The sequence below is a fragment of the Oryza brachyantha genome, chromosome 10 (assembly GCF_000231095.2).
Source record: "Oryza brachyantha chromosome 10, ObraRS2, whole genome shotgun sequence".
NCBI classification, from domain to species: domain Eukaryota; kingdom Viridiplantae; phylum Streptophyta; class Magnoliopsida; order Poales; family Poaceae; genus Oryza; species Oryza brachyantha.
In genome coordinates, this window is record NC_023172.2 from 7313981 (window position 1) to 7386069 (window position 72089).

Genomic DNA, 72089 nt, shown 5'->3' on the forward strand with positions numbered 1-72089 from the left:
CCTATGACGTAATTCCTCTGCAAGCGAAGGAACCGGTGTGTATTCGGACACACACTCAAAGACACAAGAAGAGACCATGAGCGAGAACTCATACATGAATCCTAAAAAGTTATTACCACAACAGTTATGCCGAGGCATCTATAGCAAAAAAAAGAGGGGAAGAATAAATGCTAAGGAAAAATGATAAACAAATAAATAACAAGCAAAGAAACAAAAGCTTTATGAAATCAAATTTTTTTCATGAAAGAAATAAAGCCTATTTGACCTGGTAAACACGAAATAATGATATGTATAATGAACTACTCAGAAATATTCATATGCAAACAGGCATTGGCATAATGACTGACAAGTCATGTGTTACTCCGATGGATCGATGACATCAAAATAGCGGAACTTTTTTATTTTTCGGTTGTGCAGTGCGGCTTAGTTACTCTCGGTAGGTTCCCTGTTGTCGTCCTAGGCCTCCATGAACCTCATGACGAAGAATGCACAGTCATTTGAACAAATGTTCATCTTGGGGCAATCCATTATATTCTTTCTGAAGCCGCCAACTAGCAGAAACTCTTAGGCGCTGTTCTCTGTAGAGCATCACTAAGCCGCTTAACTACCCTTTTTGACAGTGCACTGTGGTGTTCGCTTACGGCTGTTCCAACCATCTAGTAGTTATTTGTGTCAATAATGTCAATCCACGTGTGTGCGATGTTGATTGCATAGAGAGACCAGTGAATGTTGTGCAGTATAGGTACGATTATCTAAACATGCGATTAAACTGTGAAACACACATATTAGTAAAAAACGGATCCTAGTTGTCGACCTCTCTGAGTTTTACGTTGTGGTGGTTTTCATGTAAAAAATAGGGTACCATGTTGTGAGTTTGTTGATGTTAAAATGTGCTGGCTGACGTGTCACACACTAAGGCCTGAGAGTCACTTCTTAGAATGCTCCAGTGCACAACCTAAATTCTCAGATTACGCGGGCGTGCCAGTCAGTTTGGTGGTGCAACTGACAAGATGAAGAATAGAACAAGTCGATCGGCTATGGAGCCGATAGGTAACAAAAAATCCAACCAATCGGATGTTGATGCAGTAACATTTAGCCACTAGGCTAATCGATCGGCTGTTGAAGACTTTGATCGGCCGACAATCCGATGCATAAACTCAAGTAGTTAAATAAACAACGAATCCTTTGCTACGATCGGTCAAAATCAATTAGCATGTAATCCTCATAAGACGATGCAACGCAAAATAATTACTGATCTAAATAAATCAAGTCGATTGGTATAAAAACAACACAGTAAGGCGATCGACTACTCTATTGATATAAATATGATAAGCATGTTGTTGATGTCAAAAATGTGATCTGACGTGTCACACACGAAGGCCTGGGAGTCAATCTTAGACAGCTCCAGGGAAGGAGCTATATTCTTAGAATGATGCACGGGCATGCCAGTCAGTTTGATCCTGCAACTGACGAGATAAACAGTAAAACAAGTCGATTGGCTATCGAGCCAATAGGTCAATAAATATCCAGACGATCGAATGTTGACGTTGCAACGATTAACCGATAAGATGAACAATCGGCTGTAAAAAGTTTGGATCGGCTAGAAACTTAATAGAAATAGACTTGAAATAAATATTAGAACAACATAACCAGCCAAGTTACTTATTAATCTTAGTCGGTCGGACCAGCCCCTATAACCAGGTCGAACTAGACATACAAAGATTGGACTTAACCAAGACAGTATGCAGTCGAGCATGATATAATTATAGGAGACATGGAGATCGATAAGGCTAATAGATAAACCGACAAATTACTTGGAATAAACAATGAATCATGTGTTGTGATTGGATAAAACCAATTTGCATGTAACTCATAAGCCGATGCAACATAAATAACTACCGATCTAATAGAATCAAGCCGATTGGTATAAAGATAATGTAATAAGGCAATCGGCTACTCCATTGATGTAAATATGATAAGCACATAGATCGGCAAGAATCATCGGTTATAGACGGCGAACAAACAACCCAGATCTATAAAATACCTACCCTAGATTGCTAAGAATAATCATAGAAGATCGGACCCAACCGAGACAGTTCAAGATTAAACCTAGCAATGTCAGGATAGATACTAATCAGATCTAGATTGCTATCAAGCCAATGAGCCGATGACTGATAACTTATCGGCTGGTACTCCGATAAAACAATGAACAACATACATCGATCTGATATAAACCATCTAACAAACGCAATCTACTAGATCGGACCTAACCGAGACAATAATAGATTGAATATGTCAAATAGCGAATATCAAACCAACATAGATCATCCAAAGTGGTTGACCATATCAACTCAAAACACGAAAGTGATCTAAGTTGAAATTGATACGATAACTAGGAATCGCGTAACTAGATTAGAAGATCAGACCGAACCGAGACAGTTCTAATCTAGCTGAACGATTACCGTGGCCCGGCGGAACGTAGGACTTACCCCTTCGTCGGAGATCGAGACGATGCAACCCCATGTCAGGTGCCAAGTTCCGCCGGAGTTGAAAACCTCAGACAAGAGGGTGGCGATGCACCGAAAAAAGTTGATCTAATTGATTTGTAGATAGATTACAATGACCCTTGGCATACATATTAATATCCTCGGGTAGGCGCTAGTCCATATTGGACACAACATGTGACTCCTAATAGATAAAAAGAAATAACAAACTCCTAAATAGATTCTATCTCTAACACACAAATCCCGACGAGACTCTAACATCCTTAGAGATAAAATAAAAATCCTAACTAACTCTAATTAATGGATAAATTTACGCGCCAAGCCTTAGTCTCCATGATTCCTTCTTGAATTCGGTCTCTTCCGGATAAAATATCTATCGGTAATTGCACCTTTCCTTATCCGAATCCAATACGGAAATTTACCAAATTTTCGTATTAACACATGTAGATCGGCAAAGATCATTGGCTATAAACAACTGACAAACGACCAAGATCTATAAAATATCTAGCCTAGATTGCTAAAATAATCATAGAAGATCGGACCAAACCGAGATATTTTAAGATTAAGCCTAGCAATGTCAGGGTAGATACTAAATAAATCTAGATTGCTATCAAGCCGATGAGCCGATGGCTGATAACATATCGGCTAGTACTCCGATAAAAGAATGAACAAGATACATCAATCTAATATAAACTATTTGAGAAACGCAATCTAATAGATGGGACCGAACCGAGACAATACGAGATTGAAGATGTCAAATAGCAAATATCAAATCGACATAAATTACCTAAAGTGGTCGACCAGATCAAACCAAGATACAGAAGTAACTTAAGCTGAAACTGATACAATAACTAGCAATCGCGCAACCAAATTAGAAGATCAGACTGAACCGAGACAGTTCTAATCTAGCCGATACGATTACCGTGGCCGACGGAACATAGGACTTACCCCTCCGTCGGAGATTGAGACGATGTAGCCCCGCGTCAGGTGCCAAGTTCTGTGGGTGTTAAAACATCAGTGAAGAGGGTGGTGATGCCCAAAAGTAGTTGATCTATATTATGATGCAGATGATTTACAATGATCTCGGGCATATATATTTATATATACTCTCGGGTGAATAGTAGTCCATGTTGGACACAAGACATAACTCCTAATAGATAAAAGGAAATAACAAACTATATCTCTAACACGACACATGTCTCCTAATAGATAAAAAGAAATAACAAGTCCCGATCAGACTCTAACTCTCTTAGAGATAAAGAAAAAAATCGTAAATTAACTCTAAGTGCTATATAAAATTACGCCACCAAGCCTTGGTCTTCACGATTCCTTCTTGAATTCGGACTCTTTCGGATAAGATTTTCATTTGCTGATTGCGTCTTTTCTTAACCGAATCCACTAAGATAATTTTCGAAATTTTGGTGTTAACGGAGTTTAAAAAATTAGTTATGGGTGGAAACTAACTGATCAATATGTGTAGAGGAAAATCATTGGCGGTCAAACCTAGGCCGCGTTTGTTGTGGGTGCATAAGTTAACTTATATCCTTATATCCTGACACGGAAAACGTAGCAATAGATTAGTACATGATTAATTAATTATTAATTATTGTAAAAATATAAAATAGATTAATATGATTTTTTAAAACAACTTTCCTATACAAAATTTTTGCAAAAAAATACACCGATTAGCAGTTCGGGAAGCGTGCGCGCGAAAACCAGAGAGGCTTAGTTAACTAACTGTGTTGCGGAAGGCAGCCCTATTCAGACTCCCCACATTGTTCAAAATGTATTCGTGGAGCTGGATACTGACAGCGTTGTCAGATGTTGGGAGACGTGGGGCCACAACCACGGGTGAAACTTACCTTGCTGGGTTTTGGATGAAAAGCATGGGCTACGTCGAGAATGCATATCTATCAAAGCTAACTGCTAGATTCGCAAAAATACCATAGCTCAAATGTGCTACCTTAAAATATCACAGCTAACTGATGCCAACATGCTCAAATACCAATTTGGTCTATTATACAATCTGAGAATTCATTTTTTGATTTGTCAGGTTATTTGGGACAAATATGCCTGGCATCAATTGAAAGAGGGCAAGAAGAGAGAACAAAAGAGAACGAACAGAACTCACGGTAACGAAAAAATGGCCGGATGCATCAACCAAGAAATAGATGCGTACTGCATCTTCAAAACTCCAGAAAAAAATGGCCTGCTTCATCTAAAAATTGCAGCAATTTCAGCACGAGACTGTCAAGGCCGAGGCGGCAAAGGAGGGCGCGGGAAGGGACGCAGGAACGTGGCCAGGAGGGGACGACTTGGCGTGCCGGCCGCTGGTGGGGAGGGCGCAGGGAGGCCGCGCGAAGTCGGCCAGCTGGCCGGGGGGTAGGCCGGGGGGTGGCGTGGTGAGGGACGCAGGCGGCAGTGGAGGGCGCGGGGAGGGGAGGACTCAACACGGGTGGCAGACGCCGGTGGGAAGTGTGCGGGGTGGGCGGCCGCTGGCGGGGAGGGCGCGGGATGGCGCTAGGTGGCGGTTGCCGTCGACTCCTCCTCTTCACACCTTAGTTTTTTTCTCCACCGTGAGTTGTCTTCTTTCTTTTCTTGCTCTCTTCCGATTGATGCCACGGGCATCTTTGACCCAAATAACCTAACAAATCAAAAAACGAATTATCAGATTGCATAATAGTTCAAATTGACATTCCAGCATGTTGGCATCAGTTAGCTGTGGTATTTTAAAGTAGCCCATCTTAACTGTGCTATTTTTGCTAAACCAGCGGTTAGCTGGGATAGATATGCAATTTTCTCGGCTACGACCATGGCGTTGAGGTTATGTCGTCGGCGTCCTCGGCAACTGTAGACATGAGCTGAAAGGGATAATTGATCAAAAATATAGTATGAAATGATTTCATATGGTCAGTTGTACTGAACGAGGTCCTGGTAAAAAGACTCATCAGTTAAAAATAACTATAACTAATTCAACTATATTGGAAAACAAAAAACCAGTTGAAACAATTCTTGGTAAGTTAAAAATTAACATCTATCTGATCATCTGTATGACAAACAGAACACTGTGGTTAAAAGATGTATCCGTTAAAAATTAACTTACATATTTAGACATGAATCGACAACTGAATCATTGAATTGATCAGTTAAAAATTAACTATCATTGAGTCATGTGTCAAACAAATGATGCACAAAGTGTAATGGTTATTTCGATAAAAAAAATTATTACAATGATGATATCTGCCGTGAAAACATATACCCACATGGATGATAATGCCCAACAAAATTTATCTCGTAGAGAGGATTGAAATGAACTTTATACTCATCATTTGAGTCTGGGTATCCTCAAATTTCGGCTGGACAGTGAAAAAATGGTAAAAGTATTAACTGGGTTATTGTCGAAAAGGAATACAACCTCAGACAAGGTAGGGGCTCCCTCACGCATGCAGATCACCTCGATATTTTCGTTCAGTTGTGTATCGATCAGCTCTGAGGGCGATGGGAGGTCTAGGGGCAGCGAGTGCGTGATATGTAATGTTGAATATTGGGAACCTGCAACAAGATTGAATTGTGACCTGAGAATTTTGGTATGGACAAAAAGAACTACTATATAATTTGATATGTATTATCCTTACCGAGTTGACCTTCATCAATCGGTTCTGTTCCAACCGTTTCCACCGTGGATCGAGATGTTTGATCATCCATACACCCCCTCCCCCCCCTGTTGCTCCTCCTGTTGCTACTCGTTTCGCTGTTCCTAGCTACTCATGCTGCTACTCCTCGTGCTGCTGCTGCTCTTGATCTTGCCACATCGGCTGCTGCTCCTGCTGTCGCGTCGCCTGTTATTGCTGCTGCTGGTCCTACTGATGCGGCTCCTGCTCATGCTGCCGCTTTGCCTCTGGTTGCTGCATACGAAAAAAAACATCTAGCAGTTATAGAGAGGCGATATTAAAAACATATAACGAACGCTGCATAGCGATTAAACACATTCACCCCCACACCCTCCCCTCAAACTCACCACGTACATATAATTTGTTCAAGTTACAAAATAATAACAATCACACAAAGGTGAGCAGCTTGTACTAATAGAAACAAGGAAAATTTTAACTGATGAGTATGTAGGCACCAATCTAACTGTGTATGCAATATATTTAATCGTCATCCGAGTATTGGTTACGACATTTGGAAGGCATTCTGATAAAAAAAAAAGTGCAAAGCTAGCCATCAAGTTAAATTTTGACTGTAAATAAGGTTTAACAACTAATGTTTTACGAACCTGTTGCTTAAAAATTAACTGAACACGGATGACGTTGTTATCAAGAAACTATGTTCTAGAAAAAAAATCAAATGGCGAAAAATGAGAAAAGGGAAAACGTTGCTTACTTCATCGACTGATGCGCCATCGTCGGCCAACGATGCACGCCAACTCCGGTTGGGCCTCCGTTGCGCTGCTTCGTCACCTGCCATTAATGACGTTTCACCGTCGCTGGCTTGGGTTTGCGGAGCACGACCTCGCACTCGTTTTGAGAGCCAGCGAACCTAGTCCTCTTCATCTTTGCCTGTATTTTTTCGGTGACCTCCATAATCGGGCTTGTGTGTTATAATTGTTGTTGTTAACGAGTAACGCTAGATATTACGGTCGGGATGAGATGGGTAATGGATTGGGAGGCTAGATATTACGGTCGGGATGAGATGGGTAATGGATTGGGAGGCGGACGATACTGGGACTAACCTGCTGGCCGCCTATGATTGGGAAGAAAGGATCATCGGGAAAATACTGCGCTAGTGCCGTTGGAATTATTAATTGGGCTAAGGCCCATGTATAGAATAATTCCTAGGAAAATCGCAAAAACCCACCTCATGGAAGCATGCATAAGAACATTTAGTACCACCTTGCTAGTTCTACGAGTGTGAGACCTTCTTAAATAGGAGAGTGCCCTCTAGACTCTTGAGCAAGAAGAAAATAGAGCAACACACGCGCTCGCACGACATGCGTGTGGCATGGGCCGGGTGGCGCGCGCGCACGACATGCGTGTGGCTCCTCGTGCTTGCGCAGATGCGGCTTCCTTTTGTAGTTTTGTTTTGCTGCATGAAACGAAAATTCGGGTGATTAGTTTTGAAAACTTATCGTATCGGATTCTTTCTGATGCGAGATAGCTTAGAGTCCGAATAGGTTACACGCGGCCTATCCGGTTCGGTTACGATGTGGTGGGCGTACTGATCACACGTCCTATAGATACCGGACCGCTACCTCGTTGCAACGTACGTGAAAAATAATCTAAGGTTTGCCTCTCCTCCGTGCTGCGTCGCCACTGTCGTCTACTCCATCCCCTTTGCCGGTGTGCACCAGCGATCGGGAGAGCAGGTCTCTGGAACCGTCGTCCTCCTGAAGTCCTGCACCGGGAGAGGACGAATAAGGTTTTTAGGAAGCACTCTGCGCGACTGCTTGATGTTAGTCAATGACGGCTCGTCTTTCCCGTCGATCGGTCGTGGCTCACCGTCATCAACATGCTACGCTGCGAGTCGTTCATGCTGCTCCCAATCCTCCTTAGAACAACCTTCGGAATTGATCAATTATGTTTAATCTAGTTCTAGATCTATTTAATCTATTCGTGTGTAGCTATTTCGCATACATGTTTAGATTAGATCTGTTCATGTTGGTTGATCCATGTGTTGCCGTGCTTTCGCTTTACAATGTCATAATTTATTTATGCGATAGATTAAATCATTATGTGTTTATACTTTCAACAATCCAAAAATCTTATTATAGGCACTTTGATTTTTCGATGGCTGGTTTTGCCGATGCACTGAGGCCGGATAAATTCACCGGTGTGCACTTTAAGAGATGGCAGATTAGGGTCACACTGTGGCTGATGGCTATGAAGTGCTTCCGGGTTAGTACTGGCAAACCTGAAGGGGTTCTGACTGCTGAACAGCAGAAAGAATTCGAGGAAGCCACTACTATGTTTGTGGGAGGCATTCTTAGCGTTCTTGGTGATCGTCTTGTAGAGTCATATATGCATATGATTGACGCTAAGGAGTTGTGGGATGCGCTGAATACCAAATTCCATGCTACTAATGCTAGCAATGAGTTGTATATCATGGAGCAATTTCATGATATTGGGATGGTTGAAAACCGTTCTGTGGTCGAATAGGCCCATGATATACAAACCATCGTTAAGGAACTCGAACTCCTAAAAAGTGTGCCTTAGCCGACAAGTTTGTGGTCGCGTGCATTATTGCGAAGCTTCCTCCTACTTGGAGAAATTTCGGCACTGCACTAAAACACAAGAGACAGGAATATTCCGTTAAGGGTTTGATTTCATCTCTTGATGTTGAAGAGAAGGCTTGGGCTAAAGAAGTTGTGTCTAAAGGTGATGGGGGGCAGTCAAGAGCTAATGTGGTGCACAAGCCCTCTCAAAAGAACAACGGGAAATTCAAAGCCAAGCAGAACACTAACTTCAAGAAGAAGGGTAACAATGACAACAAAGAGGAGAGGACTTGCTTCGTGTGTGGCATGCCTGGCCATCTGGCTAGGAAGTGCCCACGACACAAGGGTATGAAGGCACCTACTGGACAGACTTATAACTCTGTCAATGTGACCATTGGCAAAACTGAAAATGGGACAGGGTATGGTAATTTTCCTACTGTTCTTTCAGTCAGTCAATCTACTAATTGGTGGGTTGATACAAAAACCAATGTACATGTTTGTGTTGATATCTCATTGTTTACCTCTTATCAGGTCATCCGAGATTCCTCCGTCCTAATGGGGAATGGGTTGCATGTTTCTGTTCATGGTGTTGGCACGGTGGATCGGAAGTTTACTTCGGGAAAGATCGTGCAGCGGAAGAATGTGCAGCATGTCCCTACTATCGACAAGAATCTCGTTAGTGGTTCCCGTCTATGTAGAGACGGATTTAAGTTAGTGTTTGAGTCTAATAACGTAGTCATGTCTAAACATGGATATTTTATTGATAAAGGCTATGAGTGCGGAGGCCTGTTCCGCTTTTCCCTTTCTGATTTTTGCAATAAGTTTGTAAACCATATTTGTGGCAGGGTTGATGATGAGGCTAATGTTTGGTACTCACGTTTATGTCATACTAATTTTGGTTTGATGTCTCGGCTTTCCAGTATGAGTTTGATTCCTAAATTTTTCATTGTCAAAGGTTCTAAGTGTCATAGTTGTGTGCAATCAAAGCAACCTCGTAAGCCCCACAAGGCTGCCGAGGAGAGAAACTTGGTGCCATTAGAACTCCTACACTCTGATCTATGCGAGATGAATGGGGTGTTGACTAAGGGTGGAAAACGATACTTCATGACATTGATTGATGATGCTACTAGATTTTGCTATGTGTATTTACTAAAAACAAAAGATGAGGCTCTGGACTATTTTAAAATCTATAAGGCAAAAGTTGAGAACCAACTTGACAGAAAGATAAAAAGACTTAGGTCAGATCATGGTGGAGAGTTTTTCTCAAACGAATTTGACTTATTCTGTGAGGAACATGGCATAATATATGAGAGGACGCCTCCCTATTCTCCTGAATCCAACGGGATTGCCGAAAGGAAGAACCGCACGCTCACTAACTTGGTGAATGCCATGTTAGATACCGCGGGGCTACCTCAAGCATGGTGGGGGGAGGCATTGTTGACCTCGAATCATGTACTTAATAGAATTCCTAACAGAAATAAGGACAAAACAACATACGAGGTATGGATTGGGAGAAAACCATCATTTTCTTACTTGCGTACGTGGGGGTGCTTGGCGAAAGTCAATGTACCAATTTCTAAGAAATGTAAGTTGGGACGCAAGACTGTGGACTGTGTCTTTCTGGGATATGCTCATCATAGCATTGCTTATAGGTTTTTAATAGTTAAATCTGAGGTACTGGACATGCATGTTGGTACAATTATGGAGTCTCGAGATGCCACTTTCTTTGAGAACATTTTCCCAATGAAAGATGGACATAACACTTCTAGCCAATGTTCTGAGATGGTGCTGAGTTCAGTCACTCCAACTGAACATTCGGAACCTACACATAAAATTGTCATTGAGGAGGATGCCAGTGAAGCTCCTAGGAGGAGCAAGAGACAAAGGACGGCTAAGTCCTTTGGTGATGACTTCACTGTGTATCTCGTGGATGACACTCCTAAGTCAATTTCAGAAGCTTATGCATCCCCAGATGCAGACTACTGGAAGGAGGCTGTCCGTAGTGAAATGAATTCTATTATTGCTAATGGGACTTGGGAGGTGACAGAACGACTCTATGGATGCAAACCCGTAGGATGCAAGTGGATGTTCAAGAAGAAGCTTAGGCCTGATGGTACTATTGAAAAGTATAAGGCTCGGCTTGTGGCTAAGGGCTATACTCAGAAAGAAGGCGAAGATTTCTTTGACACTTACTCACCTGTTGCACGATTGACCACAATTCGAGTACTACTATCTCTGGCTGCCTCACATGGTCTTCTCGTTCATCAAATGGACGTTAAGACAGCTTTTCTCAATGGAGAGTTGGATGAGAAAATTTACATGGATCAGCCTGATGGATTTGTAGTAAAAGGTAAAGAAGACAAAGTGTGCAAGTTACTAAAATCTTTGTATGGTCTGAAACAAGCTCCTAAGCAATGGCATGAGAAATTTGATATAACACTAACATCTGCAGGCTTCGCAGTCAATAAGGCAGATAAGTGCGTATACTATCGCCATGGTGGGGGCGATGGAGTTATTCTATGTCTGTATGTTGATGACATACTGATCTTTGGGATAAACATTGAGGTGATTAAAGAGGTTAAATCATTTTTGTCTCAAAATTTTGACATGAAGGATTTGGGAGTAGTTGATGTTATTCTAAACATTAAGCTAATTAAGGGCGACGATGGGATTATATAGTCACAATCTCATTATGTGGAGAAGATCTTAAATTGCTTTGGCTATATTGATAGCAAGCCTTCTCCAACGCCTTATGATCCTAGTCTGTTCTTCGCAAGAACAAGAAACAAACTAGGAATTAACTTGAGTATTCATAAATCATTGGCTCACTCATGTACCTAGCTAGTGCAACTAGGCCTGACATCCCTTTTGCTGTGAGCAAGTTGAGCCGGTTTACCTCTATTCCGAGAGATGATCATTGGCAAGCGCTCGAGCGAGTTATGCAATATCTAAAAGGTACTACGGACTTGGGACTTTGCTATTCTGGTTATCTCATGGTGCTAGAGGGACATAGTGATTCAAATTGGATCTCAGATGCTGATGAGATCAAAGCCACTAGTGGATATGTCTTCACACTAGGTGGTGGTGCTGTTTCATGGAGGTCTTGCAAACAGACCATTTTGACGAGGTCAACCATGGAAGCAGAGCTTACGGTAATAGATACTGCTACTGTTGAAGCATAATGGTTGAGAGATCTACTAATGGATCTACCAATTGTTGAAAAACCTGTGCTAGCTATCCTAATGAACTGTGACAATCAAACTGTGATTGTTAAGGTGAACAGTTCTAAGGATAATATGAAATCGTCCAGGCATGTGAAGAGACGATTGAAGTCTGTCAGGAAATTGAGAAACTCTAGAGTTATAATGTTGGATTACATCCAAACAGTTAGAAACCTGGCAGATCCCTTTACTAAGGGGCTACCACGGAATGTGATAGACACTGCATCGAAGGAGATGGGTATGAGACCCATATGAGTTATCTATGATAGCAACCCAACCTATGTGATCGGAGATCCCGTGAATTAGGACCTGGGAAGAACAAGCCATTAGTTAACTAGAGGAGAGTATTCTTAATTAATAAACCATCTCTAAGTGAAGATGCATGTACTCTCTTGCTACAAGGCAGGTTGGCAATGCCTTAATGTGTTTTGTTGACTTCAATTAGTGAAGATACTATCCTGTAGAGTAATCTTGAAAGAGCACACCTATATGAGCTTGACTAGCAGTCGCAGTCTATGGAGATTTTGGGTGAATCTTCTAGTAAGCTCAAGAATAGACCATGGAGTATGACTTATAGGCTCCACCCACGGGGTAGGCTACTAACAGCCTAGTATTAGTCAAGGCTTTGAGTGAAACTTACTTGCATCAAACTTGTAATTCAAGGCATAGTCCATTGTTCAAGTTGTGAGTAAGTGTAGCTTAGGGTTCTAGGTGGATGTTCAACCTTAATCAGTCTCCATCGCAATACTGGTATATAAATAGTACATTGGGACAGGCAAATCTCTAAGTCTATTGAGATTTGGTGGGGGATTGTTGGAATTATTAATTGGGCTAAGGCCCATGTGTAGAATAATTTCTAGAAAAATCACAAAAGCCCACCTCATGGAAGCATGCATGAGAACATTTAGTACCACCTTGCTAGTTCTATAAGAGTGAGACCTCCTTAAATAGGAGAGTGTTCTCTAGGCTCTTGAGCAATAAGGAAATAGAGCAACACACACGCGCCCTCGCTCGCCTGCCTGGCTCGGGCAAGGCCGGGCCGGGTGGCGCGCGCGCATGACATGCGCGTGAATGGTCTGCCAAAATTAGCTCCTCGTGCTTGTGCAGATGCGGTTTCCTTTTGCAGTTTTGTTTTGCTGCATGAAACGGAAATTCCGGTGATCAGTTTTGGAAACTTGTCATATCGGATTCTTTCTTGCGCGAGATAGCTTAGAGTCCGGATAGGTTACGCGCGGCCTATCCGATTCGTCATGATGTGGTGGGCGTGCTGATCACACGTCCTATAAATACCGGACCGCTACCTCGTTGCAACGTACGTAAAAAACAATCTAGGGTTTGCCTCTCCTCTGTGCTGCGTTGCCACTATCGTCTACTCCATCCCCTTCGCCGGCGTGCACCAGCGATCGGGAGAGCAGTTCTCCGGAACCGTCGTCCTCGTGAAGTCCTACACCGGGAGAGGACGAATAAGGTTTTTGGGAAGTGCTCTGCGCGACTGCTTGCTGTTAGTCAACGACGGCTAGTCTTCCCATCGATCGGCCGTGGCTCGCCGTCGTCAACATCCTACGCCGTGAGTCGTTCGTGCTGCTCTCAATCCTCCTCAGAATAACCTTCGGAACAGGTCAATTATGTTTAATCTAGTTCTACATCTTTTTAATCTATTCGTGTGTAGATATTTCGCATACATGTTTAGATTAGATTTGTTCATGTTGGTTGATCCATGTGTTGTCATGTTTTTGCTTTACAATGTCATGATTTATTTATGCGATAGATTAAATCATTATATGCTTATACTTTCAACAGGTGCCTGAGATCGCTCCAGAAACAAACTCCGCGGGAAGATGGGGTTTGTTGTTCTCACACAACGGGAAATAGAAATGAAATGGTCGGAAAAGCGTGCAAGGCGATAACCACACCAGTTTTAATATGCCTACCACTAAAATATTCGCTGCCACTAACCGACGTATCAAAACGGCTATATTAAATTTAATAGTCCAACAATGTCAATGAGTTAATCTTTAACTCAGACACCGTTATCGGCGGGAAACTAAAGTTAAAAAATAACAAAGTGCAAGCGTAGGTGTTGTGCTTCTGCTGAATGCCCGTGTGTGCATTCGTCAAAAAATAACTGAATTTAATGGGATTGTCTGTGTTGTTGACTGAGTAAAAATTTAACCGCGTTATATTAGCCATACGGTTGCGCTCGATGGTTGGTGTATTTTAGTAAAATCTTAACTCAAGTTCACAGTATGCACTGTGTTATTCAAAATTTAAAATTTGACTATGAAATACAAATAATTGGTGTGCGCGGGTACGAGCAGTTTGTGGGGTTGGCTATACTATTGTAAGTAATACGCAGGGTGCATAGTGCCATATAGGAGTTATACATATAAAAGTACTTATATATATAAAGAATAGGACGACCCTATAGTAAACATTTACCGGAATTTGGAACAAATGCCTATTTTTGGTTTTGTCCGGAGTTGGTGGCTACGTGTAAATATACCAACTTTACAGTGCGGTTTTTAAGTAGTGCAGGTATATCAATTTTATCTGGTATACAAAATTACGTACACCTCACAAGTTTATTTACCATTAGAGCAAGTATAATAGTAGACTATAAGTTGGCTATAAGCTGATATGGAGGAAAGAGATAATGGAAAAGAAATAGAGTTGGCTCTCATGCAAGAGCCAGCTATACACTAATTTCAAAATTCATTAAATGCAAAGGTAAGAGATTGAGATAAGAAATAAAAATTATAGTCAACCTTATAGCCAATCTATTATATGTGTTGACTATAATATAAATTTGTAGCTAGTAAGTTAGTTTTTCTATTAAACTTGCTCTTATGGAAACTATACAAACTAGCGACGCGTCCCCCCCAGAGCCGACGGGGAGGACGACGGCGCAGCCGGCCTCCGCGCGTGCACATCCGTGCTAGGCGGCCGACCCGCAGCACCCCCGCCGAGCGTGGACGAAGCGAACGACCGATAGGCAGGCCATGAGCGAGCGGTGACGAAAAGGAGCTCGGGAGCCGCAGGCGACGGAAATCTCGGCCTCCGGAGTTGGAGAGAGATCGGCGGCGAGGGAGAGAACCACGTTTTGTCTCGTACGGGACACGCGTAGCGTGTCGGGCCGAGATAGCGCGAGGCCACTGCCTTAACGCGCACGAGCGGCGACGCCCTGCCCATCTAGCCGCACACTGCAGATCCGACGGCGGCGAAAAATCGGGTGACGTGGCCCGGGGGAGGGCGCCCCAGCCCTCGAGCTTCCATATGTACTAATTTACTCAACGTGAGATGTATATATCTTTCCATCAAAATACAATTAGAATATGACAAGTCCTTGGGTGAAATCCAAATCACTAATTACCACATGACAGAATAAGTCCAATGGCACAAATCCAAATGGAGGGTCGGCTTCTGCCAGCTGGTTGTCCTTCTTCAAAGTATTACACTGTATGTGCCTCATCTTTTGGATTTTTAAGTCAAAAAAGACAAACGGTATATTTGTAAATAAAAAATAATTTATGAATAAAACTCTTATATGCATGTTGTGAGTAATCCAAAAGCAAACGCTAAAAAATAAATTATAATAAAAAACTCCATAATCATTATCTAAATTTAAGATGAAAATTTAAAATTTTGGCTTATAAGCATAAGGGAAAGTTAAAAAAAAAATGTGGGTACATAGACGGCAATGACAGTGAAGTGTCATTTTCGTGCGCAAAGTTACGTAAGCAATGGAAAGATTCTTATATATGTTTTGTTTTAGCCACGCTTAGACGTGGCAGCCAAGGTGTTGGAGAGATCGTCAGAGATCAGATCATAGAGTAATTTGCAGTAAGCTGATTAGGACATTCACACTACATAATTTTAAAAGCACATGTCATGGCCTAATCTGGTCACAGGTCTAGAAATCTGTCAGCAATATTGTCTGACACATATGAACTGCATGCAAGCCAAAAAAAAAAATCTCCATGAAATTTATAGCTCTTGAGGCAAATTTGTTGAAACATTGTATATGTTGTTACTCCCTCTCCATTTTTTGGAAAACATGCTAGATTCCACTTGGAATCCAAAAATTTCTTTGTCTACTTTTATAATAGAAAAACAGACTAATTGTAAGGCTCCTTTGAAAAGAATGTTTTTTTGAAGATTTCCACAAGAATACGTTGAAATCTTTTGGACAATAGGAAAGTTCCAGCGTTTGAAACGTGTCAAAAATCCTCCAAAATTTCTCTCAGATTCCTTAGACAAAACGACGTTGGGATATAGAGTAATTTGCACTTTTACCCTGGGTAAACTGTATCTTATTTCAGTTATGAACAGGATTAGTAAATACTTTCACTTTATATCAGGTAGGTTGTATCAGTTTTATTTTGCACTAGGTTGTATCATGTGACTCGTCGAGAATCTTGTAAAATATGGTTGAAACTTATGAAAATATTTAAATTTAGGAATGTCTTATGAAGTTCCATTTAGATTGTATAGGATTTCGAATTATGACATTTTGATCCTTTTGCAAAAAAATTTACAAATAGACCGTAGAAAAACGTATTTATTTCTCTGGACCCTTTGATAATACCAATGTCATTGGTACCGTCCTTTGGCCACGTCAGCTAGGGCTTTAATTCGAGCTGTCTACGTGGCAGGAGTATGACACCAATGATATTGGCGCCCTTGTATTGACCTTTGGCGTCAATGACATTGACGCCGTCGAATGGTCCATTCCAGAGATAAGTTTTTTAGGGGTCTATTTATAAAAATAGCTTTTCTAAATGACTAAAATGTCAACATAGGATTGTATAGTGGGAAATGAAATTGTGTGCTAAATCTTCTGTAAAGTAAAATCGGGCACGTTTTGCCTGGTGGAAATTGCAATTACTCTACTAATTACTCTGCCACCGCCACTTATGTAAAGTACATTTTTCCCTAACCTTTTAAAATCTAATACAATAAAAATATCTATAATTGTCAAGAGATTATATCATCATTATTTCCCGTCAAAAAAGAATCGTTAGCGTCATATCTAAATAAATAACTACTGAGATATGTACTCTCTAGTGACAGCCAACAAATTAAGTATCCTCTTGTATGTTTGTAACAGTCATGGACAAAAATGGCATTCGTATCAAAGTCAGTAATGAACTGCTCCAGTAGCTGGACTCTGATAGTCCGACCAATAAGGCCCTATTTGAAAGCACCAAGATTTTGCAATTTTGGATCATCCAATTTTGTTAGCAGTGGTCTAAGTGTATAAATAAATAATTAATTACTACAAATACGAAAAACTTTTATATATAACTTTATTTTTGACAGGAAAAGAATCAGCCTAAATCGCGATTAGCGAAGAACTTTTATATAAAAATTTTCGAACGAAACACACCGTATACGATCGAGAAGCGTAGCAGCGAAAAATCAAAAATTTGTTGACGAAAAGAATTCGCTTAAATCGCGATGAGCTCACCTCCACCCACCACAGAAAAGGCCAATCAACGGCTACTTAATCTCCACGCATTCCAATGGCGGCTGCCTCCGCATAAATGGCGGCCTCCGCCGATCCGGTGGGTGCTCCTCACTCGTCCGGCCGCAGAAGATGGCCATGGAGAAGGCGCCGAGCGTGGAGGAGCCGCTGCTTCTCGGCGCCGGCGGCAAGGGAGGCGAGGGCGCCGCCGTCGCGGAGCTGAAGCGGCTGCTCCATCTGGCGGGGCCGCTGGTCGCCAGCGGCGTGCTCCGGAACGCGGTGCAGATGGTGTCCGTCATGTTCGTCGGCCACCTCGGGGAGCTCCCCCTCGCCGGCGCCTCCCTCGCCACCTCCGTCGCCAACGTCACCGGCTTCAGCCTCCTCGTACGTGCGCATCTCAATCGGTCGAACACCATGCGCGCGTCACGCACGAACCGCGTCATCTCTGCGATTTCTTGACGGGATTTGTAAATTCTTGGTCCTCCAGTTCGGCATGGCGAGCGCGCTGGACACGCTGTGCGGACAGGCGTACGGCGCGAGGCAGCACCACCTGCTGGGCGCCTACAAGCAGCGCGCCATGGTGGTGCTCGCCGTGGCCGCCGTCCCCGTCGCGCTCGTCTGGGCCAGCACCGGTGAGATCCTCCTCCTGCTCGGCCAGGACCCCTCCATCGCCGCCGAGGCCGGCGCGTACGCGCGGTGGCTCATCCCGGCGCTCGTCCCGTTCGTGCCGCTCGTGTGCCACATCCGGTTCCTGCAGGCGCAGAGCGCCGTCGTGCCGGTGATGGCCAGCTGCGGCGCCACGGCGGCGAGCCACGTCGTCGTGTGCTGGGCGCTGGTGCGCAAGGCCGGCATGGGGAGCAGGGGCGCCGCGCTGGCCAACGCCGTCTCCTACACCGTCAACCTCACCATCATGGCTCTCTACGTCAGGCTCTCCTCCGCCTGCAAGAAGACATGGACTGGGTTCTCCATGGAGGCCTTCAGGGAGCTTCGCCAGTACGCCGAGCTCGCCGTCCCCGCAGCGATGATGGTCTGGTAAGAGATTGCTCCATATTCTTGACTTCTTGTCAGGCCTTTTCAGCTCAATGACACATTATATATCATCAGATTGCAAAAATTTCGTGTAAAATTCTAGTAGCTTAAAGTATATTGCACCTTAAGATACAAAACTTTTATATAAAAAAATATGATATATTGAGGTACTATTTTAAGGATGCTAAAAAACTCATTATTGACACTCAGTCTCTCACATGTTACCTCGACTGTGTGCATTCCTAATTGTGCAGGGCCAGAAACCTCAGTTGTTGTCGATACTAATTAATTGGTTATTTTGTGTAGTTTGGAATGGTGGTCATTTGAACTGCTTGTGTTGCTATCTGGTCTTCTGCCCAATCCTAAGCTTGAAACCTCAGTTTTGTCGATATGGTAATCAATCACAAGATTAATTCTTTTGTATAAAGAAATTAATGAATCCAGATGTAGTAAAAGATGTATGCTTACTAACTTCTTTGCTGGATGATGCAGCCTCAACACTGGTTCTCTTCTGTTCATGGTTCCATTTGGACTCTGCACATCCATAAGGTCTTTGAATTTAAACATAAAAGTTCATCTATGATACTCTCTGCTATCTTTTCCGGTTCAGTGTCTGACAAATTTATTTCATTTCGTTGTCTCTAGCACTCGCGTTTCGAATGAACTAGGTGCTGGAAATCCCCAAGCAGCGAAGCTAGCAACGCGAGTAGTCATATTTATGGCCATCACCGAAGGTTTGGTGATCACCCTTACGATGATTCTGCTGCGCAATTTCTGGGGTCATATGTATAGCGATGAGGCTGAAGTTGTCACATACATTGCCCGTATGATACCTGTTCTTGCAATATCATTCTTCATTGATGGGATGCACAGCTCTCTTTCAGGTAAGAACTTTCATCATGGACTACATCAGCTCAATGCTACATTATATATATATATTTTTTTTGGTTGGGCCGGCGAAAGAAGCACCGACAAAAATTATCAGAATACATTTTACAATGTCACTATATAAGAATATATCAAGTGGCCTGATGCATAATCAAGAACAGGGAGATGAGAAAACAGAAAATGATTGTCTGAATTTTTTTTTTCAGGAGTGCTCACTGGATGTGGCAAGCAGAAGATCGGCGCACGTGTGAATCTTGGTGCGTTCTACTTGGCAGGCATTCCAATGGCAGTCTTGCTGGCATTTGTTCTCCATCTGAATGGAATGGTACTTCTGTTTGTCTGAATATTCCCTTTTGTTAACAAAAAACATTTTTGCTGGAGATTCACAACTTGCACTTAGTACATGTTTCAGTACAATAAACCACATGGGTATATCCGTATGTAAATCTTAAAGACTGAAGCTTCTGTAATTTTAATAGGGGCTTTGGCTTGGCATCGTTTGCGGGAGCCTCAGCAAGCTTATCCTGCTCTTTTGGATCACAATGAGAATAAACTGGGAGAAGGAAGTAAGTTATCTCATGATGACTGTCATTTTATATCAGTGTCAGTACCCACTTCCTTTTTTGAAAATAAAATGTCTTACATGTTCATGTTTGCAATTTGATTTCAGTCAATCAAGGCAAAAGAGTTGGTCTTCAGCTCGACTCTTCCTGTAGCATGACAATAAATAATGCGTCAGACATTACATGGTATGGTGCAATTGTTCGTGCACAAGCAATAGAGAACCAAATGTTATGAATCTGTACCTTATGCTTTAAGCACCCAATTTTGTACCATTTAAACATGAACTTTTGCTCTTATTGGAACATCGAATTTGTAGCAGTTCTTTGTGTACGGATTGAATTTGGTAAAACTAGGGATATATCTTATATATATGGGTTAAGAATCATATTTTAGGTAATAAAATGCCTGTATACCGGTGTATGAGCTGTAATGACTGTGACATTATGGAATTAATTATTGCTCTCTTACTGGCTACCATCTTATCTTAGTACTGAAATAAAAATGCACCACTCTCCAAGGTTCCAATGTTTGGTTTGTCCACTACTGATTTGTTAGACGGCAAACTTTGCAGAGTATTTGAATTATGAAACATTTTGGAGCTTTCTCTTGCTCTTTGGAAGAAAAATTGTTGGTTCAACGAAATCTCCACTCAAGCTGAAACCCCAATAGAAGCAGTGAGTGTAAAATACTACTACCGCAGAAGTAAGTGATCCGCTGGTTTTCGTCAACCTGGGTCCTGGTGCTTCATCATCTCTTCTCTGTTTTTCTCTGACTGGTACAAAAGCTACTAGAATTTGTTAGCTGATCCTATGAGCAAACTACCGACACAATTAGGGAAGGAGCTAATCCACCGGTTTTCTTCCCTAACAAGAGAAGAAAATAAAGGAACAAAATATAGGGGTTGCCATGGTGGATGGTAACAACATATAACTAATCTACTGCCCTTGTGGTTTAATGTTGATCGCTGGTTGTCATAGGTAGGGGCCAAGTGATCGAGGCCCATGGGCCCAACCCCCTGGTGGCAAACAGTACGTGATACTGTAGCAACCTGTACTGTAGCAGCACGGATAAGATGATGTTAAGAGATAAAGTTAGATTAGATCAAGTTAGTTACCTAGAGATTAAGTCTCACCATCTAATAAGTATGGGATTATATCGTCATTTTAATCAAGCAATGAATTAGAGTTAGTCTTCTCCAATCTAAGTCCCTCTCTCATCCCTAGCGGCCGTCGCCGCTCGGCTATCCTCTCAGCGGTGTTTAGCCCATATGAACCCTAGCCCGTAACACCGGTGAAGCCTCGTCTACAACGATATAAAAGGTAGAGCAGAGTCAGATAAAAGAAAATCAGCACGGCGTCTTTGGCTTCTAATTCCACCGGTCAGTTGTAATCACCTCCATTCGCATTAGATTAAGGTGATCACGATGGGTTAATGTACTCTTGGTATTAAATTAATTTCGAACAGATTCAGTTGAGAATGTTCAGCCAGGCCCAGCGACCTAAAGCTGCCGACAAAAAGTGGCTTTGAAACAGCGTGTCGGATCATGTACAGTACTGATCGGAGATCGTCAGGGTTACTGTTCATCCTGCTGCTCAGATTCTCTGCTACTACTAATGGTCAACAGAAAAGGATATTGTCCGGATCCTGCTCCAAAGGTATACGGCGTGAGACCAGAGGAGGCGAAGTGAGCTTGTCCTGCACGGCTCGGACTCCGTGGATGCCTTTAGATTCCCTCTATCCTAAATAATGTCATTTCTATTAAACATGCTTAAACCAATATACGTCAGCTATGAACATATTTTAATAAAATAAGAGAGGTTCGAGAAGAGCAGCGGACATAGATTATGTAGTTTAATAAGAGGCAGTACTACGTTACGGTACATAGAAAAATATTTTTAAATATAATTATGTAGTTTTATTTTTCATACATATCTATAAGTTAATTTATGGTCCTTGGGGTTAGGAGGTACCAAAACTTTTAGTATAAATTTTTGTACTTTCTATAATTGACGTACCGAGAGATTTAAAAGGTACATAATACCTTCATGTATCTACTCGTGAATAGTAAAATTACTAGAAATGAAACTTTTTGTGTGCTCAATGCAAACATCAAAACACAAGCTCTTTACTGCTCACGTTTTGGGTAATGGTGTAGTTGAGATGATGCATCGGCACAAATAATAATCGAGACCTATCCAAAAGAAAACTTCCAAGGTTTTGTCTGTCATCTTTGTGGCAAGTCAAAGCAACGTCTAATGTCCAGTGAAAAAAAGAAAGATTCTCACCAGTTATTGTTACTGGCACAGTCATAACCCAGCTGGCATGTACAGCCACAACAGCAAAATGCCTATACGCTGCAACTTTCTTGATTGAACAGCAAAATGCAAGGCATGTACAGCCGCAACAGTCAAAGCCAAACCCTCCCTCACTCACATGATGCACGCCGTGTTTTTTCCAATCCCCTAACTTGTTTGCCTCCATAAACATCGTCATGCCTGACGTCCTCCTCAGCACGGTGAAATAATTGAAGATGTGTCTCAGAGCATCAAGCCGGCCTGCATGAATGGGGGTCTAGCTATAGGGCACGACAAGTTGATGGTGACGTGGTTTGTTGCATGTTGTCCATCCTTCTACTTCACTTCAAACATCCCGACAATCGGACAAACATGTTGATTTAGAAAGTCATCGGAGTGCGAACTCCTCAAGTAGACAATCCTAGGATCTCTTTTTCCGGTCCACGGAGCGTGGGAGAAACTATGAGGGTGAGTCCAACATTCGGTGAAGTGGAGATAAGGAAAATATGCAAAGACAAAGTAATTATACATGTTCTGGCCCATGGAGACGTAACACTCTACTCATGAGTATTCTTATGTTTTGGGTGGAATACAAGTCAAGAGAATATGCTATAGAGAGTCTAATCTAGATCTTATCCCCTCTTCTCATTCCCGTCAGGCCTAATCCTCCTATTAGAGTGCTAAGAGGTTACAACAATGGTCTAGTGCTTGTTGGGGGATGTGTTGCCATAGGAGTCCATTAAATTCAACTTGTATTTATCTTCCGGGTGTGCTATTTAATGTGCACACCTCTCTCATACCAATGGGAAGTGCAATGTGACAGGTAGCATCGTACGTCGGTGATAGGCCTACAAGGGACTTTGGCCCATAGTGTGCCCTGAACCCAGGGCAGAGATGGAGTTAATGGCCCTCGCCATTAAAGCTATGACCGGTGGCTCCACTAGGGACTAAGGAGGACAAAGTAGAAAATAGGTTGTCGCTGACTCGGCCTAATATTGTCAATTCTTCATCATGAGGAGACTCGACATGCGATGACAAGCATGTCCATGTCTCATTTAACACTATGACGTTGGATGTACCACATCAACATGCCAAATAGGCCCTCCAATAGGTCCTAGAGGCACGCCACACTGTTGACATTAGGCCAGGCCGACACCAACCTACTCTCTCAAAAGAGTCGGTGAAGTCCAATCCCTCTAAAAAGGGGATGCAAACGGATACAGAGGCATCATGAGACAGAGATGAAGGAACAATAGAACGTCATCACTCAAACTGTGTTGCAGTGAAGGTCCAACAGTTCATACACGGTGACACCTAAGGACTGTCACGACCTAAGGACTTCATTGAGAAATGGACTGGCCCAGCCAAGGGACCAACCTTCTCTAGCAGTTCAAGTTGGTAGAGCTGAAGTAGGCGGTGGCCACGAGGTAGAGGACTAGAGATGGCAACGGGGAATTCACCGTCGGGGATCACTCCCGCATCCCCGTCCTAGCGGTAAAAAAATTTCCCCATCCCTGTCTCCGCCAACCACGACGGGGCTTATACTTAACCCATCCTCGATCACCACAGTGATTTTTTCACCGTGGTTTTCCCCATCCTGTCAGACGGTGCATTGCTAGGCGGGTAGAGAGGGACGGGGCGGCACGAGGAGGTGATCAGCGTTGTTTTAGCAGTCGTGCGAACAAGAGGGACACTAGCAGATGGTGGCTCGACGCTGTCCAGTGAACCGGTGGAGAGGGGTGGCACATCGGAGGGGAGTTGGACACCAGATGTCAAAGCGTCGGCACGTGGTGGTCTGGTGAAGAGGAGGACGGATGGTGCCCCGGCGGGTGGGCAGAGAGGTGTAGGAGCCGCTCTGCCAGATGGGTGCTGTGCCGGCAAGAAGTGGGCGGGCGGAGAGGTGTCCAGTGGACGGGCGGTGCGCCAGCGTCGCGGGTAGGCGGCGTGGCGCCGAGGAGAGAGCCAGTCGAGTCGAGAGTGGAGAGGAGGGTTAGGGTTAGCTTAGGCTTATATACCATGTCATGTGGGCTTTATTTTTTGGGCCAATCCATATCCGAAGTCGAAATTCTTTCCCGCCATAGTGCAAACGGGTCACAGCGGGGAAAAGGGATTGGGAGTGGTGCATCGTCCATGACCCCGCCATCCCCAACCAGGATTAGATTGAACCCATTTGATTCCCCATGGGTGGCATATCTCAACCATCACCATCCCCTAATGGGTGAATTCATCACAGGAAATCGGGTATCGAGTCCCCATTGCCTCCTCTATAGACGATAGTGTTAGAGCTCATGGGGTACTTCACTAGTACAGAACCCCCGTTGGTAACGGGTCATGTTTCCAAGAAAATATGGTCCATTGCAGATACATCCATAACGACTTAAAATATAGTTCATTTCAATTATGTCACTATTAATGATCCGTTACAGATATAAGTTTATCTATAACGGGTCATAATTATGGGTTGTTATAGATGATCTTTAATGAGATAAAGCTAGGACCCCTTACGAATGAGAATGTATCGGTAACGAATGTCGAATGACGAACCGTTACGGATAACCGACCTTATCAATGATGGGTCTTAATTATGGCCCGTTATGGATAAGAGTTATCCATAAAGGTCAATAATAATGACCTATTACAGATTACTAAACTTATCTGTAATGGGTAATAATTATGGCCCATTGTGGAAAGTAGTTATCCAAAACTGTTGGAAGTTACGGTCCATTACGTATGAGAAAATACTCATTTTTTTAAAAAAATGATATTTTTATTTTTAAAATAAATTCGTAGGACATAGGCCCAATAGGATAGTTCTAGACTTAGGTAAGATCTACAACTTTGTAGTTGAAATTGTTTTTATTTGGGATTGTTTGTATGCTCAAATATGTGTTACCAAATATTAGATCTGTTTTCAACAATGAATTTTTGAATTTAGCAAACATTGTTGAATGGAGATGTGCTCTATAGAGAAATTGTAGAACATGGCTAGATCTACAACTTTGTAATCTCACTTGACATTGTTTACATGTCCAGATTTGAATTTCTCACATATTTGAAATACATGATATTTTTGAATTTTTCAAACGACCTCAGATGAACATATGCACTATATCAAAGTTGTAGATGTTTAGTTTATCTACAACTTTATAATTGACTATATTTTCATATGAAATTTTTTTGTTTCCCAAATATACATTATAATTATTTCAACATATTTTAAAAACGAATAGTTAATGTTTTTGAATAACCTCGGATGAAGAAGGTTCCTACATGAAAATTGTAGATCTCATCAAGAAATCCAACCTTGTAGTTGAGAGCTTTTCAACTTAACATCATATAGAGATCCAAATATGCATTACATGGTTTTAAAATGTAACCAACAGTGTTTCATATATGTGAGATGGTTAGGGTGTTGTGTGTGTGGAGGTGGAGGTTGTGAGTTCGAATCCCAACTTCCACATATAAGCGTCGACATGCGGTGGTCGGGCAAAGACGGTTGAACTCGTGGAGATACTCTGTAACTATCATGTCCGATTGTTGTAGATCACGAAACTCACGCTTCTTTTGTGCCACTATTCCATCTGGCACATGGACTTTCCGAAAACTGTTGCAGAACTCGGCCCAAGTGATATCTGCAGTGGCAGTCTGTCACGCCCAAAGATTTACACTAAATTTCTGAACAATAGCATGTACTAAATCTCGGTCCAGGAATGAGTCTGACTACACACTATGACAAATTAATACACAGTTACACGACTTAAAAACAAATAAAAACAATTATCTATCGAAATGCAGCGGAAAAGAAACAAACTAAAACTCAACTAATCTTCAGCTTCAGCTGGCGATGACGGCTCCACACCACAGGCATTCTCGACGGCGCACTGAACCTCACTTTAACCTTGGGAACAACCTTCTGACTGGAACTCTGACACTTGCTCTGGTGGAAAAAAATTAAGCAAGGCTAAGTACAAACCACCGTACTCAACAAGTAACACCCAAGAGAGGAGAATAATGAATGCAATAGGGTATCAAGGATAGGCTAGGGTTAACTTGCACAAAACAGCAGTAATTTAGCAAAACAGTAGATAACTAGACTAAATAAAAAGTAAAGTAAGCATTTGAAATAATCATCAACTGTCCAACGTTACACCACGTTGCAACAGGCCCAAACCACTGTCCAACGTTACACCACACTGCAATAGGGTCAACCCTTTGTCAAACGTTAAACCATGTTGCGACAGACCCAAACCACTGCCAACGTTACACCACATTGCGCAGGGTCAAACCAGTTCCAAGATTAATCAAGTTATTTAAAAGGTTCACTAATCCCAGTGAATCTGTCAGTTCGCCCAATAACCACGGGCACGGCTATTCGAATAGTTTTACTCTACAGAGGTGTACAACTTTACCCACAAGACATGGCTCTCAAGTATGTTACCATGCCCCAACGTATCACCACGATACCTTAGTACGGAAACCATGATAAGACCTTTCACCTAACCCTCACTAGACAATCGCACCGTACTTCAGGTTTCACCCCCTCCTTTACACCAAGTCGGGCAGTCCCCTCTTGTGCCTTGGTGAATCCGGAAGCAGCAGAGGCTTTCGTTACACCACGATTGCTCGTCCATACTCCATCACGCTCACCCTTGCCTTAGTACGTCGAATAGGGACAAGCTAGATTATGAGTCTCACCGTTACCCATTCTGGCTTGTGGTTGGTACGTGTAAGACTTCCAGGGTTTCCCGAGAACCGGTCCTTAATTGCCATGGGCACGACTCTCAAAACCATGCACCCATACCCACCATAAGCAAAATTTTAGTTATATTAATCCACATCGAGAAATTAAATCATGATCACAACCATTAAAGGTCTATCAAGTCTAGCAGTTAATACAATAATAACAGGTGAGCTAGTTGAACTAAGCATGGCTAAGCATTGACTAAGCCTATTTCTAGTCAAATTAACCCTGGGATGACAATAATAATAAGGGGACATCAACAGGTATAAAGGTAATTGCCCAATAGATAAATAAAGTAAATACATTTGAATACAATGCATGTTTGAATGTAAAGCTGGGGAATTTTATAATCATGGGATCAATATGATCAAAGAAGGGTGTCACTTGCCTTGCTTAGACCCACGAGGAACTTCGGCGACGACTTCGAGAACGAACGGCGCTGCAACGGGGTCAAAACCTACGACAAACAAGGCAAAACAAGCAAAAACAGACTATAAAACTACTGAACCAGAGAAAGAAACTATTTTTAATGGATTCTTGGTATTTTTCTGGATTTCATGAAACTTGAATGGACCTAAACGGAGACTAGATGAATTAGCTTTTTGGGTTTTTAAACTAAACAGAAAAACCTTAATGATTTATTGCGCAATTAATTGGAGGGATGATGTCAGCATCAGAGGAGAGAGGAAAGCTGACAGCCAGGACCCACTGGTCACTTGCAAGGAGAATGACAAAGGAGGCCCATGGGGTGAGAGAGAGGGGCTGGCCGTAGGGTCCACGGGGAGAGAGGGGCTTCGGCTGATGGGACGGGCCCACAAGACCGAGAGGTGAGGGGGACTAATGGGCCGAGGCCCACAAGACAGAGAGGGAGAGGGACAGACAGGTGGGCCCGGTAAGGCAGTGGGAGAGAACAGAGGAGGGGGGGATGGAGCAGCCGAGCGGCACGGAGGGGGAAGGGAGTGGTCGGGCGGCCTGCGGTGTGGAGGCATTGCGCCCAGCACCGGCGAAGACAGGCGATGACGATGGCCAAGAGGCGGTGGAGCACCGCCGTCGACGGTGATGGTGGCACGGAGCGGGCCCGAGGCGGCGTCGCATCACGGCGACGGGCGACGGGCGATGGCGACAACCGGTGACCGGCGGCGGTGAAGGGAACCGGTGACCGGCACGGCGCGGCAGAGTCGCCGAGCACGCAGGCGAGGAAGCGACGGGTGCGGCTTGGGTAGCGGCGATTGCGAGCGTGAGGCAGCTACGTGGCTCGGATGCGGCGCGATGTGTGCGGCACGGGCATGAGGCCGAGCGCGGCAGAGCAGGGCGCGACACTGCTAGAGGTGACGCTGGCGTGGTGGTGCAAGCGCGGGCGCGACAAGGTGGGCAGGCACGCCGGCGCGAGGACGCGGCTTGCGCAGGCGTGCGGCCGGAGGTAGACGACAGGGCTGACAGGTGGGGACCACCCATCAGTGTCCCGGGAGGAGAGGGGAGGCAGCCTGGACCTTGGGGCGCCAGTGGGCTGCCACCTTGGCTGGGCCTCGGCTAGGTCGGCCCAACGCGGGAGGAGACAGGCCAAGCGAAGGGAATGGACCGGCTGACTAGGCTGGCGGCCTACTGGCCGGGAGGGGAGGGAAAAGGAGTAGTGGGCCAGGGAGGCGATGGGGACTTAGAGCGCAGGTTGGGCCGTGGCTCGGGAATGGCGAACAGAACGCGTACTCGCAAAACAGAACTAAAACATGGATGAATCAGAGATTCGCATGACGAATCAGATCCGAAAACAACGGAAGAAGTTGGCGACCCATTAAATCGAGATCTAACGACTCGCTAAACTGGAAACTAAACGACTTTAACGTTAAACCAATCTACGTGTACGAAATTGAACTCCGCACTGTAGATTAATCTCACGCTAGCTAATTAGGTTAGAAAATCTAAGCAATTAAACAGTAGATCAAAGATAGATTGATTCGCATGAGCAAAACGTATGCGAACCTGAGGTTTGGTGGAGAGATCAGCGACGGATTGCTGTTGTTGCCCGCTGTTCGGCTAGGAAACCTAAACAATTAAACGGTAGATGAATTTAGATTGATTCGCAAGAATAAAATATATGCGAACCTGAGATTCGGTGAAGAAAACCGACGAATGACTGCTGCGAACAGGGATGCAGCAGGGCTGGTAGCGACTTGCTACTAGGAGAGGGGCGGTAGGAGGCGGCTCGAGGAGCACAGGAGAGGGAGACGGGGAAAAGATGCAAGGGTGTAGGAGGGTATTTATAGGGGGGAGCTAGAGATAAATCTAGTTATCCATCCCCTATAAAAAAGAATAGATAAAGTTTCAAAGGGATAAAAATTGGAGTTCTAATTTATTGGAAATTGGTTTTACCGTGAGGAGAGGAGGTGGTGGGGCTGTTCACGGCAGGGGAGGAGGAGTTGGAAGGGGCGCACAGAGGGGAGGTGGAGGTGGGGTACGGTTGTGGAGGGGGAGGAGATCGTACAGGGAGGAGGGCAGAGGGGGAGTTCGACCAGGAGGGAAAAAAGGAAAAGAGAAAAAGAAAAGGGAAAAAAAGAAGAACGAAAGGATGGAAAAAGAAAACAAAAAGGAAGGAGGGAAAAAAAGAAATTGCCTCCAATTTTGCCGATTTTTATTAAGTTTATTTGAGTAAATTTTATTTACTGTAATTCAAATATAAATCATGTTAATCATTTAAAATGTTTTCGAGACATTTTAGAACATTCCGAAAAGCTTCCATTTAATTAAATTAAATTTATACACTGCTTTTCTCCTGAACTTTAATTAAACAAATTATTTTTAATGTATTATTTAATTACTTGTTAGTTAGGATAAAACTCAGGGCGTGACATAGTCTGAGTAGCCAAAAGGTTATCCCACCAAGCGGAGGCGGGTCCCATCAGTTGGTGAGTCGCGAAAGCGACCTTCTCTTGATCACTGCACTCCAAAAGATTCAGCTTCTTCTCAATTGCATGTAGCCAGTCATTTGCTTCCATCGGGTTGGTTGTGCTTGCAAACGTCGGCGGTCGAACTCGGAGAAACTCTGATAACTTTGACTGTGCTGGCGGTGGTCCTTGGTGTTGTTGCTGCTGTTGATTCATCAAAAGCTGCATCATCTGTTGATGTTGTTGTTGCATCTGTTGCATCATCATGGTCATCATCTGAGCCTGGTTGGCTAGAACTTGGGCAATCGTCGGGTCCTCTTGTTGCGGTGGTCGTGATCCATTGCGCGAACCTTCATAGTTTTCTTGACTTCCAGTTGCTCCAATGTTGTTGCGGTTACCGTTCTTTGTGTTCACCATCTGAGCAGAAGAGGGGGACAAAGGGGAGGAGAAAATCAAAAGGGTTTTTCTGAATTGATCGACTGTAATCTTCTGATCTTGATTAAAAAACTGAAAAAACACACAACTCTTTGTGGTACAACCATAACGCCACTACTTTTTATGGTGAACCGCTAACCCCAAAACAAACCTACACACAAACTACCAAGCAACGACTAAGAGACGACACTAGGGTAACCGGTACGACTCAAACAACTGCGACGACTAGATAAACGAAGCTTGACTCTTGAATGACTCCATCTTCAACTTGAGAACGACGCTTGGAGTAGCGAAGACTAGACTCTTCTTCGGAAGGAGTTGTTGACGACTTCTATGACGAAGGTACGGGCTGCGTCGATGGGATGCCACACATCTAGAGAGATCAAGGTTTGAGAAGCTAGCATGCTCACTAAATTTTGAAAACAAAAGACTCGACTCTCTTTTTTTTCAAACGACTTAAATTTTGCAGAACCTAATGCATATGACAGTAGGGATCCTAGGGTTTCCATTTTGCTCACACTACGGTCAAGATTGGCTCTGATACCAACTTGTCATGCCCAGAAATTTACACCAATTTCTGTACAATAGCATGCATTAATCTCGGTCCAGGAATCAGCCCGAGTACACACTATGACAAATTAACACATAGTTTCACGACTTAAAAACAAATAAAAACAATTATCTATCGAAATGCAGCGGAAAAAGAAAACAAACTGAACCATCTAATCTTCAACTTCAGCTGGCGATGACGGCTCCACACCACATGCATTCTTGACGGCGGACTGAACCTCACTTCAACCTTGCAGACGACCTTCTGACTAAAACTCTGGCATTTCCTCTGGTGGAGAAAATTAAGCAAGGCTGAGTAAAAACCACCATACTCAACAAGTAACACCCAAGGGAGGAGAATAATGAATGCAATATGGGATCAAGGATAGGCTAAGGTTCATTTGCATAAAGCAACAGTAATTTAGCAAAACAATAGATAAAATAGACTGAATAAAAAGAGTAAAGTAACATTTAAAATAATCATCCACTGTCCAACGTTACACCACGTTGCAACAGGCATAGACCACTGTCTAACATTACACCATACTGCAACAGGGTCAACCCTCTGCCCAACGTTACACCACATTGCGCAGGGTCAAACCAGTTCCAAGTTCCGCAAGTTATTAAAAGGTTTGACTAATCCCTGTGAATCTAAGTTCGCCCCATAACCACGAGCATGGCTATTCGAATAGTTTTACTCTGTAGAGGTGTACAGCTTTACCCACAAGACACAGCTCCACTACACTTGAACGTGTGCCGGTTTATCACCACGATACCACGCAAAGGAAACTGTGATAGGACCCGTCACATAACCCTCCCTATTCAATCGCATCGCAATTCAGGTTTCACCCCCTCCATTACACCAAGTCAGGCAGTCCCCTCTTGTGTCTTGGTAGATCCGGAAGCAGCAGAGGCTTTCGTTACGCCACGATTGCCCGTCCATGCTCCATCATGCCTACCATTGCCTTGGTACGTCAAATAGTTCGAAGCCATGCTCCAAATCCCACCTTACCCATTTTGGCTTGTGGTTAGTACGGGTAAGACTTCTAGGGTTTTGCCGAGAACCAGTCCTTAATTGCCATGGGCACAACTCTAAAAACCATGCGCCCACAGCCCACCATAAACAATATTTTAGTTGTATTTAATCCACAACGGGAGATTAATAATGATCACAACGGTCCATCAATGTCTAATCAATAATTAAATGATAATTGGTGAGTTAGTTGAACTAAGCATGGCTAAGCATTTACTAACCCTAATTCTAGTCAAATTAACCCTGGGATGACAATAATAATGAGTGGGAATCAACGGGTACAAATAAGGGTAATTGCCCAATAGGTAAATAAAATAAATAGATTAAAACAATGCATGTTTGAATGTAAAGCTGGGGAATTTTATAAACATAGGTTCAATATGATCAAAGAAGGGTGTCACTTGCCTTGCTCTGACCTACGAGGAACTTCGGCGACGACTTCGAGAACGAACGGCTCTTGGGCAGGCGGAAAACCTACGACAAACAGAGCAAAACAAACAAAACAGACTATAAAACTACTGAAACAGAGAAAGAAACTATTTTTAATGGATTCTTGACATTTTTCTGGATTTAATGAAACTTGAAAGGGCCTAAACAGAGACTAGATGAATTAGTTATGAATTTTAGAAGTTTCCTAGGTTTTTTAACTAAACCGAAAAGTCCTAAATCCTTTATTCCGCAATTAAGCGGGGTTGCTGACGTCAGCAGAGGGGGAGGTGGCGCCGACAGGTGGGGTCCACCGGTCGGTGGGAGGGAGGGAGGCGGTGGCTGACAGGCGGGTCCCGTGGGAAGGAGAGAGGGGCCGACGGCTGGCGGCTGGGCCCGCACGGCAGAGAGAGAGGGGGGGTGGCCGGCTAACGACTGCCAGGTGGGGCACGGGGCGAGGGAGAGAGGGTGAGGCCGACGGGTGGGTCCCGTCGGTCACAAAGAGAGGGCAGGGGAGTGGGGAGAGAGACACCTGGCAGCGGCGGTCCCCGGCGACGTCGGCCGGCGACAGCGGCGGCGCGTGGCGACGACCGGCAACCAGCGATGGGGCGGCGGCGCACTGGCGCAGGAGGCGGCCTGGGGTGATGGCGATGGCGCATGGCAGCGGAAGGCGAGGACGAGCATCGGCGACGATGGCACGATCGCGTGGCAACGGCGACGACGGGCGGAGACACGGCGACAGCGAGGAGGTGGTGCGCTCGCCCGGCGACGGCGCGGGTGGGAGGAGACCCAGCGGCGGTGGAAAAAAAGAGGAAGAGGAGTGGGAAGAGCTCACCGGCGGCGATGGAGGGCGGCAGCAGGTCGGCGAGGGGACGGAACAGGGGTGACGGGGATGAGCGGCGGCTTGCGGCGTCCGGCGGCGAGATCAGTCGTCAGCGGCGAGGGAGCGGCGGCGAACGGGCAAGGGGAAAGTGGCGGCAGGGCGGAGATGCGGGGGGGTTTTATGGCGCAGGGAGCCTGGCTACGGTGGGACGGCCGTTGGAGACCAGGTCGCGCACGCGTGTGCGGCGGCGGTGGCCGTTGCGGGCGGCGCGGACTCGGCCGGCGTAGGGAGGTGGCGTGGACTTTGCGCGACGTGGGCGTGAGCGTGAGCGTGCTGCGCCACAGAGCAGTGGGCCGAGACGGCCGATGGCCCTGGCGGAGGGAAGATAGCCAGGCCGGCTCGGGCGCGCGGCGGGACGGAGAGAAGGAGGAGTTGGGCTGGCTTGGCTGGGCCGGCCTCGTAGAGGGAGGGGGAGAAAAAGAAAAAGGGGAAAGGAAGGATGAATCGGGCTGCGGCCCAATACGAAAAAGGAAAAGAAAAACAAAGAAAAAGGGAGGAAAAGGAGGGAAAAAGGAAAGCCCTACTTTGCCGAATTTAAATTAAGTTTATTTGAGCAAATTTTATTGCATGTAATTCAAGTTTAAATCCTGTTAATAATTTAAAATGTTTTTCGGGACATTTTAGAACCTTCCGAAAAGCTTCCAATTAATTAATTAAATTTACACACTACTTTTCTCCTAAACTTTAATTAAACTAATTCATTTTATTGCATTATTTAATTATTTTTAGGCTTGGGTAAAACTCAGGGCGTGACAATGTATCGGTAACGAATGTCGAATGACGAATCGTTACGGATAGCCGACCTTATCAATAATGGGTCTTAAATATGGCCTGTTATGGATAAGAGTTATCCATAAAGGTCAATAATCATAATCTATTACAGATTACTAAACTTATCTATAATGGGTCATAATTATGGCCCATTGTGGAAAGTAGTTACCCATAACGGTTGGAAGTTACGGCCCATTACGGATGAGAAAATACTCATTTTTTAAAAAAAATGATATTTTTTTTAAAATAATTTCGTATGGACATATGCCCAATAGGAAAGTTGTAGACTTCAGTAAGATCTACAACTTTGTAGTTGAAATTGTTTTTATTTGAGATTGTTTGTATGCTCAAATATGTGTTACCAAATATTAGATCTATTTTGAACAATGAATTTTTGAATTTAGCAAACATTGTTGAATGGAGATGTGCTCTATAGAGAAATTGTAGAACATGGCTAGATCTACAACTTTGTAATCTCACTTGACATTGTTTACATGTCCAGATTTGAATTTCTCACATATTTGAAATACATGATATTTTTGAATTTTTCAAACGACCTCAGATGAACATATGCACTATATCAAAGTTGTAGATATTTAGTTTATCTACAACTTTATAGTTGACTATATTTTCATTTGAAAATTTTTTGTTTTCCAAATATACATTATAATTATTTCAACATATTTTAAAAACGAATAGTTAAATTTTTTGAATAACCTCGGATGAAGAATGTTCCTACATGAAAGCTGTAGATCTCATCGAGAAATCCAACCTTGTAGTTGATAGCTTTTTAACTTAACATTATATAGAGAACCAAATATGCATTACATGGTTTGAAGATGTAACCAACAGTGTTTCATATGTGAGATGGTTAGGGTGTTGTGTGTGTGGAGGTGGATATTGTGAGTTTGAATCCCCAATTTCCACATATATATGAATAGATGGCGCTTAGTATGAAAAGATAGCTAAAATTAATACTATTTTTTGTTGTATTTTTGTAACGCTTTGTAATTATGACCCATTACAGATATATTTTTTCTGTAATTGTTCATAATTATGACCTGTTACAGATATGTCATTTTCGTAACAGGGGTTTGCCCGTTACCGATGAAATTCATATCAGTAATCCTTTGTCCGTAACAACACCAATACCTGTTACAGATAAGGGCAAAGTGTGACACGACAATGGCTGAGCTGTCATAGTCTGAGGCATGAGCCAACCTGGCAAACGACAAGAACATTCCGCAACTGGTGGACCTCGAGGAGCGACACCACTAGGTGACCATTGTCAACCGAGTAGCTTATTGAAGCTTTTGACAAGGCCATCATTGAGCACGACCCGCAGCACCTAGATACCACTCGCCACGCCAGGCATAGGCTGATATGAAGGCCAAGATCATTGGACATTCCTAAGGCCAAATGGAAGTCTAGGCCTAGCTAAAACATTGAGAGGAGGCAACCACAGTTCATGGCGTGTCAGTCAATTTGACCTTGTAATCAACAAGAAAAAACAAAGTTAAATTCAATAAGCCAATTGGCCTCTAGACCGATGGTTGATTTAGTACCCAACCGATCTAATCTAAGGACATAGATAGATCGGCTCTACAATAATAGAGGTAATAAACCTATCCGGTTGGCTAAATAAAACTAAGAAATACTCAATATTAAGAATAATTATGATAGATCGGACTAAACTGAGACAGTATTAGATTACACCTAATGAAGGTAGACAGAAATAATAAATCAGAGTTAAGCTACATTGACCCTCATGGACAACAGCTAATTATAACTCTATATATTTACTTTCGCAATCCATCAACTTGGATCAAACTAAACCAAGACAGTTTAAGGTCACACCAAACCAAGATGCGGAATTTAACAAGCTGATGATTCACAAAATGCGACACCAGGATAACTCATTGACTAAAACTCTGATGGAATGGAGAATAAAATAAAGGGTTAATTAGATCCATGCCATTATAAATTTACATGTTTGAAATATGCCAACACTATTCGACTAATTGGAAGTATGCCATTATAATTTAGGAACTATTTAAGATTGGCCATTGTGTACCCCTTTGGTGCATTTAGAAAATTTTTTGAACCAAATTACCCTTTGCACTTACAACAGTGTCCCGAAGGGTGCAGTGAACAACACGGAGGGCAATATGGTCCAATTTCCCTTTTTAAAAGTGCGCTGAAGGGGTACATAGTGGTATATTCAAATAGTCCCTAACGCTGTCACATGGGAAGAACATTAACTGACGCCACACACAACCGACATCATGTGTAGTCGATTGCGGTGCCGTTAGTGCAGCGTAGACCTCGTCAGGTGTTATCCACTGAGACGTGGGCGTGCCATACTGGTGGGTGTCGGGTTGGCCTGACCCCGCATGATCTCCAGAGAAGGGGTTGGAGCAACCAGAGCCCCTGCAATGGGCGCCCAAGGAGGCATTGCGAGCCATTTGTGAGGACACCCTGGTTTCCAGAGCATTAACTGACTTTAGTAGTTACGCAATGTAATCACCACATCATAGATGACAAAACTATAGCTTGGTGTTATTAAGTGTTTAAAGGGTTATGGTTCATGTGAATTATTATGATTATTGGCCTATCAACATATCTTTCATGGTTTAATGTATGGTTCCTCCATATTGTATTATATTGATGTCCATTACCTAAGTGGTTGCTTCCATAGCATTTTTTATATTAGAAGAGATTTTGCCAGAATTTATTTGTTTTGGCATATACCTTTGGTTGTTTGGTGACATCAAAGGATTGTTTTTTTTCCAATTTATTACTAAAGGCACCTTTAAGCATTACTTGTAATTTTATATATTCTCATAAAAATTTTAAATAAGATGAACCGTCATACATAGATCGATTCAAAAATCAATGGCATCAAATAAAAATTGGAGGGAGTATAGCACGTGATATACTCCCTTCCTTTCACAATATACCTCATTTTAGGTTTCTTTAAAGTCAAAACCAAGTTCAGAGAAAAATATACTATTGTTTCCAATAGCAAACAAATATATTACCAAAATATTTTTAACACTAGATTTGATGTTATAAATATTGTTATATTTTTCCACAAACTTAAATAAACATTAAAGGGTTTGACAAATCTAAATGATTTATAATATGTATGAGAGGAAGTTTATATAAATTTAAGATTCAACAAAAAAAGATACACAGATAGTATTATATTAATTACAGCTATGTATTTTGAAACCATTTAATTCATTGAAGTAATCATGATCACGCAAAAAAATTACCGTCAATATTGTACAACTACCTAAAAATGATATAGTGCATACCTCCTGAAAATGGTTAAGTTAAAAAACTCACACTAACAATATAAGTTTTTTTTTTTCACCACGGGCGCGCATCTCCCCACTAAAAGCAGAACCTCAGGTGCTACTAAGGGTCCTTTGTAACCACGAGTCTATAGGCACTTTCGCAACCATATAAGTTTGTTATTTACATATCTATCGACCTGGAACATAAATACTGAACCACCGATTTAGAAACATGGTAAAGCCGTGTTCAAGCCATTCATGGTGGTCAAATTCATCCACAATAATTTCTGACATCAATGCGATAAACATCCAAAGAAGAGGCTATTTTAAGATCACAAGTCACCAAACAACTGTTGCATCATCATCGAATGGAAATATTTTGACATAACAGTACTGCATTTTATCCCAGGAGAGTATATAATTTTATGGCCCGGGTCAAGTTATTAGAAGGGAACTATTTATCTAAGATGTTTTTGGAAATTTGACATTGCAAAATACAAGGTGACTTAATCATTCCTGACAAGAAAAAATTGACTGACACAACATCTCAGAGATGGGAAGTAGGAAACAAGAAATTTCATGCTTGTTTATCGGAATTTTTTTAGAAATAACATTATTTTAATAGAAAATCATAAGATTAGAGGCCATGCATGAAAAATCGCAATTTAGGGGCACGTCGAACTGCCATAGTTCGATAGGCTCCCTATCGAACAGGGGCAGTTCGACAGGCCCTCCTATCGTTCGACTGGGGCGGTAGGGGGGCCTGTCAACCTTTGGCAGTTCGACAGGGGGCCTGTCAACCTTTGGCAGTTCGACAGGCCCTCTCAGCGCCAGGTGGTGGGCCCTGTCGAACGGTGGGTGTTCGATAGGGTCCTTTCTCGAATAACAGCAGTTCGATAGGGCCCAAATCGAACATCCACTGTTCGACAGGGTGTTAAAATTGCGATTTTTCACAGATGGTCTCTAATCATGCGATTTTCCATTAAAATAATGTTATTTCTCAAAAAAAATTCTGTTTATCGAGATGTGCCTAGGCAGTCTGACCTCTGCAATGGATTCAAAAATATTACAGAGTCAAAATCTTCCTCTGCAATAGACATTTGTGCTATCATATATTTTTATTCCGTGATATCACGTAAGTAGGCAGAATTTATACTGAGGCTAAGAAGTCCTAAATATTGACATCTAGTTTCTTGGATGTCTTCTTTAGGGCCATTCGAAGAACTAAAGGAAATTGTGTCAACTAAAAGAAAATGCATTGACAAATATATTAGTTGAGATAACATAATTATATGATCTCCAATTTCTAGTTCAGCGAAAAAAAGAATGTCTATCATATTAATTAAGGCTCCCTTTTATTTGTACGAAAAACATAGAAAGTTTGGAGGATTTCAATCCTATGGAAAAGAAATCCTATGAGGGTGTCTTTGAAATAAAGTATTACATTATACCCTTTCCTTTAAAATTACTATGTAGACTTTGGAGAAACATAAATATGGAGTCGTACCTCGTGTTTTAGTCTTCACATAACTATAAATATAAATTTATGTGTTTCTCCTATATATGAATGGAACGATGGTTTGAACTTTTATGTGTTTTCAGTTTCTATCGGAATCTAGGGGACATGGCATTCCATTCCGTCGTTTTTTCTATTCGCGTATTTTCACAATCCTATGCTTTAAAGGGGCCCTAAATGCATTACATCAACGAAGTGGGAGACGCCAAAAGCTTGCTAAATACAAATGAGTTTGTCACATATTCAGAGGAGATGGCTTCAAGCATCTGAAGGGCCATGTCTAGAACACAAATGGAGAAAAAAAAAACATTTTCACCAGTAATCGTGTGCTGTGAAGAACATATAAAGAGGGAGGACCTTGGTCCAACCAAAAAAACCAAAACTTTCCTGCATTCTGAAATCCATACAACCTATAGAATTCAATCATACATTCAAAAACAAAATCGAGCAGATGTGTTACCTCATATCAGTCATCAACCATTGAGCGATGCATATCACTGTGGACTGCTAGGAGCCCCATGGATGTTTAGGAGATTGTGTCAGCTGCACACATTGCAGCCACACCATGCTCCTCCAGATCAGATATGCATGGCCCCGCGTCACTGCTCAGTCTTCACTCGAAAGCTTATCTTTTTAGACCCGGCAGATGACATGATCAAAGGGGGCAAAACCCAGCAACCAAATCTGCAGTTCTTCAGGAGAGCGAACAAGGATGTGGTCAATGCTTTTAGTTAGCAGATTGTGATTCATATATTATTGAGTCGGCGAGGAAGCTGCTGATGGTTTTGCCGTACACCCCACACATGGAGAAGTGGTTTAGACGCTTGTTGTTCACCTCGGATGGGGCAGCGCAATTGGAGGAAACAGCAGCAGCATGTCATGTATCCATGTTTTGGAATCCAATTCGGCCTTCTGTTATAGTTTTGGATCCAAAAGTACTTGATGAAAAGCTCTCGGAGTCATCTTTCGAATGGATCAAACCTCAGCTCCAAATTCCATGTCAATCAGCTGCAATCACAGAAAGAAGGTGCTACATTACCTAGTGGAGCACGATCCTAGGGAACCCTTGTCCATCCTCCTACCTTCTTAAACATTTAGGTACCCCTTTAGAGTTTCTCGGTTTTTGCTTGCTTTGCTACTTTCTCGTGTAATCCCGTGTTCTGTTAGATCGTCGGTTTGTTCGTTATACAATGCCAACTTATCATTTGTATTCAATTCCTACTCACAATATCAGAATGTTTTTATCTTGGTTTTACACATTTTCTTTAATTTGCTTGTAGGAATAAGATTGATCTACACGGGTAAGATCAACAACCCACGGAGAGGTGTATCGATCGCTAAGGCAAAACACAACAACATCTCGTACGGTTGTAGTCTAGTCTTCAACGTTTCTTCCAAATCATAGTTATCATCAACTCACTAGAAGATTATGCTAATTTCAAGCAGTGAGTATCGAGTGGAGCTTAGGGCTTATCAAGATGCTTGGCGGTATGCTATTCACGGCACTATCAATCGTGAACTCGCCCATCGATGTCTTCTTCAAGAAGCTCGTTAAATGTAACAAGTGTATGATCTTTAGAGACGTCTTCAAGAAGCTTATCCAATGCGACGCAAACTCCTGTTAAGGAACATGGGGGAGTTAGGGGTACAGACACTCTACACACGTATACCCCGGTGTTCCTTCGCGGAAATCCCTATATGGGGCATAAGTTGCACTTAAGGCTTAAAGGTACCACCGGTAGGACGTGTCAAACAGTGAGCCTGACGACCTGTTCAGAATCAACACCATCCTATCAAACCACTGAAGTGCCCAAGAGGGAGCTGTGATTTCAAGTGACCGGACAAATAGATGCAACAAAGAGGTGGTAGAACCTAGGGTTGTTGGCAACGCCACCTCCCATTAGGTGTTTGGAGCTCGGCGACATGCCAACTCCTAGAGAGGGGTAGGTGCCCATGCGGGCCAAGAAGGATGCTTCTGTTACATCCATGACAGTAGTGTCTGGTTCCATGGGGGATACCCATAGGCAGATGTCGTTGGCAGAAAGATTCTTCAGTCCCAGACTCTCTTGTTAGGGTTCCCGGGCCAGAGCGGTGGCGATAGGAGTCTGTGGGCCACGTGATGGCCCCAGGATGTCAGGAGGGACAATGACAAGACTCCCTATTACTTTTCCTGAGATAACAATGGTATTATCGATCACCCTTGAACTATAGGCGGGGTCAAGCCATTTAGGAGAAGTTGACAAACAAAAAAATATGAAAAAACCCCAACGTGGGATGTAAACAACTCTGTACATTTCTACATTGCCAAGTCCAAAACCAAAATAGTAGGGTGTTACGCAATCGAGCAGCCTGAACCTTATAAACCTTTGTTTTCATTTTTCTATGTCAAACTCGATCTTCACTCACCCCCTGGCAGAACCTTGCTAAGGGGGACTCTCACACATTGTAGAAATCACGTACTCCAACAGCCTATCTACTTGATTTGGTGGTGAATCAATTCCGTTGGTATTAACTGATGGGTCATAATTTTTAATCTTAATAAATATATGGATTTCCCTGTACGTTTTATGGTTATATTTTCATTTGAAAGTATATTTTGACCTATGTATTTTCCCAGATTGCAACATTCATGCCGACTTATGTAATGTCGTGCAGATTTGGTTATGAGAATTATTTGTGTTGGAAACTTAGACTTCACATCAGGAACCCTCTGCCTTTCTGGAGGTAAACTTGACCATCCTGAGCAGACTCTGGTTTTTGCCAGACCGCCTACAGTACTCCACATAATTGTAATGATAACTGGATCAATCAAGAGCCCTTCATAATTTATCATTTCTTTAGCTTCCTTGGATGTTAGGATTGTGCTTTCTTGTCCATGCCCAATTGTAGGGATAAAAACATCAGTAAAAGGTGCTCAAATGTAGCCAGCGAGTCGACTCCTGTGCGCTGCTCATTAGTGTCACTGACAGAGACTCCCCAAAATTGATAGGTACAAACTCTCAATGTACCTACAGTATACCCTAACTAGAGCTCAGTTATACAGTTGGCAAAAGCAACAATCATACACAACACCAAAAAGTCCAAATTCGTCTCTGATCACCATGCGATGGATACAGTCCTCAACTACGTTTTTCGTTCGACTTCTTCCGAAATCCCAATAGAAGTTACAACACAACTATATTTTCCCTCTCATGGCCAGATTTATATGCTTTCTTCGAATGTGGACCAATTTTGCATCGTATTAATCGCCTGAAACCCTGCATGTGGCTGACCATTTTCATGCTACTGGAAGGGATGAGCTGAAAACCCTGTCCTTTGCCACGATTGCCTGACATTGGAAACATAAAGTAAGACAACCATTGTTTGTCCAGACTTAGCCCTGTTTAGTTCAAAAAACTTTTCCCAAAACATCACATCGAATCTTTGGACACCTAAATGAAGCATTAAATATACATGAACATTAAAACTAATTACATAGTTATAAGAAAAATCGTTTGACGAATCTTTTAACCTTAATTAGTACAAGATTAGCCATAAGTGCTACAGTGACCAACATGTATTAATGATGGATTAATTAGACTCAAAAGATTCGTCTCACGGTTTCCAGACAGAATCTGAAATTTGTTTTATAATTAGACTATATTTAATATTTCAAATATGTGACCGTACGCGTTGATGTTTTTGGAAACTGAACCCAGCCTTAGCTGCAGAAGTTACCAATCATTATCCTGAAGGAGTTTGGTCAGTGTGCTATTTTTACCTCCTTTTCCCAGTCTATGCAACACGAGACAAATACAAGCACCAGTAGTTTGACGATGCTGCCGCAGACGATGCCAAGCCACAGGCCCTGTTTTGAAAGCGCAGCAGTTTCAGAATTGAGATAATAAAATTCATGGGTCAGTTTTTAAATGGCGACGGGTTAGCAGAGATTGGTACCATTCCATTCAGATGGAGGGAAAATGCAAGAAGCACGGCCATTGGAATGCCTACAAGGTAGAACGCGCCGAGATTCACGGCTGCGCCGATTTTCTGTTTACCACAACCCGTAAGAACCCCTGAAAAGTGCAACAACAATTCATTTAAACTCTTAGAATTCAGATCTTGTGTAGTGCAAATGTGCTATCAATTTTCTACCTGAGAGAGAACTGTGGAGACCATCTATGAAGAAAGATATCCCAAGAATCGGCAGCATTCTAGCAATGTATGACACAACCTCCTGCTCATTGCTGTACATGTATCCCCAGACATTGCGAAGCAAGAACATGGTCAAGCTTATCACCAATCCTTCAGACAAAGCCATATACATCACCACTCGCGTTGCTCGCTTTGCTGCTTGAGGCTGCCCTGCTCCAATTTCGTTTGAAACACGCGTGCTACGGTGTAAAAAAAAAACAAGAAATCAACAAGGAAACTACATTGAACAATTTAAACTAATGACTTTTTATGTTTACAAATTGCACCTTATAGAAGAACATAGGCCCAATGGTACCATGAATAGCAGAGCCCCAGTGTTCAGGCTGAAATTTAAGCTGTCAGTTTAGAAAAGAACAAAAAATGCCGTTTTGAAAATGTAAATCCGTAATGAGAACTATGATTACCATATTGAAAGCACTGAAGTCTCAAGCTGAGGATTAGGTAGAAGTCCAGAGAGGAGGACAAGGATTTCAAATGACCACCACTCCAAGCTGCAGAAAATTAAACAGTTCGGTTGAAGTAAATCTTAAAAATCACAGCTACTTTTTGTCATTTTCACTGACAAAACTGAATCTTTGAAATAGGATATGTATTTCGACAGTGCGTTCTAGATTGACTGCCTGACCAGATCATCATGGCGGACGGCATGGCGAGCGCGGCGAAGTGGCGGAGCTCCTTGAAGGCCTCGCCGGAGAAGCCGGTCCACGTGCTCTTGCAGGTGTTCGACGCCCTCACGTAGAGGGCAAGTATGGCGAGGTTGACGGCGTAGGAGATGGCGTTGGCCAGCGCGGCGCCCTTGCTCCCCATGCCGGCCTTGTACACGAGCAGCCAGCACACGAGCGGGTGGAGGAGCGCCGTGGCGGCGGAGCTCGCCGTGACGGGCAGCACGACGGTCTGCGTCTGCAGGAACCGGATGTGGCAGGTGAGCGGCACGTAGGCGGCGAGCGAGGGGATCATCCACCGCGCGTACGCGCCGGCCTCGGCGGCGATGTCGGCGTCCTGGCCGAGGAGCAGCAGGATCCGCCCCGCGTACGCCCAGACGAGCGCGATGGGGACGCACGCCGCCGCGAGCACCACCATGGCGCGCTGCTTGTAGACGCCGAGGAGGTGATACTGCCGCGCCCCGTACGCCTGCCCGCACAGCGTGTCCATCGCCGTCGCCATGCCCGTCTGCGAGAGAGAATCCCAGAAGACAAGCAATCTGAAACTCTAATTTCTAGGTGCACAGCGCCATGCGGTGGCGAGGTAGGGAGGAGGGAGGACGTACGAGGAGGCTGTAGCCGGTGACGTTGGCGAGGGAGGTGGCGAGGGAGGCGCCGGCGAGGGGGAGCTCGCCGAGGTGGCCGACGAACATGACGGACACCATGTTCACTACGCACTGCAGGATGCAGCTGGCCACGATCGGCCCGGCCAGAAGCAGCAGCCGCTTCGCCTCCGCGGAGGCGAGCCGCCGCCCGTCCTCGCGCTGGTCCCGCACGTCGCCGTCGGCCGCGGCGGCCTTCCCGGGCCTTGTCGGCGCCGCGAGAAGCGGCTCATGGGCGGCGGCGGCGGCGGCCATGGGTGGGTCTCCTCGGGGCGTGCCGAAATGTGAGGTGGGCCGCGATTTTTATGGCGGGCTGCGAACCGGTGATGGGAGGGGCTCGGGGGAACAGATTTTTCTCTCTTTTTTTATTATATATATATATATATATATATAGTTGACGATTGGAGTCGGCAATAAACTTATGGGGTGACTACCAAGCTCCGAATTCGCTGGTTATTGATGAAGAAGGAGAAAGTTTACCCAGGTTCATGCTCTCGACATAGCGAGATAATACCTTACTCCTGCTTGACGATGGTATTCCGCAAATGAATCTCTCTTGCCTCGAGGGGGCACCCCGTACCCCCTATATAGTGGGAAAGGATTACAGATATGATAGAGTTCTAAACTAGTAAGGCTAAGATCTATTCTAATTCAGTATGACTCGAGTCCGAAGTACACGGTATGCAAACCGGTACGTACCAGACTCCTAGCCAACACCGTACAGATATATTCTTCTTCCTTTTCGGTACCCATTGACGTACGTATTTGTATAGTCTCCGGATACCTCTGGTATAGGTATCCCACATATCTCATTTTTGCTATTGATGAAACGCCCTTGATTTTTTTCTTTCTTTCAAACATGCGTCCAATGCATGGGGAGTTGGCAAAAGAGCGTGTATTTGCTTTTTGACTTGCGTGTATGTGTTTAGATTATCATCTAACGATAGTGACAAGATTTGATTGATGGAACTAAAATTTTCAAATATTTGATCACTAGGCGGACCGCAAGATTATTATCGCAACTTGCAAGGCCACATCGCCGTTGGACACGTGGCTCACTCATATGGAGGGAGTCACACGTTCGTGGTTTTTTTTTCGGTTTATGCTTATACATTAAAATATAAACTTTTAATCTTAAATTTAAAGTTATTTTGGATTCTTATTATAGTATACTTTATCTTTTGCTTCGAGATCTCTAATAACAGGCATATAAAAGTTTTACTCACGTATTATTATTTGATGGTAAATGTCATTTTATTTATTCTTTCAATAAGACAAAAGATGGCACCAAGTCACCAACTCAAATACTTACGGGAAATTTGCAACCACGTCATTGTAATTTTGTTAAGTTGGAGATATGTCATTGATGTCTCATTGACATGTGAAGTTTGCATGAGTCAATTACACGTGAGCCATGATAATAAAATTATAACGCCCTGGAATTTTCTTAATACTCAATTACTCAATGAACGGCTCTGCGTTCGAAGCGTGACTTACCGTCGGACATGACAAATCCAAACAATTTACGTCAGACGATCGTTGTCCCAACAAAACTCCAAACAATTCCTCGAGTAGTCCTACTCTACTAGAGACATAAGAACGTCAGAAGAAGGGGGCAAGGACTCTGCATCATGAACCTATGGGTTTCCAACAGAACTGCTACCTCTATTTGATAATATAACTTCATCTCATAATATAAGACGTTTAATTTTTTGGGTAACATTTGACCATTCTTCTTATTTAAAAATTTAGTATAAATATAAAAAATGATAAGACGTGCTTAAAGTAAGTCACAAGCAAAATAAATGATATTTTCATAATTTTTTAAATAAGACAAACGGTCAAACATCATAAGCAAAAAAGTCAAACATCTTACATTATGAAACGGAGGAGGTATAAGTTTGAGTTAGCAAAAGTATACGAAGACATTTTTATAAAGGTTTGATATTAATTTGAATTTGTCAGTCCACTATTCGATTTGAACTTGTGAATGGCATTACAGATCCGCAGACCTACTCAGTTTTTTCATGTTTGTAAAGTACATTTCTTTCAATTCTTTGCTGTTGCTGTTGGTATGCGTTGTACTGTATGGTCTTAGGTCGCATTCACTGCTCCCTCTTAAGTTAACTTATCCCTCTCTTTTTTTCACGGACACGTTTCTCGAACTGCTAAAAGGTATACTTTTTACAAAATTTTCTATAGAAAATTTGTTTTAAAAAATCATATTAATCTATTTTATATTTTTAATAATTAAGAATTAATTAATCATGTACTAATCTATTACTATGTTTTCCGCGCCAGGTAAGGTAACTTATCCCCTCAAACGAACGAGACCTTAACAGCAAGTTCAATAGTATAGCCAATTACTAGCTCTAATTCATCTATAGTCAATTGAATAGTCAACTCATATAATAGTTACCTATAAAACATTAATACATGGTCCCACATGTCATACACATATTTTGTCTTGGACTCCATGTGTAACTAGCTATAAATTAATAGTCCACCTCTCTTCTCTCTTCCCTCTTATCTCTTTAAAATATGCTTATAGCTGGCTTATAGTCTGCTATTATACCTGCTCTAATATGTTGTGTATGCTTCTGCATTGTGGAGCTGCATGCATGCCAGTCATCAAGGATGAGAACGGTCGGAAAACTATGTCTCTCATTTCCATTTCTATTTTTTTTTCGAAAACGGAAATGAAACGGTAGAGTCAGAAACGATAACAATATCGAGTATGTTGGAATTTCGAAAATGGAACTGTATGAATATCGGTCGAAAGCCAAAAATGCATATCGGGAACACATGAACTATATTGTATGTTTGACCACGTTTAGATGTGCTACTGACTGAGCTGTTGATGATGATGCAGTAACACCTACAAGATGGCTTCCACCAGTACTTCCACTTGTAGCACATTGTCCTAAATAAATTGAGCCAAAACTGCTTAATCCAATGGAAAAAATTGAGAACAGTACGTGATGCATGACAAATCCTACGGAATGCATAGAAAATTTTGTGCTGAAGTTGACAAAAGACAAGTGAATACATGCAATTTGTTGAGATTAACTAGTGGGAGTGCGATCTGGCGTTGCCATGTTGCTGTCATCACTTGGATCTAGGAGCCGACATTTCTCACTGGTTCCTCTGGCTGTCATTGATCCTTGCCTTGAGGTGTCACAGAGAGGAGTAAAGAGGGGAGGAGGAGGAGCAAGCGCCGCCACGCCGCGCAACCAGGCAGCTGTTGTTAGGGAAATTGACTTATAACCTAGAAGCAGATATAACGTAGAAATCATTGTGGAAAAAAACAACGGGCGTCAATCGGCAATAACCACTTTGAGGTGATGATTATAATAGCAGGGAAATACACTGGACTGTCACACATTTCCCGTGCAGCTTACAAGATATATATATATATATATATGGGGAAATCAAGCAGTCCTAATAGGAAAATACTGACATAATCCTATTAGGAAACTAATCCTACTCCTACTTTAAGTAGAAAACGGTTAGGAGAAATCTAGTAGAAAACTAGTAATATAATCCAAATACATTACAGATAATAATGGATCAAATCCTAAAGTTATTGGTATAAATTAGGGGAACCCAACAGAATAGCGAAACGAAGTATTGAAATCTCTTGGGAAAATTAATGAAAAATTGGTCATGTGCTCATAGCAGTTCCTCTAAAATCACATGATCAAAACAAGAGTTTTGAAGTATTACTCAATGCTCTTGTTTTGATCACGTGATTTCAGAGGAACTGCTCTGATACCACTTGTTAGGGAAATAGACGTATAACCGAGAAGCAGATTTAACGTGGAAACCATTGCGGGAAAAAACCACGGGCGCCAACTGGCAATAACCACTATGAGGTGATGATTACAATAGCAGGAGAATACACCGGGCCGTCGCACCCTTCCTGTGCAGCTTACAAGAGATATATATAAGGGGAAATCAAGCAGTCCTAATAGGAAAAGACTGATATAATTCTATTAGGAAACTAATCCTAGTTCTACTCTAGATAGTAAACGGTTAGAAGAAATTTAGTAGGAAATTAGTAATATAATCCAAATATGGACAATAATAGTATTAGAGCTATCAGATCTATTTTTCCACGGCGTTCTTCGTCCCGCGTTTTGGCCGGTCGTATCTCGTCACATCGACGGCGTCTCCTCCCGCGGCGCACCAGCCACAATCTTCGCTTCTCCTCGTCGACGGCCAGCAGCAGCAGCAGTACAACAACAACATCGAACTAGTATTGCTGCCATTGCACGGTCCCCAAGGCAGGCATGCAACAACAGCAGCGACAAAGCTTTGTCTGTTCGTTCATGTCGTAATGTCAAAAGGATTTTTTGGCTGAATTTTTTAGGTGCACATCAGCCTTCGTATCAAGGAATTTTTCTCCCATTCTTGAGATCTACCATATATTTAATTCATTGAGAAGATTTTCGTTCCCGTTTATCACTTTGATCAAATTTATCAAGAGATTTCAATACTCACGTTAAATCTGCTTCTCGGTTATACGTCTATTTCCCTAACAAGTGGTATCAGAGCCAAGATCCGATCTACCCGGTTTGTAGCGTTCTTCGTCGAGTGACTACGGCCGGCGGCAGCGGTCGTCCTTGACATGAGTGGCGATACAGATTACATGCATCTGTTCTATCGGGGCGTCCTCACGCTCGTCCACTCCCTGTCCTGCACACATGCACACCACAGTAAAGGCGAGGAGCAGCAAATAAAAAGTACAGCAACAAGTAGCATCGCTGGATTTTTTTTTCTCCTACCCTGGCTTCAAGTTTCTTGGAGATTTGCCACTTCATCCACACACCAACATATCAGGAAGTTTTTTCTCTGTTCAACCTATCATATTTTTGATCTGTAAATTCTTCTCGAAGTCTTTCACCAAATTAGACATTGAGAAGTTTGATGGCAAGATCAGTTTCAGTATATGATAGGTTCTGATGAAAATTTTCAATCCGTTGGCTGGTTCGTCAGACCAGATCGATTTCTGACGTCAACATTGGTGCCCTTCGATATATTGACTTTTCTTCTACAAGCTGGTGTTTGGAAGGGAAAAATAATTCATCGAGAAGATTTTTGTTCCCGTTTATCACTTTGATCAAATTTATCTGGAGATTTCAATACTTCGTTTCGCTATTCTGTTGGGTTCCCCCAATTTATACCTTAGGATTTGATCCTATGGCGAGTTTTGAAGTATTACTCAATGCTCTTGTTTTGATTATGTGATTTCAGAGGAACTGCTATGAGCACATGACCAAATTTTGAGGTGGTTTATCAGGAGATTCAAGTACTTCGTTTTGGTTCGTATCTCTATTGGGTTTTACCAATTTATACCAACGGGTTTAGGGTTTTATTCCCATTGCGAGTCTGAAGTATGGTTCACTGCTCCTGTTCAAAACAAGCGAGCTTCTCGTTGTCCTCAAGTTTGGTTTGTGCTTAGTATAGTCCAAAAGACTATTTGCCGTAAGGTGATTTTATCTACATGAGGTTTCTAGTGATTTATGATTTTTATGCTACAAGGGAATTCGTCTCAAGGTGGAGATTATTAGAGATATGATCCGAATTATTATCTGTAATGTATTTAGATTATATTACCAGTTTCCTACTAGATTTCTCCTAACCATTTTCTACTTGGAGTAGGAGTAGGATTAGTTTCCTAATAGGATTATATAAGTCTTTTCCTATTAGGACTGCTTGATTTCCTCTTATATATATCTCTTGTAAGCTGCACGGGAAGGGTCTGATGGCCCGGTGTATTCCCCTGCTATTGTAATCATCACCTCATTGTGGTTAATGCCGGTTGACGCCCATGGTTTTTTCCCACAAGGGTTTCCACGTTAAATCTGTTTCTCGGTTATACGTCTATTTCCCTAACAGCTGTAAGAGTTGTAATGGGCCAAGGCCCTTAGGTTGGCTGTGATTGGCACCAAGCTTGGCGGCGACCTCATGGTGGTGGTTGGTGGCGACGTCCATGGATGTAGCATGTCTTGGATGCGGCGTCAGTTCGAGACAACGGCGGATGGAGGCAACGATGGATGCCGGTTGGTGGTGAGATCAATGGTGGCGGTGGCAGATGGAGGCGGCATCCATTCGAGGCTGCGGTGGATGCTTACTTGGCAGGTAGTGGCGTGTGGCCTCATCGTCCTCCTATGGTGGTGGCACTCAGCGTCGGCGTGTGTGTGAGTACTGGTCGATGCTAAGTGTGTGTACTAGTCGACGTCGGTTCGATCTGGAGCTAAAGTGTCGGTCAGTGACCATAGTCAACCTGGGAATCAAACACATCCTTAACAAGTTGTGTAATATGCTCGTCAAATAAGTCATCGGTGACAAACTTAAGTTCTGCCAACCACAAGAAGTGCAAGTTACAAAGACTCCAACCTATGCTGTAGCACAAGTTCTTCGATCTCAAAATTTCTTTAAAATATTGGCATTGAGTCTGCAGCAATGAAGAAAAGTGCTAAAGCCATTGAAGTTGCTTAGCACGTACAGGAGCTTGAGAGTGAACTACTTGCTGAGAAGGAAGGAGCGGCAGAAGTTTGAGTCCACATGGATGATCTAAAGAATCAAGTAGAGGAGGAGAGGGGTGCAAGAAATAAGGGTGAAGAATAGACTGCTAGGCTGAAGAACCAAATAAGTGAAATACACGGTTTCTTTCGTTCTTTCCTTGTTGGCATTTTCACACCATCTAATGCACCACAGTAAGTTTCGAAACATTTTCAGATTACTATCTTGGTTGTCATTTTGATATGGAGACCTACCTATGACTTAAGCTATAGCCATGTATGTGATTTTGGAGTGACATGGGTAATCACTTTAATAGCAGTTGTTCTCAATGTTTGTCTATGTGTTGGTAATCACTTTAACAGCAATGGTGATCGAAGCTATAGCCATGTACGTGATTTTACAGTTACCTTGGTAACCAAAGAACTTGACTGGTCCTGTTATGTTTTGGTCATGTGAACCTTATGTGTATTCTGGTTGTCAGAACTTATGGTCATATGTGTTGGTCCTGTAATGAAGGTTCTGATTTTGGACACTCAAAATTAATGTAATGTTGGTGGATTGGATGTTATTTGAAATGCAATATGGGTGTACTTGAAATGCAAGATATGTGTATTGCCATATCTATTGGAATGTATGTATGAATATGTTTTTAATGCAAATTGTGTTGTTTGGTTGGCTCAATTTCTGCTATCTGGGTTGGCCCAAAAAAGTTTTGGGTAGGCCCTAAACATCATAAAAAAAGGTGGGCTAGTCAAAAAATCACATGGGCCCTAAGTAGCATGTTAGATTGGGCTAGTCCAAAAAACTAATTCGTATGGGTTGGTCCAAAGAAACTCGTATATGCCCAAAAGAGGTTATGTGGGCTCAGCCTAAGCAGGTTAGATTGGGCCAGAACCAATAAAATTTAGATACAGACTAGAAAAGGCTTAAATAGGAAGTTAGGCCAAATTCAACCACAACATTGGGTCGCACCCATTATAAGGTTGTTCCTTATGTGGGTTTTAGTAGACCATGGTTTAACTTTGTGACTTAAAAACATTTCTCATAAAAGTTTTTGACTTCAAAGCCAACGTCATAACATTCGCAACTCTAGCATCGAAACGACATAAAGCATGGTTTAAGGCGCATGGTTTTTGACACAAGCATTTTCGTCAACCAGGTGTCACAAGTGCTAATATGTGACAAAAATTTCATACATTATGACAAATATTAATATTCATAAACCCTCACATCTCTTGTAGTGTTAATACGACCCATCACCGCTGACTCATCGGTGACATGCCATAACTTATGGTCCATCACCATTGTCTCATCCGTGATACGCCCTAGTTTAGTTCCTATCACCAATAAGTCATTGGTGACGGGCAAGATAGTACAGCCTATCAAAGATGGGGCGTCATCAGTGACAAGCACAGATTGTGGCCCTTCACAGATAACTCGTGTTGGATGGATATTTTGGCCTGTCAAAGATGATATATCATCGGTGACATGCCAGACCTCTTACAGTGATCTAAAATGGACCTAATTTTGGCATGTGATAGGCTAATGGTCCTAGTCACCGATGGCCCATCTTCTTTGTTAGCTTCTATGTATAACATAACGTACTGTGGTGAATTCTATGTAATACATGGCACTGATACAATTCATCACCAGTTTAAAATAATTAGAAAAAAAGGAGAGAGGGGGCAGCTAAACGGGTTGGTAGTACCAGAAGAGTTAGGTGTAGGCATTTAGTTAGTTCGGTTAGTTCAGTTACAGAGGAAATTGAGTTATCAAAAAGTCCCGACTAAAATTGGTTTACAAAAGTCAGCACCGAGCAATACTATTTTGGTTTCGATCATGACCGAAATTTGATAGATTGATATTGCAACAAGGAATTGAAAATTTGACAACACATTTCCTCTTTTCCATTAACCGATAACTATAACCAAAATTATTTTGGTTAGTCCCAACTGGTGATCCGAACTAGTGACCAAAAATATCGGTTTTGGTAGTTAGTTTAGTTTCTGTTTTTTCGACCTACCCCTACCAGCAGCGCAAGAGAGTGAATTTTTTTTATTTTTTAAACTTTTCTATGAAATAATTTTATTATTAAACCTCTGAGAAAAATATTTCCAAAACTGAACCTTTTGACCACGTCAGTATTGGTGGTGTGGCAAGACAACGCTACCACGCCGCCTATTCGGGCATGGTATGGCGTGGCAGTCGTCTTGTCACGCCCTCGACAATGGCGTGGCAAGCCGTTCCAAAAGGTTTATGGGGTGGAAATATTTTTCCCGAAGGTTTAGTAATAAAATTATTTTTTTAAAAGGTTTAAAAAATAAAAAAAATCTAAGAGAGCAGAGGTTGTAGTTGTAGCACTTAGGCCCACCTCACCAAGCAAGCTCAATGCAGACTGGACGATACAAGCTCATTGACAAGCTATGTACTGGGAGGGGTGCCCAAAAACCTGGTCCAAAAAAATATTTAGCTATAGTGTTCATCAACCTATTTTTACTATACGCGCACTTCTCTCCGATTAAATTCCCACCCTGCATCAGCCTAAGCTTGGTTCAAACTAAAATAAAGCAAATGAGTGACACCTCTCTCTTTTTCGTTGTGGTTCCATTCTCAAGCAAGGATAAAAGCACAAGAGTGTTGTGCTATAGGTGTGGTTCAACTAGAGATGAAAATAGATGAGAAACCATATTCATTTTCATAATATTTTAACCAGAAACCTCGTACACAAAAAAGGAACCGAACACTATTGAATACATATACGGAGCAAATATGAATCAATGTTAATACGATAAGGAATATTTCTCAGAATATAAAACTATTATAACAGACTCCTCAAATCGGGAAAATTAACCTGTCGACGATTTGGATGTCGGCAATATGTATGGGGTGGCTAGCGAGGCATAAAGATCGATGGTTAGAACGAAGACACAGGGTTACCCAAGTTCAGGCTCTCGACTAGGATGGTGACGATACGTGGTCGACATGGTAAATAAATTACCACTTAGCGGCGACGAAGTTGATGCGTCCAACATGGTGGCGGTGCATGCATTTGGTGTGGTGATGGGATCACCACTCGGTGAGGATGAAGTCGGGTGTGGCCGACTTGGCGAAGAGATCTCCATTCGACGACGATGATCTCGGCGGTGACGAAGTTGCTGAAGAACCTATGGCCTTTTGTTGGAAACTAGGGCCATCGGTGACCACTTGGTGGACTTCAATCATGCTTGGTGTTAATATGTTTGCTAGTAGTCTTTTACTATTGTATGTTTCTTAGTCGTGAGATGAGTTGACTTCGCAGCATGTGCCCATCCCAACAACCCCCGAGCGGACTTAGCCAGCGCGGAGTGTAGCATCGTTTACCCGGTTTGGTACAGTGAGTAGGGTATAGCCACGAAGCCGTATAACCGCATCCAGACGCCGATCCAGTAAACAGATGAAGAGCTCATGAGTAGTAGATTTGATTTTCTTGATTCTTATCGTTCGAGTCGTCGTGCCAGATGGAACGAGATGTCGAGACTGCATCTGCCGATGTGGCATAGGAGTTAGCCATGTCAAAGAGATCCTTGACTGTAGTTGGCTCTTTGCGAGTGAACATAACAATAAATGACTCGTCTTTCACGCCTTTGCGAAAGGCGGCGATGACCACATCATCCTTGATGTCGGGAATGGAGTTGCGAACCTCAGAGAACCGTTTGATGTAGGCCCGTAGAGATTCGTTCTTCTTCTGTTGGACCTGGTATAGGTCATATTTGGGCCGTGGCCTATCCTAAGTACCCTGAAAGTTGGCTATGAACTGATTGCAGAGTTCCGCCTAAGAGTCAATAGACTGTTTGGGCAGCCCCAACAACCAATGTCTAGCCGAGTCCTCCAGAGCGACTGGTAGATAGTTGGCCATTGCTTTAGTGCCACCACCGGCTGCTCGGATAGCCATGGTGTACACCGTTAGCCAAACATTGGGGTCAATGGAGCCGTCAAACCTCTTGATACCAGTTGGCTTGAAACCAGTCGGCCAAGTAAGCTGGCTCAAGTTTTTGGTGAAGGCCGCTACACCGTCGACCATGTCGGTGTCTGGGCTCTCGGGTGACTGATGCCTAGACCCCCGGCTATGGCTCCGATGTTCGCGGTCCCCACAACGATCTTCCCGGCAGGCTTGACGTTGGTTTTCAATCTGTCGGCGGAGGTTGAAGCTATCTTCCTAGTCGACATGCTTCTTCTCGGCCTCAAGGTCTTGGCGTTTTTTATCCAATCGGCGGATTTCATCATTGAGACGGCATTGCTTTCTAGTTGTGTCTTTCTTCTGCTCTGGGTCGGGAGAGGTTCGACGCAATCTGTTACTAGTCGTTGGCCGAGATCCGGATGGTTGTTTGGAAATGTTCGATCTAGATCGGGGTAACCTAGACGACTGAGCCTCTGACCGTACCGGGGGTGTTCCCGAGTTGCGTTGCAACGAGTATTGGATTGCAGCTGTAGACACCATTGCCTTGATTTTGGTGATGGTTTCAACCATCGGTAGATCTTGTTGAGGTAGCTGCTGAACGACGTCACCGAGTAGATCCGTCGCCGCTTGGACATTTTGTCGAGGGGTCTTAAATACTGCATGCCCCTCAACCCGAGTGTGGAGTAGATCGCGCTGCACTTTGCCTGACTGGCTCCTTAGTTGTTCATGACATTGATTCTCGCGTTGGCGTCTGGCTTCGTCTTCAAGTCGATGGCGCTGCACTTTGCCGCTTGGTGATTGTATTGGATTGTGGGCAGATCAAGTAGAAAATAGCTGATCTGAATATGTCGTCTGTCTGGCCTCTCCCATGAGGGGTGCCTCTATCCCCCTTATATAGTGGGAGATAGTGCTTACAGATAGAGTCATAATCTGATGAGACTAAGATCTACCCTAATTCGGCTACAACTCGGATCCGGTATAGGCGGCATGCAATCCAGCCATAACCAAACTCCGATTGATACCATAGAGATATAATCTCCTTTCTATTCGGTACCCCTACGACTATATGTATACATGTAGTCTTCGAATACCCCTAGTACAGGTATTCCACAGCAGCCCCCGGAGTTTTATATAGCCGCGCAAATCGTTTGTGTAGATTACTGATCATCAAGCGTATCTTCACACAGTATGCTTGATGTTATCCGAGTGCTTCTCAGGCGCTCCCCGAGTGCTTCCCGAGTGGTCCCGAGTACTCTGTGATGATTGTAGAGGCTGTGGATGGCTCCGAATGAAAGTACCTATTAGGTGTAGCCCCCAACTCTTTGCTTAAATGCGTAACAATTAAATAGAGTCTTTTGGAGACTGTATAAAAAAAGCTTAGGTGCATCAAAGATGCACCTAATAGGTTTAGTCCCTGACTCTATGCTTAAATGCGTAACAATTAAACATAGAGTTTTCTATGGACTGTTACCCAAGAGATGTTTCTCGAAGTTTCAAGTTTTCCGACTCGAGCAACACTGTTCTAAGTGCTTCCAGACCCGAGTGGTACCCAGCTCTGGTTGCTCTCTCCGAGCGATTTGAACCCGAGTGGTTTAGAGGTGATTTTTATGTCGTGTCTCCCTAGACATACAGCCTTCGGCTATGTTCTGCCTGTGGGGTAGGTTATGCCAACAGGCTTAACCGTTACAACCGAGTAGTTAATACCGAGTATATTCAGATTTACTCAAAGTTTCGGCACATGCTAAAAAGTGCAATTAAGTGTCATGGGCGATATCAACTGACATCTGCCCGAGTGCGGCCATCGGCCCAAAACATAGGCGTACCGTTGATTCCCAATTTGTGAGAAATCACGAATTTTATGTCACCATTTGGGCGAACCATAAACTCGCAACATCCTCGTCGACATGGTATCAACTATGCTAGCACCGAGTTTTACGCAACGATCCGCTAGGCCCACGGAGGGACATAGTAACACTTAGTCGATTTTGGAGATTTTGAGCCATTGAACTGTTTTAGTTCGGTGATTTTGGACATTTGGTGCGATAGAGCACCTATGCCATAGTAGCTGATATCGTGGCCCGACTTAATGTAGTCAAAGCTACTCAGGACCGGTTTGCTCCTGCAACCTTTTGGTGATCTTCCGGTCGTTTGAGACTATGGCGACCAGCTTCAGCTCCATGCCACCCAATAAATTCCTTGTGAGGCTTTAAAGAGGTACCCAGGCATGTGGCCGAGGAGGTGAGGGATATGGCGATGATTGCAACTCGTCAAGCCTTCGCCACAATGAAGTCCCTTTGCCTCTGGGTAGTCTTTTTAGCCACCGTCAAAGATTTCATAGCCGATTGCGACTCGGAGGAGGTGTTGGCGCTAGTGGAGGAGGCTGAAGCCGGTGCCGACTCCATAGTTCGGACCTTTGACCTGTATATAGGAAATATAGTCATTAGCTTTAACCTGTCTTTTGCAAGATATTTGTTTGTCTATAATGTAAATTGTTTTGCTATCATTTTAAGTCTTTATTCTGATTTAGATCTCGCAATCTGAAATGAGCGGTGTAAACTTGTGTTGTGTACCCATCCCGACAAACCCCGAGTAGATTTAGCCAGCGCGGAGCATAGCATATTACTCGGTTTGGTATGGTAAGTAGGGCGTAGCCGCAAAGATTGTTTAGCTTTATTCAGATATTGGTCTCGTGATTGAAAAATAGCTTTTAAACAACAGACTTTATTAGAACCATATGACATGATACAGTGTAGCCCCCCGACTGGCTTGCTGAGGGTGAAAACTACTCGGCATGGGCAGTTGAAGGATGGAGAAAGAGGAAACTTTGATAGAAAATTTACTAAGTACGAAAGGGACTTAGTTGTTTGATATTCCATAAGTTCTCTCGTTGATGGCGATGATGACGACCAACATACGGATGCGATCACGATTTGGTGGTGACGATTCTGATGTCAAAAGCAGACGTGGCCATCATGGTAAATAGATTACCACTCAGCGGTGACGAAGTTGATGCGTCCAACATGATGGCAGTGCATGCATTTGGTGTGGTGATGGGATCACCACTCGGCGAGGATGAAGTCGGGTGTGGCCAACTTGGCGAAGAGATCTCCATTTGATGATGATCTCGGCGGTGACAAAGTTGATGAAGAACCTACTGCCTTCTGTTGGAAACTTGGGTCATTGGAGACCGCTCATTTCGTTTTGACCACTTGGCGGACTTCAACCAGGTTTTGTGTTAGTCTGTTTGCTAGTAGTCTTTTACTGTTGCATGTTTCTTAGTCGTGAGATGAGTTGTCTTCGCAGCGTGTGCCCATCCCGACAGCCCCTAGGCGGACTTAGCCAGCGGGGAGCGTAGCGTCGTTTACCCGGTTCGGTACAGTAAGTAGGGTGTAGCGACGAAGTCGTATAACCGCATCCAGACGTCGATTCCATAAATAGATGAAAAGCTAATGAGCAGTAGATTTAATCTTCCCGATTCATGTCGTCCGAGTCGTCGTGCCCATCGGGATAAGATGCAAAAACTACATCTGCTGAGGTGGCGTAGGAGTTAGCCATGTCAAAGAGATCCTTGATTGTAGTTGGCTCTTTGCGAGTGAATTTCACGATAAATGACTCATCTTTCACGCCTTTGCGAAAGGCAGTGATGACCACGTCATCCTTGACGTCAGGGATGGAATTGCGAACCTCGGAGAACCATTTGATGTGGGCCCGTAGAGATTCGTTCTTCTTCTGTTGGACCTGGTATAGGTCGTATTTGAACCGTGGCCTATCGTAAGTACCCTGAAAGTTGGCTATGAACCGATTGCGGAGTTCTGCCCAGGAGTCAATAGACTGTTTAGGGAGCCCCAACAACCAATGTCTAGCCGAGTCATCTAGAGCGACTGGTAGATAGTTGGCCATTGCCTTAGTGTCGCCGCCGGCTGCTCGGATAGCCATTGTGTATACCGTTAGCCAAGCCTTGGGGTCGGTGGAGCCGTCATACTTCTTGATACCAGTCGGCTGGAAACCAGTTGGCCAAGTAAGCTAGCTCAAGTTTTTGGTGGAAGCTGCCACACCATCGACCATGTTAGTGTCTGAGCTCTCGGGTGACTGATGCCTAGACCCCCGGCTATGGCTCCGATGTTCGTGATCTTGACAGTGACTTTCCTAACAGGCTTGACGTTGGCATTCGATCTTTCGGCGGAGGTCGAAGCTATCTTCCTGATAGAGACACTTCTTCTCGGCCTCAAGATCCTGGCATTGTTTATCCAATCGGTGGATTTCATCATTGAGGTGGCGTTGCTTACTGGCTGTGTCTTTCCTCTGCTCTTGGTCGGGAGATGCTCGATGCAATCTGTTATCAGTCGGTGGCCGAGATCCGGATGGTCTTTTGGAAACGTTCGATCTAGATCGGGTTGACCTAGGCGACTGAGCTTCCGACCGTACCAGTGGTGTTCCCGAGTTGCATTGCAACGAGTGTTGGATCGCAGCTGTTGTCACCATTGCCTTGATCTTGTTGATGGTTTCAACCATCAGTAGATCTTGCTGAGGTAGCTGCTGAACGACGTCACCGAGTAGATCCGCCGTCGCTTGGAGGTTTTGTTGAGGGGTCTTAAAAACTGCATGCCCCTCAACCCAAGTGTGGAGTAGATCGCGCTGCACTTTGCGCGGCTAGCTCCTTAGATGTTCATGAGGTTTATTCTCATGTTGGCGTCTGGCTTCGTCTTCAAGTTGACGGCGCTCGTCTTCCTGTCGATGTTCTCTGGCCAGCTTGGCTGCTTGCTCCTCTTGCCGCTTCTTCTCAACCTCGTTTGTTGTTGCCCGAGTGATGGTGAAGACCTCTCTGGGGGAACGAAGCTTCCCGAGCTGCTGTAGGAGTCTAATGTGGCGACTTGAGCAGTCGGTTGTGTATTGACCTCAACCCCTAGTGGCGGAGGTGTTGACTCAGGAGACTCAAGCTCGGTGTGGTGATATCTAGATTGGATCTCATCTTGAAACAACGCCGAGTTGTCTGGTCCGAGGCGGCACACCTCCTCCTCACGTTCAGATGAATCTGAACACGTGTAGGAGAGCACACCACCCTGATCGGCGAGGAATCTGATGCCGCCAAACTTGAAGGTTTGCCCCGAGACAAACTTTGTCTTCATGATCTTTGAGTTTGGGTCTATTGATCTTGTCGAGGACCTCGAAGTAGCTTCCCCTACCTGGCGCGCCAACTGTCGACGATTTGGATGTCGGCAATATATATGGGGTGGCTAGCGAGGCATAAAGATTGATGGTTAGGATAAAGACACAGGGTTACCCAGGTTCAGGCTCTTGACTAGCGAGATAATACCCTACTCCTCCAAGAGGGTTCAGGCTCTTGACTAGCGAGACAATACCCTTATATAGTGGGGGATAGGGCTTACAGATAGAGTTCTAATCTGATGAGACTAAGATCTATCCTAATTCGGTTACAACTCGAATCCGGTATAGGCGGCATGCAATCCAGCCGTAACCAAACTCCGATTCATACCATACAGATATAATCTCCTTCCTATTCAGTACCCCTACGACTGTATGTATACATGTAGTCTACGGATACCCCTAGTATAGGTATTCCACAGAGAATATATATGTTTTTCCGCTGTAAATAGATAAAGTTGTTGAAATGTGATGTTTCTAAAATTAAATTTCGAACCAACGGGAGAATTTAATTTTACTGACATTAAACATGTGCTATGATATTGGGTTTCTGACCAACGTTTTTAATCTCAATATTATAGTGATGGCTCTATGTGTTACATCTAATTTTACCCAATGTTAACTTAGGCCTAATGCATAATATTTTATCGTTGATTTTGTTTTCACCATACATGATTGTTACTGGTAGTTATTCCTTGATGGGTTGCATCAAATACATTCCGACCCTGAAAGGAGATAACTACCTTGAATGGAAAAGAAAACTCGACCTTGCTTTTATCTTGGGAGAGGTGGACTGGGTATTGACTACCCCATGTCCTATAGAGTCTGCTGCACTAGTCAGAGACGCAGATGAGTCGAATGCTGACTGGAAGAAAACAGAGAGGGACCATGCTCCCCTCGTCATGTCATATAACATAGAACAAAAAAGTGGGTCTTAGCAAACAAGAAATGTTTGGTTGTGGTAAAGAATATGATTGAGCCCAGCATGTTGGGCTCAATCCTAGAGTGTGAGACTATCGCAGTGTACCTCGACAAAATAAAGGGCCAGTTTACTGGTTCCTCAAAAACTTATGCGACGCAACTGATCAATCGCAAAAGTACCGTAGAGGTGGTATAAGAGACCACATCCTAAGGATGAGTGACATGGCTTCCAAGTTGAAGCCAATGGATTTGGATGGATATCATTGCTGTTTTGGAGATGGCAAATGTGAACTATGGTGTAATAATGAACATATTGGTCTTGCTTTGTTGTAAGACGAGCTTTATTTGTTATCTCTTTCTAAGAGTGTGAATGTTGTGTCCTGGTCGACAACAAAAAATAACAAAATAAAGAGAACTCCTAATGTCTCATCAAAATTATGGCACTGTCGTTTAGGCCATATTTCGAGGGGGAGAATTGGGAGACTAGATAAGAATAAAATTCTTCCTCCATTGGAGTTCTCAGACTTAGAACAATGCATAGATTGCATTAAAGGCAAATTTGTAAAGAGCATTAAAGGGTGCAAATCGACCCACAGGAAATTTAGAGATCATACACACAGATATTTGTGGTCCATTTCCTGTGAAAAGCGTGGATGGCTATGACTCGTTCATAACATTCATAGATGATTACTCCTGCTATGGTTATATTTATCCAATTAAAGAAAGATCAGAAGAATTGGATAAATTTAAGATATTCAAGGTTGAAGTTGAGAATCAGCATGATAAAAAGATTAAATTGGTAAGGTCTGACTGTGGGGGAGTACTATAGTCGACATACGCCTTATGGGCAAGTCCCTAGACCTTTTGCGAGGTTCTTATTAGAGAATAAAATTGTAGCCTAGTATTCTAGGCCGGGCGAACCTCAACAGAATGGGTAGCTGAAAGGCGTAACCGTACCCTTATGGGTATGGTGCGCAGCATGATGAGCTACTCCACCCTACCATTGGGTGTGTGGATGGAGGCGTTAAAAACCACCATTCATATTCTCAATAGAGTTCCAAGCAAATCGGTGCCCAAAACACCGTATGAGCTATGGATAGGGAGAGTACCCTCGCTAGCTCACCTTCGTGTGTGGGGGAGTCCTACAGAGGCTAAAGTATTTAACCCAACCATTAAGAAATTGGATCCCAAAACAGTGAGCTACCATTTTATTGGCTATCCTGAAAGATCAAAGGGCTATCATTTCTACTGTCCTGACAATTATACAAAGTTTGTAGAAACGAGACACGCCGTCTTCTTGGAAGACGAAATGATTAGGAGGAGCTCGGTAGTTCGAGAGATTGATCTCGGTAGTCCGTGCCAGCAAAGAAGTATTTGTGAAATTTTTTCTCCAGATCGGCCCAACTTCTGATAGAATTTGGAGGTAACGATGAAAACCACATAAATATTGATCCAGAAAGTGACAGCGGGAACAACCTAACCTTCAGAGCGTCATGAGCCGATGCCTCTCCACATTGTGCTAGGAATCGGCTAACATGTTCAATTGTAGACACATTGTCTTGCCCTGAAAATAAGGAGAATTCTGGGATCCTATATCGGCGTGGTAATGGAACTCTATCAAACCACTTAGGATATGGACGCCGATACAGATCTATTTGCTTTTTTGGTCTAATTCCAAATTGTTTCCCCATTATCTCAACGACTTTATTGGCCAACTCATCTTCCCTTGCATCGTATTCGCCACGCCAATACTGATGAGGTTCTTCTAGCCGATGTTGCCCCCCGAGTCAAGCTCCTTGAATAGTGTATTCGTCAACCATTATCTTGATCAAGTCTTGCAATGTGCTCATCAAAACTCCGGACTGATCGAACAAGGCACGACAAACCGATTCATCAACTGTATCTTGAAGTGTCTTGACCATCGGTTTGGGGAGTTGAATCTTCTGAATTGGCCCTTCTAGTGTCATGACGAAAGATTGCAGGCACTGCTTCTCAAAATCTGTCACATGTTGTTCCACTAGCCGCCTTTGTTCCTCCGTCAAATCCTCCATCGTGATTGAGTTCTTGGCATCTATTTCTTCAGAAGACATACCTGACTCCTGACCAGACGATCATTTGTGAGTAAAAATAGCATACGGGTCCCACTGGGCGTGCCAAAAAATGTGTTGATGTCAAAAATGTGATCAGACGTGTCACACACGAAGGCCTGGGAGTCAATCTTAGACAGCTCCAGTGTAGGACCTAAATTCTTAGAATGCACGGGCGTGCCAGTCAGTTTGAGCCTGCAACTGACAAGATAAATAATAAAACAATCCGATCGGCTATCGAGCCGATAGGTAACAAAATATCCAGTCGATCAGATGTTGATGCTGCAACGGTTAGCTGATAGGATGAACGATCGGCTGTAAAAAGCATGGATCGGCTGGAAACACCAATAGAAATAGACTTGAAATAAATATTAGACCAAAGTAATCCGTCAAGTTACTTATTAATCTCAGTCGATCTGACGAACCCCTATAACCAGATCAAACTAGACGTGCAGAGATTGGACTTAACCAAGACAGTATGCAGTCAAGCACGATATGATCAAAGGAAACATGAAGATCGATAAGGCTAATAAATAAACCGACGAATTACTTGGAATAAGCAATTAATCATATGTTACGATCGGCTAAAACCAATTTGCATGTAATTCTCATAAGCCGATGCAACATAAATAACTGCCGATCTAACTAAATCAAGCCGATTGGTATATAAATAATGCAGTAAAGCAATCGGCTACTTTATTGATGTAAATATGATAAGCATGTAGATTGGCAAAAATCATCGGCTATAGACGACGGACAAACAACCAAGATCTATAAAATACCTAGCCCAGTTTGCTAAGAATAATCATAGAAAATCGAACTCAACCGAGACAGTTCAAGATTAAACCTAGCAATGTCAGGATAGATAGTAAACATATCTAGATTGCTATCAAGCCAATGAGCCGATGACTGATAACTTATCGGCTGGTACTCCGATAAAACAATGAGCAAAATACATTGATCTGATATAAACCATCTGATAAACGCAATCTACTAGATCGGACTAAACCGAGACAGTACTAGATTGAACATGTCAAATAGCGAATATCAAGCCAACATAGATCGCCCAAAGTAGTCAACCAGATCAACTCAAAACACGAAAGTGCTCTCAGTTGAAACCAATATGATAACTAACAATCGCGCCACTAGATTAGAAGATCAGACTGAACCGAGACAGTTCTAATCTAGTTGAACGATTACCGTGGCCCGGCGGAACAATGGACTTACCCCTCCGTTGGAGATCGAAGCGATGCAGCCCCTCGTCAGGTGTCAAGTTCCGCCGGAGTTGAAAACCTCGAACAAGAGGGTGGCGATGCGCCGAAAATATTTGATCTAATTATGATGTAGATGATTTACAATGACCCGGGGGCACACATATTTATAGCATCGGGTTGATGCTAGTCCATGTCGAACACAACACACGACTCTATCTCTAATTTCTATTGAATACGACACGGATTCTAATAGATAAAAGAAAACAAATAAGTCCCGATCGGACTCTAATCTCTAAGAGATAAAATCCTAACTAACTCTAACTAGTAGATAAAATTACGCCGCCAAGACTTGGTCTTCACGATTCCTTCCCGAATTCGATCTCTTCTAGATAAAATCTCTATCAGCAATTGCATCTTTCCTTATCCGAATCCAATACGGAAATTTACCAAATTTCGGTGTTAACAGGTTTCAAAAGAATGTTAAAGATACCTATATTTATTTGAACTTTAAGAATGGGAGATTTATTTTCCTAATTCTATATGTGGATGACATTTTATCAGCTAGTAATGATGTCAGTATACTGCAGGAAACAAAGAAATTATTGTCATCAAATTTTGACATGAAAGACCTCGGTGAGGCTTTATATGTTTTGGGCATAGAGATTCACCGAGATAGAAGAAAGTATGCATTGGGACTTTCCCAAAAGACATATATAGAAAAGGTGTTGAAGAAATTCAACATGTCCAACTACAGTGCTACACCTGCTCCTATAGTGATGGGCAAAAAGTATGGGGCATCGCAGTGTCCAGAAATCAATATGAGCACAATGAAATGAAAACAAAGCCATATGCGTCAGCTGTAGGAAGCCTACTGTATGCGCAAGTGTGCGCACGACCTGACTTGGCATTTGTTACCTGGTTACTTGGCAGATTTCAAAGTAATCCAGAACCAGAGCACTGGAAATTAGTAAAGAAAGTCTTGCGCTATTTACAAGCAACAAAAAGCCTCATGTTGTCTTACAGAAGATTAGAATCACTCCAAGTAGCGAGGTACTCTAATTCTGACTTTGCAAAAGATAATACAAAGTCAACATCAGGATACGTGTTTACTCTTGCGGGAGGAGCTATTTCATAAAAAAGCTCAAAATAGACTATCTCGCAGGGTCTACTATGTATGTTGAGTTTACAGCATGCTGTGAGGCAACGGGGCAGGTGAACTGGCTTAAGAAGTTCATACCCGATTTAAAGGTGGTTGACAATATTGAGAAACCACTAAAGTTATACTGCGACAATGAAACTGCAGTAATGTATGCTCACAATACTCGGTCAAGTGGTGCTGCCAAACACATTGACATAAAGTACTATGTTGTGAAAGACAAAGTCCAGGATCAAACAATCAGTCTCGAGCACATTAGAACTGAAAGTATGCTCGCAGATCCGCTCACGAAAGGCCTACCACCCAACGTGTTCAAGGAATGTGTAGCCGGCATGGGTTTACGAGAAGCCTTGTAAATCCTGGACTATATGGCCTAAAGTAAAGTACTTGTTTCTGAATAGAGATGTGCATAGTGGATGTGGAATCCATCGGTGATTAATTGAGACGATGAAACATGCTCTATGTGCAGACCTGTGATGGAATGAAAAAAGCCTAAAAGAAATAGTGAGGTCAAGGAGGAGAATGTTATATTGATCTGTAACCTTTTAGTCTAACGGCTAAAAGGGCTTTGACCATGCCCTGATCGGGGGCGTCCAACCAAATAGGCTGGTAGGCCACTGTCACATTGTGCAACATAAATAGGGGGTGGAGGCCGGCATGGCACGCATCACGAGATTCGCCGCCATCGCCACTCCACCCCACAAAACCCTAGCCGATCTAGAGGGGGCGTAGCCAGTGATGGGAATCTCCACCGCCACACCTCGACCACCGTGACCTCGCCGGGACATCGCCGACCACCGTCGCCGCCGTCAACCGAAGCCGAACACCGACGACGATGGCAGGATCGTCTTCTTCCTCTGAGAGCGGCTCCACATGTCGGTGATCTAGCTCGGCAACTGCGGGACCCAGCTCTGTGGGACCCAGCTCGGCAACTGCCGGCTGTCGCTGCCGCCCGCAGCACGCTGCCCGCGCCATGAACTACCCGCACGAGAGAGGGGAGAGGAAGAAGAGAGAGAAGAGGAAGGAAGGAAGAAAAAAAAGAAAAATCTGACGTGTGGAGTCTACTATATGCCATGTCAGCAGAACCAGACAAATAATAAGTCAATATTGTCAAAGTATTTTTTTAAACTATTTACGTGAGTTTAGAGTTACACATTTTTAATATTGAGGTTAAAAGGACGTTTGATAAACTTAACGTCGTTGAGTAGAGGGACCTCCGGTGGACATATTCCACTCACGGGCTACCAAGCTGGCATAGCCATGGAGCCCATCTTAGACTCTGGAGCAAGAAATAGCATAGATGGATCATCTTCAATTATAATTGCCAGGGACTAAACCTTGAGGATAGTTTTAAAAAGGAAATTTTAGGTAGCAAAATTTGCTCGTACAGTAAGTGAGGATATCAAAATTTTACATTAGAAAATGTATTTTTTCTATGAATACCATCATAGTATTAAGGTATGCCTTCGTTGGACTGAAACTGATATTGACATCATAGTGCACCTATGGAGTGCTCATGTATTAGATTAGGTTACTCCGTTTTGTTTCCGCTTGCACACCCATTTATGTCAAGGTTAATATACGGCCCAACGTCTTACCGTTATAATTTTATATCGTAGACCTTTACCTTATTTATTTACGGGCAACCTACAAAAAAATTTGAAGTTCTTTGTAAATGGATGGACAGGGTTGCGGGCAGCCGATTCAAACAAAATGGAGCAATGTTTAGCAAAGTAAATTTGATTAGAGGAACCTAGAGTAGGAAACTATGAATGTATACAAGATTATGACAAATCATGTTAAAGTAAATATTGTTGAGCTAAGCACTACTGTTTTATGCGTAAGAGTATTCCTTAAACAAATTAAATCAAATGTCATTAAGACACAAAGATGTAAAATAGCGTGTAAAACAATTTCTGTGAGAAAAAACAAAATCCTTGTCTGTGTGTGCCTGCCGTCGCCGGCGTCAGGTGACTTGGACTGTTTGTGCAATTTTGGCCCATCGAGCCCGTTCTTACTTAACGCGGTTGGGCCACAGAATGTCCTACCGGCTCGAGCCCATCCACCGGTACCAGTATACCAGCCGGTATGATTATTTAACTTTTAGTTTAAGTAAAAAAATGTGTTAAATTTAATTGAATTTTAAATATACATATTTTTATCATAGTGATATAGGAGTTCCTGTTATTAATATATCTTTGCTGTCTAGGTATATGAAAAACTGATCTTACTTATGTCAGCCAATAACCACCACGATTAATCGATAAGATTTACTTCGGTCCAACAAAAAATACCTTAAGTTATCGGTAGCTCGAGATACCACATCATTTTTTTATCGTTGAATCTAACCGTGCACATCCTAATCAGCTAAATTTTATGGCTGAAAACAATTTGGTACCTCAAGGTATTTTTTTGTTGAACTGGAGCAAATCTCTTAACCGATAATACCTCATAACATACCGGTGACGCAGCTTTTTAATTTTTAGTATTTGAATTTGAACTTGTGCATAGCTGCTAGGTAGTAAACCACTTTTTTGAGAGAGTACCAGCATTTCTTTCTCCAAGAAATCAATCGGTGTCTTTCTCTCTTTTTTCCCCTGAAACCGGTACGATATGTAGTACAACCTTGAGAATCCTTATCTCAATTGGAGTTGTTAATTAGTTGAACTAGTTTCTTCCTCAAGGGAATAATTAATAAGAAAAATTGGAAACCAACACATAAAAAAATGTGCTTACTCCAACCTATATGTCTATGTCGATATCAAACACACGTAACACGTTGGGTGAGACAGCCATGTTGGTCGACACTCAGGGCATGTAGTTAGGTCATTTGTGCACAATAAACTAATTAGCAACTAGTGTGTGCATGCAACTTTGAAAGTGTGTTAGGAAGGTTAATTCCGTTCTAAGCGATCGAGCAATTGGGGAAGGAAAGGCAGGGAGATGATTGGCCCTCTTGACAAGGACTTGTTAGCTAGCTCTAGCAAGTAGCAAAGTAATTAACATATATTTGTGAGTAATACACATGGTCTGAGCTGGTACACATCTTGGTGAGGAAACAACTCAATGTTTAATTTTTTTTCCCGATGTTAAAAGGACAGATGATATATAATTAAAAGTGTTAATGTTTGATTGCTAAAAAAATAAGAAACTTTGGAAAAAGTGTATTTGGGAAATTTGTCATCTAGCTAGGCTAGGCTTGATTCTGTTGAAAGTTGTGTAAAACTGCTTGGCAATGAAGGCTCTATAAAACGCAGGGAAAAAAATAGTTTGAGTACTGCATAAATCAAAAGAAAAATTCGGCTGGAAATTTGGGAGGCCAGGACTAATGTGATAGCGATAAGCCTATAACACTTCCGTTACACATGGCTGGTGTGGTGAAAGATGCACTAATATTCATTGTTTCTAATGGTCCATATATAGGTCACATTTTATCCACAATGATCGTGTCATAGTTTTCGTCCATTTTTCTTAAATTAATTGTGTTGTTGTATGTATTTATGCCCATTTCCCATACAAACATCATGGATTCTATTATTCTAAAATAAAGGATTTTTTAATGTACCGTTAAATAATCGTGAGTTGGTCGTTATGTTAGATCTAATGGCTTTGATCGTATTATACTACACTGGTGGTGTGTAGGTGTAGTAGAAATTTTATAGCGGTAAAATAGAAACTAAAATATATAACATTGCAATAAATTTATGTGTCATATATCATATTAAAACATATAAAATGGTAAATATATATTGCTAAAGTTTCAAATAAAATGTTTAATATATTTATTAAAAATACATAGATTTAAATTTACAACACTACTACAGCTAATATGAGGTACCGTACCATTGTCCAAAATAAATTGAAGAAATCCACCTTTTTTATGGAGGTTTCTTTAAAAAAAATAATATATCCCCCATTGATTCCATGGCTATTCTTGTTTCTGTCAGCTATACTTAGTTCGCAAAAATTCCCATATTCTTATTTTGGCGCTGACCTAGCTTACACGGTGCAGACTGTCATAATCGGTTATGTGTTAACGACGGTTTCGCTCGAAATATTCTTGGTGAAGCCATTCCTTAATTGCTTTTGTGGAGTTGTAGGTGGCGGCACACTGGGCGATTTGCTGAGAAATAATAAAGAGGTGGATTGCCTCTAGCTAATATGTGTGCGCATGCAATAATTTTGGCGTTAAACCGAAGAAAAGTATAGTCGTCCTAGCTGGCCGGGGGCGTATCTGCACGAGATGGCAAGTAACAATCAAGAGCTGAGAGCACGCAGCAGATCGAGCACCGACCGCGCGAGGTGGACGGGTCATCGTTTCCGTTCTAAATCGATGGGCATTAATTTCCACGTCAACTGGCGTTCTCTCCTTTGGAAAATCACGCTACAACGTTTTTTATGCAGTGTGCCTGCCTGCCTGCCAGCCCCCAGTAGTTGGGCAGCTGTACGTAAATTTGTGCTCAGTGATATTTGGACGTCCGTATTACCCTGTACCTACTGTGGCAGTCACATGCAGTTAACCTCTGACCTGTAAAACAGGACACTTGATCTTATTAACTTTTCGCACCGACCAAACTAGCAATATACTTTGTTAACTCTATAGCATAATTTATTAATGTAAATAAGATATTAAAAATTCTCTGTAATGCAATCATATATAAAACAAACATTCGAATTTGTTTGTCTATCAAGCATTTGTTAATTTCATTATTTTAAATAAACACTAATAAAATAGCAGCAAACTACCAGTTAACGGTGACTATTATAGTTTTACATAATTAATTAGAGGCCAGACTATATTGTAATAAATTAAGAGTTTTACGGTTCAAATAGTAATTGTAAAACCTGTTAGGCCATGTTTATATGCTAATTTCAAAAACGTTCTAACAATAAATTGATACACTAATTTTATAATCACTGCAATAAGGTTATATATTGCAAGGATAATTATAATTAAATAATTTATTCACATTATCTAATATTAACATAAAATTTAAACTTTATAAAGCTAAATTTAATAAAAACCACTTATGTAAACATGAGTTGCATTCCATATAACTTTCTATGTTCCTATAATAAATATATTTTTGTTGACGTGGTATATATGAAAAGTAGAAAACAACAGTGTAACTCTTAAGTCTAAATTTATTTTGAGTTTAAAAACAATTTTTTCATGTCTTCTTATATTATATGAAAAAATATTTAAATCAAATATTAAGTGATCATATAATTCATAGAAAATATTTATCGCACGAGTTCTTTATAGTTTTAAAAATGTATAACGGTTTTTAGTTCATTATTATCAGTAGGTATTCTGCAGAGATGCGTCATTTGACATATTAAGAAACTTACTTATTTCACATAAAAATATGGTGCCAACAAAATATTTCTACAACACCATATACACATTTGTATTTTAGCAAAGATTCATATCTAATATTATTATTATTGTTAGTGATTCGATTATTTGGGCGTTCAATAATAGTGATCTAGAAACTTGATCTTATGTTTAGTGCAACATTGACATGACGTTGATCATATGCTTCGTTGTATATGTATCATTATCGGTGTTCTAACGATGTTATTTTTAAATTATGATTAAACTTTGATACTATAGATATACATGCATCTTTGCATATATTTATGATTAAAAAATTTATATAATAGTCTTTATATGAAGTCTAATATATACCAAGTTTTTCTAATTAGAAAAATATTCGCTAACATATGAAAACTCTATAATTGGTAAAATAATTTTCTAATTTAGAAAGTCACTAATATATGAAAAGACTATGTGAACAGAGGTGGAGTCCGTCCTAACCGCCCGGTCTTATGAAGATAATTTTAGCCGTCGGATTTGAAAAATGATGAATGAAGTAGGTAGTATGAGTAAAAGTAGTTCGTGTACTGTAGGTTAGATAACTCCCCGAGCACTATTTTAAGTGATTTTGACATGACACCAGCATGATAATAGAATTCGTATAACAAATTTACAGTGGCCACATATCATCCCTACCTTTTTCAATTTCTCTTCCTCTCATTATTAAGTAAATCGGTAATAGAAGTTAGAGGTGAGGAATAAGCCAGAGAAGATCAAGACCTAATGGCATTGGTGTTGCTCACCTCCCATATCTCCCAATTTGTGGTGGGAGGGTGTCGCCGAGTTGCTCCTTTCTAAAAGAAGAATTAGGCACTGCCATTTCATACCTTCACTTTGATGTAGGGTCCACTAGTTCCACCAGGGTGGTTTGCCCCTATTTCTATCTTTCTCCCTCCTTTTCTCTATTAATCACAAGGGATATTTAAATACATTTAAATACTTATCACTCTTAGATATATCAATTGTGTATATGACCTATGATGCCACGCTGCCAACCTCCCCTTCAACTTTTCCTCCGACCCCTGCCATCTCGGAAGTCCTCTCTCTCACCTGGATGCACCATCTCCTCGACTCTTTCCTCCACACTAGCACAATCCCCTGTCTACCCTTCTAAATATCGGTGGGAGCGATATCAGTCGTGACTAGAGTATGAGATGACTCTTGCTACATACTTTGAGGGGGTGGGTATGGAGTGCACTGGTGGTGAGGGAACAAATGAAGTCCGGAAGGAAATGTGGAGATAAATGCGAGAAGAAGAGGAAAGATGGACATATGGGCCTCATTGATTATTATTCGTTTTTGATTACTAGACTGACACTAGCGTGACACACTCCATCAAAATCTGTCGGAATTAAGTTAAAAAGTAAAAGGTAACTTGTCTAGTCCAAATAATCTAGAGACTTATAATACTGTGGGGCTGAGTGGACTGTTATAATTATTAAGGGGTAACTCATATTTTCCATGCTTCTGAAACAATCTTGTTATACTCGTACCAC

General features: G+C 42.6%; 2 protein-coding genes across 2 annotated transcripts; one reads left to right on the forward strand and one right to left on the reverse strand.

Annotated features, from left to right (window-relative positions):
* Window positions 1-17478: 17478 nt before the first annotated feature.
* Window positions 17479-20395, forward strand: LOC102719424 (protein DETOXIFICATION 16-like). Its single transcript, XM_006661641.3, has 8 exons — window positions 17479-17784; window positions 17888-18432; window positions 18736-18822; window positions 18922-18978; window positions 19075-19313; window positions 19524-19642; window positions 19797-19883; window positions 19988-20395. The coding sequence occupies exons 1-8, from the start codon at window positions 17533-17535 to the stop codon at window positions 20036-20038; spliced, it is 1437 nt and encodes a 478-aa protein (XP_006661704.1). The 5' UTR covers window positions 17479-17532; the 3' UTR covers window positions 20039-20395.
* Window positions 20396-41631: 21236 nt separating this feature from the next.
* On the reverse strand, window positions 41632-44427 carry LOC102719705 (protein DETOXIFICATION 16-like). Its single transcript, XM_006661642.3, has 8 exons — window positions 44172-44427; window positions 43530-44074; window positions 43309-43395; window positions 43171-43227; window positions 42845-43083; window positions 42647-42765; window positions 42471-42557; window positions 41632-42038 (listed from the first exon to the last, which is right to left on the reverse strand). Exons 1-8 carry the CDS (start codon window positions 44268-44270, stop codon window positions 41988-41990), a joined length of 1284 nt encoding a protein of 427 aa, XP_006661705.2. The 5' UTR covers window positions 44271-44427; the 3' UTR covers window positions 41632-41987.
* Window positions 44428-72089: the final 27662 nt, after the last annotated feature.

Excerpts from the sequence above, each read along its gene's own strand:
- LOC102719424 (XM_006661641.3), top strand. The coding sequence starts at position 17,533 with ATGGCCATGGAGAAGGCGCCGAGCGTGGAGGAGCCGCTGCTTCTCGGC. Across the intron at positions 17,785-17,887 it reads TCACCGGCTTCAGCCTCCTC|TTCGGCATGGCGAGCGCGCT; the intron begins GTACGTGCGCAT and ends TTGGTCCTCCAG. Across the intron at positions 18,979-19,074 it reads GGACTCTGCACATCCATAAG|CACTCGCGTTTCGAATGAAC; the intron begins GTCTTTGAATTT and ends CGTTGTCTCTAG.
- LOC102719705 (XM_006661642.3), bottom strand. The coding sequence starts at position 44,270 with ATGGTGTCCGTCATGTTCGTCGGCCACCTCGGCGAGCTCCCCCTCGCC. Across the intron at positions 43,228-43,308 it reads ACTTCAGTGCTTTCAATATG|CCTGAACACTGGGGCTCTGC; the intron begins GTAATCATAGTT and ends CTTAAATTTCAG. Across the intron at positions 42,039-42,470 it reads GCATAGACTGGGAAAAGGAG|GCAATCGTGGCAAAGGACAG; the intron begins GTAAAAATAGCA and ends TTCCAATGTCAG.